Source organism: Coenobita brevimanus, chromosome 96 (genome assembly GCF_032717465.1).
Source record: "Coenobita brevimanus isolate Jiangsu-jjx chromosome 96, ASM3271746v2, whole genome shotgun sequence".
In the NCBI taxonomy this organism is placed as follows: Eukaryota; Metazoa; Arthropoda; class Malacostraca; order Decapoda; family Coenobitidae; genus Coenobita; species Coenobita brevimanus.
The window spans coordinates 1093495-1165583 of record NC_137049.1 but is presented as its reverse complement, the minus strand read 5'-3'; the positions used below and the strand labels follow the sequence as shown (position 1 = coordinate 1165583).

At 42.6% G+C, this 72089-nt stretch overlaps 1 protein-coding gene across 1 annotated transcript; it reads left to right on the top strand.

The window, feature by feature from the left end:
- Positions 1–16466: 16466 nt before the first annotated feature.
- On the top strand, positions 16467–59395 carry LOC145413410 (uncharacterized). Its single transcript, XM_080283096.1, is given in 5 exon segments — positions 16467–16472; positions 22993–23224; positions 27514–27678; positions 57233–57500; positions 57502–59395. Coding segments are annotated over 5 exon segments (2565 nt in total).
- The last annotated feature ends 12694 nt before the right edge of the window (positions 59396–72089 follow it).

Below are 72089 nucleotides of genomic sequence, written 5' to 3'. Positions count from 1 at the left end.
ATATACTGTATCATGCTGTAGCAATACAGTATATACTGTATCATGCTGTAGCAATACAGTATATACTGTATCATGCTGTAGCAATACAGTATATACTGTATCATGCTGTAGCAATACAGTATATACTGTATCATGCTGTAGCAATACAGTATATACTGTATCATGCTGTAGCAATACAGTATATACTGTATCATGCTGTAGCAATACAGTATATACTGTATCATGCTGTAGCAATACAGTATATACTGTATCATGCTGTAGCAATACAGTATATACTGTATCATGCTGTAGCAATACAGTATATACTGTATCATGCTGTAGCAATACAGTATATACTGTATCATGCTGTAGCAATACAGTATATACTGTATCATGCTGTAGCAATACAGTATATACTGTATCATGCTGTAGCAATACAGTATATACTGTATCATGCTGTAGCAATACAGTATATACTGTATCATGCTGTAGCAATACAGTATATACTGTATCATGCTGTAGCAATACAGTATATACTGTATCATGCTGTAGCAATACAGTATATACTGTATCATGCTGTAGCAATACAGTATATACTGTATCATGCTGTAGCAATACAGTATATACTGTATCATGCTGTAGCAATACAGTATATACTGTATCATGCTGTAGCAATACAGTATATACTGTATCATGCTGTAGCAATACAGTATATACTGTATCATGCTGTAGCAATACAGTATATACTGTATCATGCTGTAGCAATACAGTACTGTACCACCCTGCCCTGCCCAACAATGGCCACACCTGCTATAACCATGGCGGTGGATTTTGTCAAACCAATTGTGGTGATATTTTTGACTTAGGTTTTGTGTTTAGGTTGATTTATAAACTGTTTTAGTCTTAGATTAATGTGTTTTAGTCAGTGTGGCTTGAACATTGCCATTTTGGCACACAGTTTACTGTAGGATTATTGCCAGACTTATTTTTGATGATTTTCATACAGTATTTTATTTTGGGGTTTAGGTGAGTTATAAACTGCTTTTAGGCATTGTTTAATTTGTTTTAAAGCTATTTTGGGGTTTAGGTGAGTTATAAACTGCTTTTAGGCATTGTTTAATTTGTTTTAAAGCTATTTTGGGGTTTAGGTGAGTTATAAACTGCTTTTAGGCATTGTTTAATTTGTTTTAAAGCTATTTTGGGGTTTAGGTGAGTTATAAACTGCTTTTAGGCATTGTTTAATTTGTTTTAAAGCTATTTTGGGGTTTAGGTGAGTTATAAACTGCTTTTAGGCATTGTTTAATTTGTTTTAAAGCTATTTTGGGGTTTAGGTGAGTTATAAACTGCTTTTAGGCATTGTTTAATTTGTTTTAAAGCTATTTTGGGGTTTAGGTGAGCTACAAACTTGTGTTTGGACTCATTTGGGTGGGTTTAGGACTTGGTTGGGGGGAAACCCAAGGCTGGGAAATGCATGCCTATACTTTACATGTTAAATCTACCCTGAGGTACAATACCCCACCTAACACTGGGTTTTTACCTAACCAATTGCATCGTTAAACCGGGGTATGCCTGTATATCTCAAATGCCTTCATCCCGAAAGGGGTGGCCACAAACAAATTGCCTTCATGTCACTCTGTCCCCCACCATTTTGCTGTCCCTCCTCCAGCTCACACCCCCTCTATATCACACACTAAATTTAATTGTTTCCAGTACGGTACAACATTCATTTGGTGTGAGTGCTGGTGTGAGGCTAAAACACTGGAATCCGTCTTTTTCTGTTTGGGGCACCGTGACAGCCAATACCCTCTTACACTCAATAACCTGACCTTTTTTTTTTCCTTTTTTTTCTTTTTTTAATAATAATAATAATAATAAAGTGGCACATCACAGCAGTACCATATGTAACTACAAAAGACATCAGTATCTTGTGTACTCACTATACTCAGTTTTTTTTATCGGGGCGAAGATGCACTTGACAGGTTGGTGGTGACTGGCTGAATGCAACATGTCTGAATAACATGTACTAACCCTAATTACCCCCTCACATATATGTTGTTAATCAGTACTAACGAGTACAGACATTATGAACTAATGATGCAGTCAGCCAATCACCACCAATCTGTCAAGTGCATCTTCGTCTCGATTTAAAAAAAAAAAAAAAAAAAAAAAAAAACGAGTATGGCCTAGGCTCCAATGGTGTATTACTGTACTTACCAAGCTTTATCCTGAAAGTTGACACATCCTGCTGATGATAATATTTTTTACTGTCTTATTAAAAAAAAAAAATGGCTGAGCAATGACTTACCAATATTACCCCCACGAAAAGGCCCAATTACCCGTTAGGGTGTAATTACCCCCAGGTTATGAACAACTGGCCTATACCATAACACACCACCAAAAACACACACACACTGCCACTACTGACATTACACTCACTACACCTACACATCTTGCGGTTTTTTAAAATGCGGAAAAGTTACTGAAGAAAGCTGACTTTGAAATGAAACAAACATATTGCTGCTTTTATTTCCTGATTTTGTAAATATTACTCTTCATTTGTGGTAAATATTATCCAAAAATTATTCCTCTACCCATATACAGACCCCAAATCCTATATATTAATGGCAGAACACACAGCATCCACAAACCTATTGATACGCTTGTTGCTATGGAATGCAGGATGAAGCTCAGAAGCTGCCTCATCCTGGGGTCTGCCATCCTCCTTTCAGGGAATAGTGAGGGACCTGATGGATGTTTTTATTGCCAGGCAGATCCACCGGCCTGTTATATGGGTGCCAGGACATGAAGGCGACCCTCTCCATGTACCATACGAGAGAATTATAACACTGATCCTGTCCCAGCCTCCACACACCATGCCATTACTCCTCCATCGCATGATTTTTATATACTTTTACTATATGTAATTAACCTTAAAAACTTGGCAATAAAATAACAATACTTACTTTTAAAATCCAAGCCGTCAGGGTCCAGTACAAAAGCAATAATAACTTCGCCAAACCCATCTTCGCGTCCCTGCGTCACCATCGTTTGCCTCTATATTTCCGTAATTCTTTTAGCTTTTAATATATATATATATATATATATATATATATATATATATATATATATATATATATATATAGATATATATAACAACGGAGGAAGGAAAAACAAATGGGTAAAAAAAAATAATCCATACACCAGATTACTGGTGTCCTCCGTTCATAAAATATCTGTAACAGTTAGACTTGAACAGTTGTGGGTTGAAATTTGGAGGAAAACAACTCTGGGGAAGCGAGTTCCAGAGAGATGCAGTTCGGGGAATGAAAGAATTCTGATAGGCAGAAGTTCTGCAATATGGTTGAGTGACATTCTAGTCATGAGCGCTACCAGATGCCCGTGTAGCACGAGGGAAGGCATGGAGAGGTGGCACCATGGACGCAACTTCGTCTGAGCATTTGCCAAAAAAATATCTGTAAAATAATGCAAGGGAGGCAACATTCCTTCTTACTTGCAGGGGAGGTAGTTTTTATTGTAATGACAGGGTTGTTAATGATTCTAACAGCTTTGTTATGAATTTTGTCTAGTTGTCTTGATGCAACCTCTCCACAACCATCCCACAAGGGTGAGCAATATTCAAGCTGAGAGCGCACATGACTCTTATAAATTATAGCTAACTGCTCATCGGCGAAGAAGTTACGGTCTCTGTACAATAAATTTTTTCTAGTAATTAATGTACTAAAATGAATTAGTTTTCATTATTATAACAAAATGTTTAGTTTATTTGTATTTTTATCTTGTATTTTTTTTACTGCAGGTTATTTTATTCTAGACTTTGTAACGGAAAATTAAAACAGTTTCATCATTACATAAACCGTAAATGAACATTTTTTTTATCGTATCCTACATTAATTTTATTACACTTAGCGATTTATGGAGTTCAATTATTTTTTTGAGTTATATATTCACTGGGTGAATTAATGTCAAAAGTGAAGAATGCGCCTTCTTCTCTGCCTGCCTTCCTTCCCTTATCTCTGTCTGCCTTCTTTCTTTCTCTCCAGTCCTTCCTTCCTTCCTTCCTTTTCCTTCTTTCCTTCTTCATTATCAGTTCCTCCCTGCCTTCCTACCTTCTTTTTATTTCATTCCCCTTCTTTTTCTCCTCCTTCTTTCCCTCCTATCTTTCTCCCAGCCTTTATTTCTTCTTTCCTTTGTCTCCTTCCTTCCTTCCCATTCTTTTCTTTCTTCTTTTCCTTTCCCTATTTCATTTGCCTTCCTTCCTTCCTTCTTTCCTCGTCCTTCTTTATTTCTTTCCTTCCTTTCTTTCTTCCTGCTCCCCCTTCTGTCCTTCCTTCCTTCCCCTTCCTTCTTTTCTTTTCATTCTTTCTTCCTTCCTTCTTTCTTATTTCCTTTCTTTTTGCCTGTTTTCTTTCTTCTTCCTTCCTTCCTCTTTTCCATCTTTATAGGCGTTTCTTCCTTCATTTCTCTGCCTTCCTTCTCTTCTACCTGCCTCCTTCCTTTCCTTCATTTATTCCCTTCTTCTTTCCTTGTATTCATTCACTCCCTTTCTTTTCCTCTTTGCATCCTTCCCTCATTCCTTCCTTCCCTTCCTCTTCCATCACTTTCCCACCTTCTTTCCTTCTCTCTCTCTCTCTCTCTCTCTCTCTCTCTCTCTCTCTCTCTCTCTCTCTCACCCTTCCGTAACTCCTTTCAGCTCAGTTGATGGCCAAGTGTAGTCAGACTGGAGGGTTGATTTGACTAGTAACCAAGGAGACTCATTCCTACCTCATAACAAATATCCGTAAACCCCTTTCAGCTCAGCTGATGGCCAGATGTAGTCAGATATGAGGGTTGATTCGACTAGTAACCAAGGAGACTCATGGAGATGGCTGCCTTCACCTGGTGGCACTGATATAACCAGGCGGTGGACCTGCCTGTCTATACAAACCTGCCTTAACTCCCTCCCTGTCAACTGAAAGGACGATGATGGACTGCAGGATGAGGACAACTTCAGCCTGCAGTCCACTGGGTTGATATTTATGATGAACCGAGGGATACTACTACTGCTGCTGCTACTACTGCTACTACCACTACCACTACTACTACTGCTGCTACTACCCTACCACCACTACTAAGTTACTGCTACAACTATTACCATTACTGTACTACTCATACTACTACTACCCTACCACCACTACTAAACTACTACTACTACTATTACCATTACTGTACTACTCATACTACTACTACTACTATTACTGCTACTACTACTACTACTACCCTACCACCACTACTAAGTTACTGCTACAACTATTACCATTACTGTACTGCTCATACTACTGCTACTACTACTACAACTACTACTACTGCTACTACTACTACTACTACTAGCCTACCACCACTACTAAACTACTACTACTACTATTACCACTACTGAACTACCACTACTAGTACAACTACAACTACTAATCCCTTGAAAGCGTAGGGTTCAGGGGCTAGGCTATTAAGTCCTGCTATGGCAAGGATGCCCAGCCTCACACGCCCCTGAGTGGCATTATGTCAGCACTGAACCCCAACCAACCCTTGGACATAAACAGTTACAGGCTTAGTCCCATTGGCCCACTGAACCCACTACACCACCAGGCCTCAAGAGCAGTAATAGCAGCTATACTCTCTTCACCGCAACTTGGCCCAGATTTTCGTCATTTTGCAGCTTATTTCCCATACGTCACAAGAGTTAACCGTTACTCCCAGTCCTTCATTTATGCAACAGGTCAACTCTGGAACTGTCTCCCTCTGTCTGTATTTCCCACTTCCTATGATCTCCAGTGTAGGTAGATAGGTACGTAGGTAGGTAGGGAAGTTAACCGTTACCCCCAGTCCTTCATTTATGCAACAGGTCAACTCTGGAACTGTCTCCCTCTGTCTGTATTTCCTACTTCCTATGATCTCCAGTGTAGGTAGATAGGTAGGTAGGGAAGTTAACCGTTACTCCCAGTCCTTCATTTATGCAACAGGTCAACTCTGGAACTGTCTCCCTCTGTCTGTATTTCCTGCTGCTTATGATCTCCAGTCTTTCCAATGCAGTGTGTCCAGGCATCTCGAAATGAACGGATCTTGAATTTGGCTCTCTTTTGTATTGTTTTGTTTTTTCTTGGAAGGGACGGTTTGCGGGCTCCTGGCCTTTGGTTCCTTCTTCCTTGCATTAAAAAAAAAAAAAGTTAGTCTGGCTGGAATACTTAAGGCGCCGCCAGAATGTGCGTGGTGGATCTGTTAAGGTTAATTACTTTTTACAGGACATTTAGAGAGGATGGAGAGTGAAAGACTGACGAGGAGAGTGTGTGTGAGTGAGGTGGAGGGGGGAGAGGGAGGGGTAGGCCAAGGATGAGATGGAGGGGTGGAGTGGAGAGGTATATGAGAGAGGGGGGTGTGAGCTGGGAGCAAGGCATTGAAATGGCCGGGGACAGGGCGACATGGAGGCGATTAGTTTGTGGCCACCCTTACTGGATTAAGGCGTCTGGCAATAGATAGATAGAATAGATAGTAATGACAGAGATAATGAGGGAATAATGCAGTGAGTGATAATGATGACAGAAATAATGAAGGAAGGATTGAGTGATATTACCAAGGAAAAATATGTGGAGGGATTCAGACAGATAGATAGACACAGATAGATAGATAGATAGATGGATAGATAGGCAGACAGACAGATAGACAGAGACAGATAGATATAGAGACAGATAGACCGACACAGATAGATGGATAGGTAGATAGACAGATAGATAGACAGACAGATAAATAGACAGACAGATAAATAGACAGATAGATAGATAGACAGACAGACAGACAGACAGATAGAGGCTAGATTCAGTGGGTGGTAGTGATAGCGATGGAGTTGTCAGGGAGTGCTGGTGGAGTGACTAAGTGATGGTGATGGAGTGAGTGACAGAAAGTGACGGGATTAAGTGTAGACAGACAGATAGATAGATAGATAGAGGCTAGATTCAGTGGGTGGTAGTGATAGCGATGGAGTTGTCAGGGAGTGATGGTGGAGTGACTAAGTAAGTGATGGTGATGAAGTGAGTGACAGAAAGTGACGGGATTAAGTGATAGTGATGGTGATGCGGTGATTCAACGAGTAACTTATAGTGATGGAGTGGCTCAGTAATAGTGATAGAGTTATTCAGAGAGGTGTAGTGACAGTTATGGAGTGATTCAGTGATAGTTACAGTGATGGGGTGATGCAACGAGTTATAGCGATCGATTGAGTGATGATGATGATGATGATGTGACTGAGGGATAGTTATGGTGCTGGGGTGTCGTCCTTTGCACGTGAGAGTAAGAAAGCTGTAATGGTTTATGTGTGTGTGTGTGTGTGTGTGTGTGTGTGGAGAAGGGGTATGTGCAGTGAGAGAGAGACATCGTTTGGTGTACAGATAAATGGTACAACACTAAAATAACAGGAATTCCAGCGACTCGGCTTAGGGCTTAGGCTGTCAACAGTTATTTCATCGGTAATAATACTGCCTTTATTAAACAGTATATCTTCAAATCAGGCCAAAATTTCAACATCTTCCCACACTGAGCGGGAAAACGATAGTATATTTTCCCTGTATACATCACAAACATCGTATTAATGCAGTATTAGTGTAAAGTTAGATGTTTACCACTACTTCGTACAAATTTATCCCTGAGGCTCGAGTGAAAGATTTGATACAGTACGTACATTTGCGGTGATTGGCTGCGGGGCCTGACGCCGGAAAGAGATGACATCTGATTGGCTGTGACGTCACTACACTACCCACAATGCAACAGCCGACCAGGAGGGCAGGCGCAGGCAAGGAAGTTACGGTGTTGTTTTATTGTTGGTGTATTTTTGGAAATTTACCAACGTCTGCTGCACTTACACAAGACTATGGGCCACATCAGCGGTGTGAGACAACAGCGAGCTGCCAGAACGAGGCAGCGTGTGTCTAGAAGCACAAATGAACGGGTAAGGCGTGTGAAAATAGCAAGCCTGTGCTGGTGTCAATATGGCAGGTGAGAGAGTGTGAGGCGTGAGGTTTGACAGCGAGAGCCGTGAACCTGACGCAGTGCCATTGTTTTCCTCAGTACCATCAGTATAGTTCATGCACCTTTCATAGACGGAAAATTTTATCATGTTGCAGCAATTTCCTAACAGATCAAATAAGACAGAGAATTACATCACTTTGTAGCACTTTATGATCAGCATTGTGTTGCCATGTTACCCTAACATGTGCCTATCGCCTCCCTTCCTGCTGGAGGGGGGGGGGGGCACCCACCACCATTACCATTGAATCAACCACCATCATTCATCCACCACCACCACACCCAACCACCATTACCACCATCACCACACCCAACCACCATTACCACCATCACCACACCCAACCACCATTACCACCACCACCACACCACAACTCAGCCACCACCACCACACCACAACTCAGCCACCACTACCACCATCACCCAACCACCACCATCACCCAACCACCACAACCACCATACCACCACCACCATCACATCACATCACGCTACGCTACATCAAGCCATCCAAACACCACCACACCACACTACCCAACTACCACCACCACCACACTACCACGTCATCACCACCACTCAGCCACCACGTCACCACCACCACTACCCAACCATCACCACTACTACCACACCCAACCACCATTACCACCACCACCACCACAACTCAGCCATTACTACCACCATCACCACCACACCACCACCACACCACACCACACCACCCAGCCCCCACCACCACCACCACATTCACCACCAGAACCACCACCACATCACCCTACCACCATCACGCCATCCAAACACCACCACCACACCACACCACCCAGCCCCCACCACCACCACCACAACCACACCACCCAACCACCACCACCGCACCACCCATCCACCACCACACCACCCATCCACCACCACACCACCCAACCGCTACCACCACCACAACCACCACCATCCGCCACCACCACCACCACACCACCCAACCACCACCACCACCACTTGCGTCCTGAGCTTTTCATTAACGTAATTCATAGCAGTTGTTCAGTATGTGTGAGAGAGAGAGAGAGAGAGAGAGAGAGAGAGAGAGAGAGAGACAGACAGACAGACAGACAGACAGAGGCGGGGGGAGGGAGGGAGAGAGATGGACAAAATAATAATGATAATAATTGTCACCGGATCGCGAGGGTTAAGGGTGGTATTCTGAGAGGCTGGATATTTGGTATCTGCTCTTACTTAGCGATGTATTTTGCACATTACACATCAGTATTATTTTGCATGTTATTAACGAAAACCATGTCGGTATTAAAACGATACAAATGGTGTACAGGAGAATGTTAATGAGTAATGAACGGGATAAATCGCTTAGGAAAAGGTGCTACGAAGCCTGCCAGTGGATGCAAGTGTAAGGTAGCTCTATGATACCGCTGATAAGGCTCATATCCCAGAGATGTGCGATGGCGGCATACAGACGAGGCATAATAATGGATTAACACAAAAGGAAGAGGCTGTCGGGCGGCGCCAAGTTTTGAAAAGATTAGCCTTATTGTGGGAGATTTCGTAGTACCATTTCCTCGGTAATTAATATTGCATATTACACATCATTATTGATTTGCATGTAATCTATCACTTTTAAAATCGACGTACATTCTTTTTATAACAAACTGGAGGATTTATGGTATATGCGAAAAGTAATCGCCGAGGAAGAGACACTTCGGAATACCCAACGGCCCTCATGAGAGATTACGGCTGAAGCTTTAATGTCGGCACAATAGCAGGTCAGAGTAACATAGAAGAGAATATAAACGAGTATGATGCAAAATAAATCATTGAAGAAGAAGTGTTACGGAATGATCAGAGTTAGCTGAAAATTAATCCGTAATATCGCTGGAACGGTGGCCTTCGCACCACTTTTTCCTTAGCGATTTATTTGCAAATTAGGCCCCTCTGTTATCTTGTATGATTTTTATACTTTGTTAATACCGCCATAGTTTGCATCAATCTCACACAAGAGGATATTAAGGTTGAGTGCAAAATAGTTCGCCGAGAAAGAAATGTTACGAAATCTCCTATATGAGAGATTCCGGCTTAAATTTAAATATCGGCACAGTTGCCTCAGTACATACGATAGAATATTAAGGCGTAATGTGCACAATAAATCGCTGAGGAAGAGGTCTTACGAAGCCTTCCCAGTCGGGGTTGAAAATTAAGCCGTTATCTCGTTGAAATGGAAGGAGTTTTAGCATCTTTTCCTGAACAGTTTATGTGGCATATTACACCTTCCTGTCCTCTTGGACGTTATTTATATTTTTTTTAATACAGTCGTAGTTTGTATTAACACCATATTAGAGAATATTAAAGTGTAGCAGAGAAAATAAATCGCCGAGGAAGGGATCTTACTAATCCTCCAACGGGTGTCCGAGATTACGATTGCATTTCGAGTTGGTGATGTTGTTGTTTTGTGTAAATACCTGACGTTATGTACGTCATTGTTTGAATGTTTTTGAAGTTTTTAAGCTGCCTAAATCACCATATATATGAGTGTAGTGCAGCTGCGCTGATGCGTGAGATTTTACGTGTGTGTGTGTGTGTGTGTGTGTACTTAGTTTTCATGGGTAATATGGTCGTAGGGAAAAAGTATCAAGTCGGGGAAAAATATTAGTCTAGGAGAAAATACCTTAGGCAGGGAAAAAGCTGGGTTAAGGGAAATTAATCGTAGGAAAGAAGGATCTGAGAGGAAAAAATTATCGGTTAGGGAAAAATAAAGCTTATAAAAAAAAGATCCTGGTAAAAAAAAATATTTAGGGGAAAAAATTAGTGTAGGAAAAACTAGTATTAGTGAGGGAAAATGGCCGTGAGGGAAAACAATATAGTTACTGATGAAAACTATAAAAGCTGAGAGAGAGAGAGAGAATCTGTATATTTCATTCATCTCAGCACTACACGGCTTTATTTACATTAACCGAGAGGAGAGAGAGAGATCCTAGCGGTGAAGTTAATGAAGGCTATAATAACCCCTTCAGTTCGAGAAGCCTATCTAGAAAAGCACGTCTGAAAATAACTAAGTGAAAACAAAATAAGTCGCCATGTGGAAGGGGTTAAGGATGATTTGATTTAGGAATGGAGAGGAAGGGAGGATGGGAAGCCAGTCCTCTCTTCCTTCACTTCCTCCTCCAATCCCTCTTCCTTTCCTCTTCCTTAACGTTTTCTTCTCTCCCACTTCTCCCCTCAATCCCTTTTCCTCTTCCCTCCCTCCTCTTGTCCACTTTCCCCTCCTTTCTTCTCCACTCCTCTCCTCTTTTCTTTCCTCTCATTTTTTTTTCCTCTCTCCTTCCTCTTTCTCCTTCCTACATCCTCTCGTCTTCTTCCCTCCTCCTTTCGTCTCCTTCATCCAGTCGTCTTCTCTTTTCTTTCCTCTCTTCTTCCTCTCTTCTTTCATTTTCCCCTTTCCTCTTTTTCCTCTTCCCTCTTTCTCTCCCTCCTCCCTCTTTCTCTCCCTCCTCCCTCTTTCTCTCCCTCCTCCCTCTATACGTCCTCACCCTTCACCCAAACTTTTCATTCAGTTTGCTTTGAGTTGATTACTGTATATCCACCTTGAGAGTCCGCCACCTGCCCTGCCCTGCCCTGCCTTGCCTTAACCTACACTGCCTTCCTGTACCAGATCTTACCCTGCTCTGCCTTACCATATCATCATCACCACCATCATCATCATCATCATCATCACCATCACGGGGCGAATAATTCTTTTCTTTTCGTACGAAATGAACTGGAGCGAAATTGCGTTGGGATGGAGAGAGTGGAAGGAAGGAGGAGGAGGAGGAGGAATGATAGTTTGAGAATAAGGGGGATGAGAAGAGGAGGAGAGATTAGACGATGAGGAGGAGGAAGAGGAGCAAGAGGAAGAAGATTAGAAGAAGTGAGTGAAGTGCAGGGTGTAGAAGAAAGAGAATATGGAAGAGAGGAGGTACAAGAGAAGGAAGGGAAGATGGAAGAATCAGAGTTAACGAAGAGGAGTGGGAAGCATGAAAGAGGAGGCAGAAGAGAAAAAAAAGATCGAGGAGGAGGAGGAGAGGAATAAAAAGGAGTAGGGATAGGATTTTGAAAACAAAGAAAAAATGGAAGAGGAGGGAACGAGAGAGAGTATAAGTTAAAAATTGTGACTATAGTGTGGAAAGGAGGAGGGGGTGATGCTTCAGGAGAGAGAGGGGGGGGTGGAGGGAGATAGCGAGAGTGAGAGAGAGAGAAAAAAAATAATTGTCACCGGATTGCGAGGGTTAAGGGTGGTATTCTGAGAGGCTGGATATTTGGTATCTGCTCTTACTTAGCGATGTATTTTGCACATTACACATCAGTATTATTTTGCATGTTATTAACGAAAACCATGTCGGTATTAAAACGATACAAATGGTGTACAGGAGAATGTTAATGTGTAATGTACGGGATAAATCGCTTAGGAAAAGGTGCTACGAAGCCTGCCAGTGGATGCAAGTGTAAGGTAGCTCTATGATACCGCTGATAAGGCTCATATCCCAGAGATATGCGATGGCGGCACACAGACGAGGCATAAAAATGGATTAACACAAAAGGAAGAGGCTGTCGGGCGGCGCCAAGTTTTGAAAATAGCGCCTTAATGTGGGAGATTTCGTAACACCACTTCCTCGGTAATTAATTTTGTATATTACACATCATTATTGATTTTCATGTATTTTTTCGCTTTTAAAATCGACCTAGATTCCATTTATAACAAACTGAAGGATTTTTATGATACATTCGCGAAGTAATCGCCGAGGAAGAGACACTACGGAATCTCCAAGGGCCTTTGTGAGAGATTTCGCCTTAAGTTTAATTTCAGCACAATTGCAAGTCAGAGTAACATAGAAGAGAATATAAACGAGTTTGATGCAAAATAAATAATTGAAGTGTTACGGAATGATCAGAGTTATATAGTTGAAAATTATCCGTAATAATGCTGGAATGGTGGCCTTCACACCACTTCTTCCTAAGCGATTAATACGCAAATTAGGTCTTTCTGTTGCCTTTTATGATATTCATACTTTGCTAGTACCGCCATAGGTTGCATCAATCTCACACAAGAGGATGTTAAGGTTGTGTGTGCAAAATAGTTCGCCGAGAAAGAAATGTTACAAAATCTCCATGGCCTGTATGAGAAATTCCGGCGGAAATTTTAATATCGGCAGAGTCGCATCAAGAACAACCAATAGAATATTAAGGTGTAATGTGCACAGTAAATCGCAGAGGAATAGGTCTTATGAAGCCTCCCAAGTCGGAGTTGAAAATTAAGCCCTTATCTCGGGTATGGCTACAATTTTTTGAAATCCGCCGTCTGCCGTTCCTGCGAGTTCATGATATGACTGCACAACTCAATTGTTTACAGTTGTAGGTGTTGCGAGATTGCACAGAGCAGTGGTGTTCCAACACTCCCTCCGAACCCGGCATCCCTGTGTTGCATGTCATGTTAGACTTTTAATGGAATTTGTTTGGAGGTATGGAGATACAGGCTTCATTGGTGATATCAAACTACGTACTTGAGTCTGTTCAGCGTAGGTGAACGATACGTAAATGTCATGAAGCATTTACCCTATCATGCAAGACTTTCAGCCATGGATTTCTTTTCTGTTCATGGAAGGTTATTGCATGCTGATCTTGTGGAATGCTCGAAGATAATGCATGGCCAGACATCCGTTGATGTCCATAGATTGTTCCGGTTTTCTCTAGTTGTGGGAACTAGTGGTCATGTATATAAGTTAGCACATACTCACTGTTCCCTTGACTGTCGTAAGCATTTTTTCTGTGTTTGTATTATGGACCATTGCAACTCCCTGCCTTCCTTGGTTTTTGAGCTAGAAGAAATTGGACTTTTCAAATTGGCCTTCATGCAAGCCCTAGGCTGTAAGTTATTTGAATACCATGACTGAGGGAGAGCAAGAGACTAGCAAGGAGAGTGTATTTGAGTGAGATGGAGGGGGGGGGAGAGGGAAGGGGGAGGCCAAGGATGCTGTTGCAGCAAATATTAGGCTTTTATATTCAGCTGATGGGGAATATAAGAACCTGAAAGCATTAAAACTGTAGCTACAGTGCAGTCCCAAAATCCGAGTTCCTGATTTTCACAATTTTCCAAAAGCCTCTTGATGCCAACTGTTTTCGATTTAGCGAATTTCACTATACTGTCACCATTACATTAACTCCTGTGTGGTGCCTGTTCCTTAACCTTTATTTGTTGTCTTGGTCAGGGCAGTGAAGAGGACATTAGCATCATAAGAAGATGGTGGGCATCAGGATGGTGGTGTGGCCTATGTGGGAACACAGTCTCAGCTGCCAGTTGAGGCAGCCCCACCACTGGTTCTTTCCCAAGCTTTGCCACTGATGCGTCTCCCAGGCACACCCAGGCTGCCCTCCAACACACCCAGGCTGCCCTCCAACACTCCCAGGCCACCTTTGGACACCCAGGCCATCCCTGGACACCCAGGGCACAACAGGGATCAGTACTCAGCTTAAGTACATCAAGCCACTCAGCACCCTCTCATCCTAAACTCCAGGTCTGTCACATCAGTAGGCTTAGTTCTGTATATTCAGTTTTTATCACAGATGCCGGGTAGTGTAGTGGTTATAACATCCCAGTTGGACTCACAGAGGATCCATACATTTAGTTGTATGGGCAGCACAGTCAGGCCTCGCTGTACGTTTCTTTGCAATGTGGCTGGAGGTTTTTCAGTCACATAATGTCATCAAGAGAAGTAGGCATCTCATCTGAAATATACTTGACAATAATAGCCAAGCCAAGGGTCCTTACACCTTGAAGAGAATAATTAGGCTACCCACAGACTCACAGAAGAACTATTTATTTAGTTTTTTGGTCAGTACAGTCAGGCCTGTCTGTACAGTTGTTGGCTGTGTACAGTCATGTGCTGCTTAATGTCCCGTTGCACAATGTCCATTTACTTTAACGTCAGGGGACCCATAGGAATATAATAGAAAAAAAAAAAAATCGGAAGAACGGGACGTAGGGAGCGTATGTGGGTACAGAGCAGTGTTGCTGCATCACTGATGGCCAGCCAGCATGCCAAAACAAAGCCATTATGCTGCCAGCTGTATGATACACAGTACATGTATAACCTATACACATACACTGTAATACTGTTCATGTCTTAATATTTTTCTTTTTTTTCCCTACTTAGGCTACATATAAGCATTAAAAGTACAGTATACCAAAAAACAGTAAAAAGTTTACTAACAAGCAGTAAAAACTTTACTGTAGCTATAACAGTAACATGAAGACCAGCCACAGGCAGCCGTGTCCAATCGCATGTTTACCGCCGCTTTCAAGTGTTCTTGCATATCCAGGCATCAGTTTTCATTACATAATGTATTATTGTCTGCTGTACTTTAAAAGTAATACACAGTACCTTATATACCATATACTTGCACATATATTACAATGTACAGTATACAGTACATAAGTTACGGTGGTCGCTTAACCCCTTCGTTACCGCATCCCCCCCCTCCCTCGCTCAGCTACCCCCCCTGCCAAACCGAATTTCCCCCAGGCGTGGCTCTTTCGTGGGGTAGTATTTATTTTATCATTACATCGTTTCTATTTGCTTTATATTACTTATTTTTGTATTAGTAAGTAGATATTGACCACGAGATGTGTTTATGATATGTTAAAATAATGTACATGACAATATTACATGTCTGACCAACTGATTTAGTAAACGTACAATATACAGATAAATATAGTAGATAAAGATATAACTCAATGATTAGGGAGGAAAATAATGTTTGAATTATTTACCTTGTAAGTATGAAGAAGATCCATGAAGAATGAGGAAGAAGACAGGCAGGTCAAAAGTAGGTGGGAGTGGGGTGATGCGCTTCAAGGCCAAACTGATACCAGAATCAGTATCACTTTCCCCACCATTATCGCTCACTTCTCTGTCATTCTCAGGCATGTACTCCTCATCAGAGTTGCTCACAGTTATGTCAGATTGTGTTTCGTTATCGTCAGACACTTCTAAGTCACTATCGAAGTCAGATTCATTGCCGTAGGATGCCATGACACAGAAGTAAATCCAAAAGCACTGACACGTTCGGCTGCTTGAAAAACACTACGGCGTGCTCCCTCACACTTTCGGACTTTCCCACGGTACCACCACTGTTGCTAAGCTAACAACAGTTCCCTTACCAAGAAGCGTTATCTAGCTATATTATGTCACGTGTTGTAGGGCATTATATATACCAAATTCAAAATATATAGGGTACAATGACCTACACAACACATCTGAGTCATTTTCATAAAACTATGTCCCGTGGCAGGGGCATATGGAAGGGGAGTGTGGCATCAGTGACAAAATTGCCTTATGTCATCACACATGGGATCACAAAGCACTCAAACCGAGGAAGAGGAAGCCCAATAGGCCCCTATAATGATCGTGAGTACCCTAGTACAGTACTCACGATCGTATTCGGTTCCGCTGCCGACATTTCATTTTGAGTATGGGAGTACACATTTCGGAAATTCGGTAAAGAAGGGGTTAATGTCCAGATCACTTAACGTCGTACTTTTCATAAAGTATTGTGGATGCTGAGAGGTGCATGGCTGTATTAGGGAGCTCCTCCACTGACAAGAATACAGGCCTAACCATGAACTTGGCTGAAGGAGGTTGGAAATCTTGACAGGTTAAAACAAGCCTGCAGTAATATAACATTGGATACAGGTCCTGATGAGTAGGTAATGTGTCAGGCTGAGGGATGTTACCCGTACTTTGTTCTGTCTGTCTCTCTGTTGCCAGGCGCCTTAATCCTGTGAGGGGTGACCACAAACGGATCACCTCTGTGTCGCCCTGTCCCCTGCCATTTCACTACCCTCCCCCCAGCCCACATCGCCCTCTCTCATATACCTCTGCACTCCATCCCACCATCACCTCCTCGGCCTCCCCTTCCCCAACCTCCCCACCATGCTGTGTGTGTGGATAGAGATGATTTGGAAGTGTTGCATGAGTAATGGCATTGGAAGGCTTTAGGGTTGTTTTCTAGTTGCAGTATGTTTATATGGATTAGCATCTTCTTAATATGGTTTTTGTCTGGCTCCATTTTACATATAAATCCATTTTACATAATGTCTTGAGAAACCTAACCCTTACTTAAGTATGATACCATGGCCTGTGTTTTTGTCACTTAGTCTCCCAAACACCTCTTCCTAAGTGATTTATTTTACTTATTTCTCCTTGCTTTCTGCTTCTGCCATATGTAAATCATCCTCATATCACCATACTCTCCATAAATAGTGTAAAAAATTACATTAACCAGCCATATCCAAAAACAAATCACTAAGGGAGAGGTGTTGAGAAGCCTATATGTACAGTGTAATATTGTGTTGACAGATGGAGTGGCCAGCTGGCTATGGCCTGCCTTGTGGCTGAACTGACAGTGTGGTTCAACTTGGCTGCTCCACCACACACCACCATCACCACCACACACCACCATCACCACAAAAATGGACTCTACCAGGTTAGAGCCTTAACACCAACCATGCATTGATTAAGTCTATATTGTGAGTGGTATAGGAACCTTCATATTGCCTATTCCTCAGTTATTTATCTGGCATATTGTACTGGAGGATGACATCTGGGTGCGGAAATTGAGAAGTGGTGAATGTTGGGGGTTGGGTTGCGAGAGGCAGACCAAAGAAGACCTATGAGGTCGTAGAGTGTGACCTGATGGATAAGGAACTGGATAGAGAGGCTGCCAGAGATCAAGCAGTGTGGAGAGCCGCCATTAGGTGACCAAGACCAACGCAAGGAAGCATGTTGGAGCCTTTCTAAACGATATGATACAAATGATACAAAGATGAACAGAGGAAGGAAAATTTTTTTTAGAAAATTCCCTACACTAGATTACAGGTGTCGTCCATTCATAAAAAATCTGTAACAGTTAGAGACACTAGTATTGTAGGAGTGAATGATAGACAGAATATTGTAGTGGTGGATGATAGACAGATTAATATTTTATAGGAGTGGATGATAGATAGACAATAGTATATATATAGGGGCAGATGATAGATAAGTAGATAGCTCAGTAATATAGAATTTAATCTTTCAGACTGAACTGGAATGTACTGAGCCTGGCAGCCCCATCTATCAACATGTGGATGGACCTGAGAGACTGGCCGACAGTGGCTGACATGCTGTTTCTGCACACCTTCTGCACACCTCAGAGACACAGTGCTTGGGGGTCATGGCATCCTTGATTTATGAGGCACCCACATCAGCTAATATCTCTGATTGGGGTAAAGGTAATCTTATTGTTTTTAATGCATCAGAACTTCAGTTCTTACATCTATCAGCCAATAGAATCTTCCACAGTAGTACCCTCTAATTTTTAACAATATCCAACTTAATCCTGCATCATCTTTAAACGTACACGTGGTATCATTCACTCGGACTTTATCTTGGAAAGAACATATTTTTGGTACCTCTCTTGTAAGATTTGCTTCCAAGAGATTAGGTGTGCTAAGCCAACTCTGTACCTTCTTTACCCCTGCACAGTTGTTGACTTTATACAGGGGTTTTATTCACCCCTTTGTAGAGTACAACTCTTAGCTGTGGGGAGGCTCACCACATACAGCTCCTCTCAATAGGGTGGAGTCAAAGCCTTTTCATCTCATTAACTCTCCTCCTGTTACTGGCTCCCTTCAACCTCCATCTCTTCACTGCACTGTTGCTTCTTTATCTCTTTTCTGTCACCACTTCATTGGTCACCTCATCCCTGAACTGTCTGCTTGCATCCCTCCACCTCTACGATGGGCACATAGCACCCATCTAGCAACAAACTCTCATCCCATTTCTGTCAAGCTCTCTAATGTAGGAGTTAACTGTTACTCCCAGTCCTTCATTTATGCAGTAGGTCAACTCTGGAACTTTCTCTGTCTGTATATCCTGCTGCCTATGATCTCCAGTCTTTCAAGCACAGTGTGTCCAGGCATCTCAGAATGTACCATACAGATCTAGAATTTAGCTGTCTGTTGTCTTGTGTTTGTTTTTTCTTGGAGGGAGCAGTTTGTGGGCTCCTGGCCTTTGGTTCCTTCTTCCTTGCATTTAAAAAAAAAAAAAAAAAAAAAAAAAAAACCTGCCTCCAGTGCATCAGGAAGCTTACATTAACCGTTCTTTGGAGCTGTGGTCAGTTTGTCCTCTGTATTTCTAACCCTCTCATGCTTAGGACAAGGCTAGGATTCTGTTCACCTGATGTCTGATGATTTTATTCTGTTGAGTATTGAAGATTGGTACGTATTCCTGTCGGTTAAGGAAGCTTCCTAACACCTCTTCCTAAGTGATTTATTTTGCCTATTACATCTTATGGTCCTCTTTTGTATTAAATTCTTTCAATATTACCATACTGTACATAGCCTAAAGCTCCCTAACATCTCTTCCTGAGCAGTTCATTTTGTTTATTACACGTTACTCTCCTCTTCTGTGTTGCGTAAATTCTTCCAGTAACTATCACCATACTCTGCATCAAGCTACCTAACACCTCTTCCTAAGTAATTTATTTTGTTTATTACACCTTACTGTCCTCTTCTGTACTACATACATTCTTTCAGTATTACCATACTCTGCATAGCCTAAAGCTCCCTAACACCTCTTCATTAGCAGTTTATTTTGTTTATTACACCATACTCTCCTTCTCAGTGTTGTATAAATTCTTCAGTAGCTATCACCATACTCTGCATCAAGCTACCTAACACCTCTTCCTAAGTAATTTATTTTGTTTATTACACGTTACTGTCCTCTTCTGTGTTACAAAAATCCCTTCATTACCACCATACTCTATAAATAACTTACAAAAGGACATCAACCAGCCGTATCCTAAAATAAATCACTGAGGCAGAGGTGTTGGGGAGCTTCCATAGCTAACCAATGAGAATACAAACCTGAGGTGTGAGGAATTAGTTAGAGAAGAACAGGGAGGCTTTAGGAAGGGAAGAGGTTGTGTAGATCAGATATTCATTCTTAGATCTTTAGTGGAAAAGTTTCTAGAGAAGGGAAAGAAGTTGTATGCGGCTTTCATGGATTTGGAGAAAGCATATGACAGGGTGGATAGACAAGGATTGTGGAAAGTGTTAAGAATATATGGAGTAGATGGGAAGTTGTTGAATGCTGTGAAGAGTATGTATGATGGTGCTAAGGCTGCAGTGCGTGTGGATGGTGAACTAAGTGAATTTTTCTCTTTGAAAGTTGGTTTGAAACAGGGATGTGTCATGTCTCCATGGTTGTTCAATCTGTACATGGATGGGGGTAATAAAAGAGGTACAAGGTAGGGTAGTGGATGTTGGAGTGGCCCTGGTGAGAGAGGATAGTGTTTGGAAACTCCCTGTACTGTTGTTTGCAGATGATACTGTGTTGTTGAGTGAAGATGAAGGGGAGCTGCAAGGCTTGGTGGATGAGTTTGGGAGAGTGTGTAAGAAACGGAATCTAAAAGTGAATGCAGGGAAGAGTAAAGTGATGGTCTTTGAGAGAGGTGAAGTCAGTGAATGTACAGCGAGGTTGGATGGTGAGGAATTGGAAAATGGGAGTACGATAAAGTACTTGGGTAGTGTGATGAGTAGGGATGGAGGTTTGGAGGGTGAAGTGCTTGAAAGGGTACAGCAGGGAAGAAAGGTTGCTGGTTCCTTGAAAGCAGTGATAAGAAGCAGGGAAATGAGCATGAAAGTGAAAAAGTTACTACATGACAGTATTGTGATACCAACTCTAACGTATGGAATTGAAGCTTGGATGTTGTTGGAAGGACACAAGTCAAGAGTGAGAGCAGTGGAAATGAGTTATTTAAGAGGAGCCTGTGGAGTCACATGGAGAGACAGGCTGACAAATGAGGATATAAAGGAGCATTGTGGTGTGGATGTGGATGTGATAGGAAGCGTTAGGAGGAATACACTGAGGTGGTTTGGCCATGTGGAGAGGATGGAGGGTGAAAGACTGACGAAGAGAGTGTATGTGAGTGAGGTGGAGGGGGGAAGAGGGAGGGGGAGGCCTAGGATGAGATGGAGGGATGGGGTGGAAAGGTATATGAGAGAGGGGGGTGTGAGCTGGGAGCAGGGCAGTGAAATGGCGGGGGACAGGGTGATGTGGAGGCGATTTGTTTGTGGCCACCCCGAACGGGATTGAGGCGTCTGGCAATAGATAGATTAATAGATAGAAATTATTTTTAGCAGAGCGAAGAAAAGACTTTGCACAATTCCAGGCAGAAACGTATAAAGGATATGTGTGGGTGGGTTGGCTCTGGTACCTTTTATAGGCCCTCTCCTTGTTGCAGACAGCATTAGAACAAGCGTGATTAAACCAAGGCTTTCTTGCATTAGTCAAAGGATATGAGATAGGAATGTATGCTTCCGTGCTTGAGAGAATAACCTCCGTAATGCGCAAGGCACACGCAGATGGCTTCCGGCCATGGAAGCAATAATCATTCCAGGGAAAATCAAAGAAGTACTGCCTGAGGGTTTCCCAGTCCACGGCTCCAAAGTGCCACAGATGACGTTTCTTTGGAGGGTCCACAGGCCGTACCAGAGCGATAGGACAGGTTAAGGTGATAAGGTTGTGATCGGAGGAGCCCAACGGAGAGAAAAGATTATCATTGTAAGCAGAAGGATTAGTTGTAAGGAAGAGGTCAAGTATGTTGGAGCTCTCTCTAGGGCGGTCAGGGATACGTGTAGTGTGCTGTACAGGCTGCTCTAGGTCATTAAGGGTAGAAATAGTGTAGGCTTGTTCACCAGGTGGATCAGTGAAAGGAGAGGAGAGCCAAAGGTGGTGGTGAACATTGAAATCTCCTAGAATGGAGATTTCAGAGAAAAGAGAAAAGGATAGAATGTATTCCATCGTCGAAGTAAGATAGTCAAAGAATTTTTGATAGTCGAATTAGGGGATAAGTAAACAGCGCTGATATATTTAGTCAGAGAATGACAGGAAAGCCGAAGCCAGAGTGTAGAGAATTCAGAAGAATCAAGTTCAGGAACACGAGAGCAAGATAAGTCATTGCATATATATACACAACAGCCACCTTTGGCTTTGAAATGAGTATAGAGAAAGTAGGAGGATACAGAAAAGGGTTTGCTGTCAGTTGCCTCAGACAGCTGAGTCTCCGTTAGAAAAAGAAGGTGAGGTTTAGAGGAGGAGAAGTGGTGCTCAACAGAGCGAAAGTTGGAGGAAAGGCAACGAATGTTGCAGAAATGAAGAATTGAGTCAGACAGTGGTTCCAGGCAGCTCGAGTCGTCACTGGATGAGGGGCGGAAGGTGGGGGCATTTATGGTCCCCCCCCTCCCTGGGGACTTCAAGGCTGTGTTGTGATGCCATGATTTTTGAATTTTGGAAAAAGAAGTGCAGTGTGTACTGTGCATGTAGTTTGGTGTTGGTAGTTAGACAAATTTGTATTGGAGAGCATGCTGGCCTACTCACTGTGTTACTGAGACACTGAAAAAGTTCAGCAAGGGAGGATGGTCGGGAACTAGTCCCGAGGGCTGATGAAATGGGAGCTCCAGCTCTCCCTGTCATCAGCTTTCCATCCACCTTGGGAGTACTGCCCTGCTCGACTGGTGCTACAGTCTGCTGCTGTAGATTTTCATGATATCTTAGACTAAAATTGTGTGTTCACGTTGATTTATGAACTGTTTTTAGACGTAGATTAATGTGTTTTAGCCATAGGTGGGGTGAACATTATTATTTTGGGGTACAGCTCACTAAGCTTGATTTTTTCCAGACTTATATTTGATGATTTTCAGATTTTATTTGTTGGTTTTAGTGAGTTTTATACAGGTGTTAGGCTTAGGTTAGCTTCCTTGACAGCTGTTAGGCCATTTAGATTGGCTTTAAACTTGTTTTTGGTCTCAAGGAGGATCATTAGTGATGATGAGATACTAGTTATTCTAGGTCAGGATTTAGATGTTGATTTCATTGATGTTATTAGTACAGTAGCAATTCTACATCAGATAGTGATGGTGATGACACTGATAGTGGTGATGAATCACAGCGTGAGATTGCAGAAGAGCCAGATGATAATCTGTCAAGTTCAGAAGTTAATGACAGTGATGACAGTGCTCCATTTAGGTGGTTGAGTCATTCTGCAGTTAGTAGAGAACAATTGCCGATTAATGGAGACACAGGGGTCAAAGTAGTTTTGCAAAATCTTCAGGACCTTAGTAGACAGGGATATCATTGAACATACAGTGAGAGAAACAATCCAATATGCTGCCAAAGTCTGTGAAGAAAAGAAGAAGGAAGGAGGAAATTATGAGAAAGAGTAGAGAGCTGATGTGGAAGGAAACTAATGTTGGGGAGGTGTATGCCTTTTTAGATTTGGTCCTTTTACAAGGCTTAGTAAAGAAGCCTACAGTCTACTCATACCACTCCACCAACTAGATGCTTGCAACACCCTTTTTGTTATGTTAATAAAATATAGCAACAGTTCCACATTGTGGTAGAGTCAGTACTGTATGTAGATAATGTTAAAACCTCATATGTGGTAGAATCTATATACAGATTATGTTAAACCCTTACATGTGGTAGAGTCTATATATAGTTTAAGTTAAAAACTTATGTGCAGTAGCATCTATATATAATGTTAAAACCTTACATGTGGTAGAGTTTATATGTAGATTATATTAAAACCTTACATAATGCAATGTAACTATACATATGTTCCAATCCTGGGGTTGGGGGGATCTGTATAAAGATGATTTTTTTTTTTTTTTTTTTTTTTTTTTTTTTTTTTAGGTGTTTCTCAGCAACTGCTGCCACTAGCTAAGGGTTAATATGTTTCATAATATTTGCATCATTAGCAAGTAAACTCTTATAAGGACTCAGCCCCTCAGGCATGTCATTTATGTCTATCAAGAACATGATTAGGGCCAACACCAAACCCTTTGCACTCCACTAATTATCCTTTTCTACTTGGAAAACTTGTCTCTTAGTATGGTTTTCATTTATCTTCCTATCAAATAATTTTCTATCCATTTCAACAGTTTTCCATGTACACTTGCATAGGTTTTCAGATTCCATAATAATCTTCTATGTGGCACTCTGTCAAAAGCTTTCTTTAAATCCTGGTAAATATAGTCTACCTGTCCTTCCCTTCCTTGAACATTGTCTGTCACTTTCTGTAGAAGCTCAACAAGTTTGTAACACAAGATGACCCTTCTCTGAATCCAAATTGCTTGGATGTTATTACCATATGCCCTTCAAGGAATTTTATCCATCTTTTTCAAATGACATGTTCACATAGTTTGCAGACCAAACTAGTGAGAGAGACCAGTCTATAGTCAAGCGGATCCTCCCTTTCACCACTTATATAAATTGGAACTGTATTTGCTTTTTTCCATTCAGCAGGTAGCTGCCCACTTTCTATGGAAAACCTTAGAATATCATAGGTAGGCCTCAGTAACTGGTCTGCACATTCTTTCAAGATTCAACCAGCTGCTTCATCTGGTCTCATTGCTTTTCTCACATCCGTATCCTTCATCAACTGAAGTATCTCATTTTTCTCATCTACTATTGTTTCCAGTTTCAGGAGCTGTATCTCTGTTACAGGTTCTAGGAATTCCTTTTCTGTTACAAATTCCAACTGCAATATATCATTCATTATGTTACACATTTCCTCTTCTTTTTCATATATTACATCTCCATCTCTCAATCTCACTATGCTTTTCATTGTTCTCATTTTACTATTAACAGACCTTTAGAATGGCTGGGGTTCTTTCTTGCTTTTATTAATTATATCCTTCCCGCATTTTTGTTTGTCCTCCCGTCTTACTTTTACATATTCGTCTCTGCACCCTTTCCAAGATTTTTCTGTATATCTTTTTCTTACTTGGTTCTATGCTTGATTCCTAATTTCAAGTGCCTCCCTACATCTTTTATTAAACTACTCTTTCTTTCTGTCGTCCCTTTTTGCAGCAACTTTAGGAACATGGTTTCTGACTCCCTCCTCATATATTTTCATAAAGATATTATATTTCTTCTGGGTATTTTTCACACACTACATTTTGCTCCAGTCCACATTTCTGAAATATTATCTTATGGAGTCGAAATCCACTCTCCCATAATTATATCTATTTTGTCAATATGTCTCTTCTCTTTCTCCCATGCCTCCCGCAATACCTCAATCTCCATAACCAGGTCGCTGTACTCAGCTTCTACCCATCTTTTGTTTCACCTCTCTTTGTCTTTAAGCTGTCACTTGTCATATTCTTGATTACTGCTTCCATCTTTGAAATTCTAATCATTAATGCCTTTATCAGCTCACACAAGTCGGTTTGATAATCAGATCCCCCAAAATCACCACTCTCATCAACCATATGCCGCTCCACTCTGCCTCTCTCATCTGCCTTTTTTTTTTTTTTTTTTTTTTTTTTTTTTTTTTTTCCCCACAGCTCCCAAAGAGCATCCAAATGTTTCAGTTTTACAGGTGAACCTCTCTGTCTTTAACTTTAATCACAGACAGGCTGACAAATGAGGGTATAAAGGAGTGTTGTGGTGTGGATATGGATGTGATAGGAAGCATTAGGAGGAACACACTGAGATGGTTTGGCCATGTGGAGAGGATGGAGGATGAGAGACTGATGAGGAGAGTGTATCTGAGTGAGGTGGAGGCGGGGAGAGGGAGGGGGAGGCTGAGAATGAGGTGGAGGGATGGAGTGGTGAGGTATATGAGAGACGGGGGTGTGAGTTGGGAGCAAGGCAGTGAAATGGCGAGGGTCAGGGCGACGTGGAGGCAATTTGTTTGTGGCCACCCCGTAAGGGATTAAAGCGTCTGGCAATAGATAGATAGATAGGTAGTTTAGAGATGGGATTTCATTCTGTATACTACAATTATGTTAAATTTTCTGGATCCTTCCTGCAGATGCATGTTATCCATTATGTTTATATCCATCTGTGTGTGTGTGTGTGTGTGTGTGTGTGAGAGAGAGAGAGAGAGAGAGAGAGAGAGAGATGGGGGTGGTAGTAGGGCAGTTGGGCTATCTTGTCTCCCTCCCAGTCCCCCTGCCCTCCTGCACACCTGCTTGTCTCGCTCCCCATCCCTCCCACTCTCTCCCACCAATGTTTGTCTCCCTCCTCATCCCCCCACACTTCCCCACCCCTGTGTGTCCCCCTCCCCATCCCCCCACCCTCCCTGACCCCCACCTGCCTGGCTAGCTCGTCCACTTTCCCACTCCTGCTGTGTCTGTTGGCCTGAATACTTTCCTGCATGTGATGTTCGATGTCTCATTTTTTTGCAGTGGTATTATATATGTAGTGCTGCCTACTGCTTTCTTAGCCTTTATCATTCTTTTTCTCTGCCTGTCCTCCTCTCTTCCTATTTCTCCCATCTTTCCTGTCACTTCTTACTGCTCTTCTTTCCTTTACAGGTGGCTTTACATTGAGTGACAAGCCAAATGGTTTCCTGTAAGTCAAAGAACCATTTACAACGCTGGGTGGTAACCATATAACCAAACCATACGTGTTCCCTACGTGTCAACAAGTGGGTTGGTGGAGGGTTAGTGCCCCTCCCCGTAAAACAACTAACTCAAAGTCAAATGGCCACCCCTTATGGGAGTATGGCATCTGGCAATAGATGGATAGATTATTTATGAGGATAATAACATTATCTTTGGTGTTTCTGTGTCATTCTTTGTTGATTAAGGTATATAAGAGTTTGGGTTTGGGGATGGAATGCATCTCTGGCTTTTCTTCAGTATATTAAGAGGAAAATTGCTTTGATATCTGACATACTCATTGACCAAACACTCCCACTGGTACGCAGCACTGATGGTTATCGGGGTATTGGTGTACAGGTATTGTATTGTACCAGTAGGATGGTTTTACAGAAGCAGATGCTTACCTGTGGTTGATGGGTCTGCTTGGCCAGACATATGAAGGTTAATCAGGAACAACAAAAAGATCACTGAAATATTTTGACATCAAACCTGGATATCTTGTCACTTGAATACGGATGTAATGTTGTATTAACAACCATATCATTATTGTTTTCCTCTCACTTTAAAGGAGGGTTGAGCACATCATTATGATTCCCAGTGAAGCCTCTTGGTCCTGTGTCACATTTTTCATATAATGTCTCCACCATAAAATTATTTTTTTCAACATAGATTGGATCATTGGTATTGAATTAATGATCCACCTTCCAGGTGGATAAGTCTCTCCTTTGCTGAATAATGCCATGTGGAGATGTCAAGAATGAAAAAGAAAAAGGTTTTGTAGTGAAGGGGTTGACAACCTTGCTTCCATGATTCTCCCTACCTCCCTTCCACATCATCCTGTCTCTCCTCCTCTGAGCTGTTACCTGCCTCCCCTCCCCCACCCACCCCACATTGATCTGGCAGAAGGAAGTGAATTGGACACTGGGACAAAGAGGATGATGGATGATAATTGCTGACCACAGCTATATGTAAAGGATTTATAGGATTAAAACTATCATGTTCTTTATCCTTCACAGGATCAGTGCTGTTTGAGGTGTACAACCGTCAGTTCCTCATGTTTGTTAGTCTGGTGTGGGTGGCAGTATCAGTAACAGTTCTGCCTTTCACTGTCCCTACTGCCTTCTGGTGGACCTTCCTTACAACAGCTGCCTTAGGCATGGGGCTTGGCTTTCTATTCACAGGTAGGCTAACTTTTTTTTTTATCTGAAAAAGTATTCTTTCAGATCCAGTGCTTGTGTATATTGTTACAATACACTACCCCTTCATGTGAGAATATTGAGAGCAGAGGGTTTTAAGTTAGGGTCCACTGTCAGGAAATGGAAATGAAAAGCACTGTCTCTGAGAAGTATGAAATTTTTATGAAAATAAATGGAGAGGATATCAGTAGACATGTCCCACAGTTTGTTATTAATACCGAGAGGAAAAAAGGATTGGTTTAATTATAGAGATAGGAAGACACATGAAACCAAAAAAAGGCAACATGGAACAAGGTATGGAGAAGATGTAGTGAAATACCATGGAATGGATATAAGGAGGCAGTGAGTGAATGACTGCATTGTTGTTGTTGTTGCTTAACCTCAGTCTGCCTGGCTGAGGATACCCATCAGGTGCAGGTTAGGAAGTGTCTCAATGGGGTCATCCCACAGGTTCCTTACACCGTGGATGTTTAGTCTGTGTCACAGTATGGGGCAAGGTAATATCCTGTTCGTAGCCTAGCTGAGTGAACCCAATCAGTTCTGTTTAAGGTCTCTGATGGGTAGATGTTGGGAGGGGGTCTTGTAGTTTAGTATTCTGATTGGGATGTTATAATGCTTTGTGTGTATAATGAGTTTGTAGGTGTGTTTTCATTCCTAGTGTTAGAATGTCTGGAGATGGGATGTTTTCAGAGAAATTCTGATAATGTTTGTGTGGTGATTGTTTTGTGCCTAATTGTGTCGTGTGGCATTGTTATTTGATGAGGTGTTGTATGTTGTCACAGGCTGCTGGATAGAATTATGTGCCTCTCATATCAGGATATTTTCTAACAGAGAGGGCTTTAGTTTCAAAGCATAAATGAGCTCTGGGAGTTGGTTTTTGTGTAGCTAGGTATTATGTTTAGGGTGTTGTTCCGTATGGTCTGCAAGGTGTTGTTGTGGGTATTGTATTTGATACGATAGAGGCCCGTGCTGGGGAGGCATGGGACATCGCTAATTTAATATATTGTTTGTAGAGTTGGGAGAGTATGTTTCTGTTGTGCAAATTCTGTCCTGGTAAGTGTCTGAGTGTGTTTGATTTTTTTTTTTTTTTTTTTTTTTTTTTTAAATGCAAGAAAGAAGGAACCAATGGCCAGGAGCCCGCAAACCGTTCCTTTCGAGAGAAAAAAACAAAAACCGCAAAAGAGAGCCAAATTCAAGATCCGTTCATTTTGAGATGCCTGGACACACTGCGTATGAAAGACTAGGGATCATAGGAAGTAGGAAATACAGACAGAGGGAGACATTTCCAGAGTTGACCTGTTGCATAAATGAAGGACTGGGAGTAACGGTTAACTCTTGCATTAGAGAGTTGGACAGGAAGGGATGAGAGTCTGTTGCTAGACGAGTGCAATGCACCCATCATAGAGGTGGAGGGATGCAAGTAGACTGTTCAGGGGAGCAGTGACCATTGAAGTAGCAATAGAAAAGAGATAAAGACACAACAGTGCGGTGAAGAGACAGAGGTTGAAGGGAGCCAGCAAGAGGAGGAGAGTTAACCCACCGCGTCCCGTTGACATATATATATGTCCACACGTTTTGTCACTGTCAGTCCCGTTGACGTATATAAACACGCATTAATTGCAAGGTCCCTAATTTGCACAATTTTCAATTTTCGCGGGTGATTTTTGGTACGTATACACGGGACACTTTCCCCTACAAGATGCTAGGCAGGGACAGTGCCTTACCGAGCATGACCCCCCCCCCCACACCATTGTCTCGGCAATTCACCTGTTACCAGTGACCTGGCCAGTAAAGACATGTCGTGCCACGGTACGAAATTCAGGGCCAGAGTGATTCCCCAATCGATAACAATGTATTTACGTAGCATTAGAGGAAGAAACAGTCAGAAATGATGATCAGGTAATGTCACCAAAAAAGGACAGATATGTTGATGTGTTTGGTGAGTGAAACAATGCTTATATTGCCTATATTACTGTGTGAAAACCAATATACTGTACTCTCTTACTACATATAAATTCATACCAAATAAATAAATAAATACCGTTTATGAGTGGTTTGGAATAGTTACCCTCCCATAGAACTCATTTTCTTTGGAGTGAGCCTAATAGAAAGCCCAGTAAGATAAGGAGTACTGCTACCTGTATCGAGTATTTTAAACCTCAGGTGAGCGATTTCTCTATGAATTTTTGATGTTTCTCACCAGAAGCGGATGTTTGAGCCAAAAAATTTATTTTCCAAAATTGGTTGGGATTGGGGGGAGTTGTTAGTTGAAAATCGGTCGGGACAGGGCAGGTTAATGAGATGAAAAGCCTTTGACTCCACCCTATTGAGAAGAGCTGTATGTGGGGAACCTCCCCACACATGAGAGTTGTACTCTTACACTGGAGTGAATAAAACCTGTGTATATAGTCAACAACTGTGCAGGGGTAAAGAAGGTACAGAGTTGGCGTAGCACACCCAATCTCTTGGAAGCAGATTTTACAAGAGATGCAATATGATTTGTCCAAGATAAGTCCCGAGTGAATGAAACCCCAAGCATGTTCAAGGATGATGCAGGATTCAGCTGGATATTATTAAACATTAGTAAGTACTCCTGTGGAAGATTTTGTCAGGTTTATAGGTGCAGAAACTGAGTTTTTGATGTGTTAAAAACAACAAGATTATTTTTACCCCAGTCAGACATCAGGTGTGCCATAGCCTCATCCCTTGCTTGTTGAAGTAACTGCAGAGATAGGCATTGTGGGAACCGAATGGAAAGGTGAAGGGTGGAATCATCAGCGTACAAGTGGCTAGGGTTAGATGTACAGCTTAGAAGGTCATTGATGAATGAAAGAAGAGTTGGTGATAGGACAGAGCCCTAAGGAACACCACTGCTGATAGATCTAGGAGAAGAACGATGGTCGTCTACAACAGTGGCTGTAGAACAACCAGAAAGGAAGCTATATATGAAGGCACAGATAGAAGGATAGAAACCGTAAGAGGGCAGTTTGTAAATGCCAGACTTGATTGAAAGCCTTTGAGATGTGAAGTGCAATGGCAAAGCTTTCACCAAAGTTCATTGCCTGAAGATGTCTTGTGCGAGGTCTGTCCAAGAAGAATCTAAACTTTTTAAACAGCTCACCAACTAGCTGCCATATCATGATCACAAAGAGCGTGCTATGCACTGGCAACTTTGAGCTTTAGTCTAATGTTAGCTGCATCACACCATGTCAGTTAGTCGTTGAGGTACACATGTTTGAGGGAACATGTGTTTAGTGCACATGGCGATTTGTTGCAAGTTGAACAAGGAAAGACCTTGAAGAACAGTGCGTATGTGTAAAATTCTGTTTCATATTGGGAAAACATCCATTCATCCATCCATTGCCAGACGCCATATATCCCAAATGGGGTGGCCAAGGGCTTAGAGTTAATTGTTTTACAGGGAGGGGCACTAATCCTCCACCAACCCCACTTGACACGTAGGGATGCCAACAGCATCAGGTGTTCCCAGGCGGTCACCCAAAACATGCTTTTTGAAAAATGTTGTAACAGGTGATGAAATGTGGATGTGCAGCTACAATGTTGCAGTGGGTTGAAATGTCATTACCATGAACCCCCCCCCCAGAGAGAGAGAGAGAGAGAGAGAGAGAGAAAAGCACGTCAGTCGCTCAAACGTGAGGTGATGTTGATCACCTTTTTTTTATTGGAAGGGTGTTGTTCGTTATGAATTTGTTCCACATGGTCAGACAGTCAGTAAAGAACTTTACTTGAACATCCTGAAGCGTTTGATGGAGGCAGTGCAAAGGAAGAGGTCTGAGGCGTGAACAAAGAAACCCTGGATGCTGCACCATGACAGTGTGCTTGCTGATGCATCTTGCCTTATCTGTGACTTTTTGCTGAGCATGAGATGACTGTGGTCCCCCAGCCACCCTACTGTCTGGATTTGGCCCTTACAGAGTCCCCCACCCCCCACCCCAATTTGAAATCCACCCTGAAAGGTCACCAGTTTCAGGCGATAGAAGAGATAGAAAAAATTCACCGAGTTCAACAAACACACATTCGCTCAGTCGCGTGTTCCTCAATAAGTAAGTGGTGTGGCATGATGTGGTTAGTGTTAGACTAAAGCTCAAAGTCGCTGGTGTACAACACTCCCATCGCAATCACAATATGGCTGCTAATTGGTGTGCTGTTTAAAAAGTTCTGTTTCTTTTTGGACAGACCTTGTGTGTGGTCCTTGAAGGCTGTAGCATCACCTGATCAGAGTGGTACTCTCAAGGGGACTGGGAATGCTGATGACAGGGAGAGCTGGAGCTCCCATTTCACAGGCTACTAGACCATCCCCCATTGCAGACCTTTTCAGATTGACACTAACATGGAGAGTAGACTAGCATACTCTCCCAAACACTTTCCTCTGACTATCTCATGCACTACTCTACATGCACTTTACATATGACATGACATATCCTACTACGTCACAGACATTGACACCAGCACAGGCATGTGGCCGGAAAACTTTGCCCCCACTACCTAATGGTGTACCTATTGTGGGGAGGCATGACGTGGGCTCCGCAAGCATAGATCTTGGTGCTGGGATGGGATGGGGTTCAAAATCTGTGCTATAGGGTACAGGGCATTGCAATTCCCAGACTGTCGTGTCCTCCCAATAGAGAGGGGCCCGAACCTGTGAGTAGCACCCCAGGAGGCTACCCTATCAATGGGTGTATAATGGTGGAGCAGTTACAGTGCCAAGGGGCACTTGGAGGGTGTCCCTGTAGCTGTCCAGGTGGGGTGCCCTGAGAACACTGCCACAGCCAGTAGTCACAACCGCTGGCTATGAGTCTCAGATCCAATGCCTGGGCCTGGGACAGTGTGGGTGGGTTGGGCCTGTGGTATGTTTCTACCCCATTATTTATTCTTAGCAAATTATGACAAGAAAGAAAGAAAAATTCTAAGCAAGCCTGAGGAAACTAAATCACCTAAGGGGATCAGAGTGGCATCATGGAATGTGGGAAGTTTGAGGGATAGAGCAGGGGAAGTAGTTGACGCATTTAGCAGGAGGTGGATGGATGTGGGATGTGTGCAGGAAGTCAGGTGTAGGGGAGGATCAGCCAGAATGATTGCCGGGAGGGATTGAATTACAGTTTGTTTTGGCAGGGTAGGGCAGATGGATATGGTGGTTTGAGTGTGTTGGTTAAGGAGAAATGGATGGAATATGTCATGAATGTAATGAGAGTCAGTGAAAGGATAATAGTGAAAATTTTGTTCAGTGGAATTATGTTTGCATTTATATCGGCATATGCTCCACAGGCAGGAAAAACAAAACAATGCAACAGAGAGCCAAATTCAAAATCCGTTCATTTTGTGATGCCTGAGCACACTGCATTTGAAAGGCTGGGGATTGGGGATCATAGGAAATAGGAAATACAGACAGAGGGAGACAGTTTCAGAGTTGACCTGTTGCATAAATGAAGAACTGGGAGTAACAGTTAACCCTTGCGTTAGAGAGTTGGACAGGAAAGGGATGAGAGTTTGTTGCTAGATGGGTACTACACACCCATCGTAGAGGTGAAGGGATGCAGGCAGACTGTTCAGGGGAGCAGTGACCATTGAAATAGTGATAGGAAAGAGATAAAGATGCAGCAGTGTGGCAAAGAGATTGAGGTTGAAGGGAGCCAGTAAGAAGAGGAGAGTTAATGAGATGAAAGGCCGTCAACTCCACCTTGTTGAGAAGAGCTGTATATGGGAAGTCTCCCTACACGTGAGGAAGATGCGAAGGGGGGCCTGGGGAGAAGTACGTTATCCGGATGGATCCACTTTCCAGACATGTCTTTGGCTCTATTACGTCGGATTATTGAGGGATTACTGTATACAGTATATACAGTAACCCCTCATTTATCCCAGAGTGCAATATCCAGACCTGTTCATTATCCAGATACTGGACCATGGTTCTATTAAACTGTTATCCGACTTTATTTGCTATCATCCAGACATAAAATTTCCCGAGAACTTCGGTTGGCTAGCCATCATGTTCACACATTCAGCATCATGGCCGCTGCACTTGAGCCGTGAGTGGGAATTAGGCCATAACCCACTACCAGAGCTAAAATGCCCGTCTGCCCCTGTACTGAATGGTCAAAGTTACACCCTGGTCCGATCCCTCCCAACGAATCTCCAGCACCCTAGTAATATGACTGTAACCTACAGGCAGTGCCAAAACGTCCGTACACATCCCCACCGAATGTTGAAAGTCATGCAGCCTCCGGGCTAAGTCTTTCCCAGTTGCCACCATGCATCAAACATGGACCACAGGCCATGAGTATGGTACATGTTAGGTGACAGTGGTTGTCCACCTCTCTACTGAACATCCCAAAGTCGTCTGGTCACCAGGAGTTTTGTTTTCGAATGGCCACCATGCGAATGACAGACCACAAGCCACAAGTAAATGTACGGTAAAAGTGCCCGTCCACCTCGTGACGGAAGGGTGAAAATACTGCCCACAGCCTCGCTTTTCCACCCATCCCATCCCTCCTCCATACAATCCCGGCTCCCCCCTCACTCCTTCCCCTCCTTTGTGCTGCTGATAGCACTGATGCATGAGTTTTAAAATTTTTTTGTGACTTTCGAATACTATTGGTCACAGCAAACTTCCGAAGTGGCCACGAGAAAGCTCATGAAATTCTGCATCTAGACATGTGCTTAACTCTTGGAAGGTCATGGCAGAACTTTGTGCTAGGATGGTGGGAAATTATATGAAGACAAGTTTTACTCTTGAACACCATTTATTCTCACTGCATTTCTGCACTTTTACTCATCATTTTTCTTTGTTTTTATTAGCTTATCTTAAATACACCAGCAAAGATGATGGTTTACCATTTATACCAATTTAACTGGTGGCACATTTGGCCATGGAATTTGTTTGTGGCCCTGGAACAGTTATCACTAGTGTCAGATAACTGATTTTTCAACTGTCCTGAGTTTCTTTTTGTGGATGTTTGTTGTTTATGCATTGTTTTCTTGGTGGTTAGCATTAATATGTACTGTATAATCCTATGTGTGTTTTGATGTCTAAAGATGGCAGATTGACCTGAAAACAGTGCCAAAATTAGGGGTACTGTACATACAGTAGTGTATAGGGAGGGTGTTTTCTGGTTTTCAGTTTTTTTTTTTTTTAATGGTTTTCTTGGTGTTTAGCATTACGTTAGATATTCCTATGTGTGTTTCAATGTCTAAATAAGGCAGATTGACCTAAAAAGAGTGCCAAAATTAGGAGGGGTACTATACATACAGTAGTGTATAGGTAGGGTGTTTTTTGGTTTTCAGTATTTTTTTTTCTTGTCTTTCTTGGTGGTTAGTATTACTTTTGATATTCTTGTTTGTTTTGGTGTCTAAATATGGCAGATTCACCTGAAAACAGTGCCAAAATTAAGAGGGGTACTGTACAGTCAAAGACAAAAGTCGTGTCATGGTTTTGTCCGAAGATTAAGTGCAACACTTGAAACATTACGAAAGCTCTACCACGGTTACATGTTCGTGGTTGGCTAGCCTGACTTCGTCAGGCTTCACATCTGCTGCTGATGGGATAATGGTATGAATGAACCCATGAAACTCCGAAGCCTTAACATCGACTCGCAAGAATTGCTGATTCAGAACTTTGTATGAGAGATGAAATGCCAACAGTTAGGCGATGATCACCTGACATTTCATCTTATATCTTACCACAAAACATCTAGCAGACCTACTATACCATGGTATGGAGAGGTCAAGCAACATGCATCCAACTAATAGGAATATGAGAGATGTCATGATCTTCCTTTATACTGTATATGGGAAACAAATTCTGAACAGAAAGCTCAAACATTTGGTATAGGCATAACCATAGAAAGGTGGATTAGGATTTCAGGAGGAAGGCACAATGGAGAACCATCATCGCTCAGGTCATTCTCATTTTACCACAACACCGTAGGACCAGGAAATAATCACAACAATGGAAGCAGCACCCGCAAGCAGTGCTTACGCTGTAAGAAACGAAGTGCACCTAGAATGAAGCACATAAACAGTTGTGCATAGAGTTCGGTCGTCTGGTTTATGTGTTCGAACTCATCTGTGGGATTCAGTTTGCCAGCCACTCTAAAAGAAAAAAATATCAATTATCATAATAGAATAACTCTGTTCTCATGTGTTGAATACTATAGTGAATTTTGTTTTACAACACTTAAATAATGTCCCAGGTCATAATTATCAACTTGATTAGCTAATTTACAGTTAATAAAGATGGAGAACTGACTTCCAAACACCAATTAAGCTAACTGAATTGTGATGTTCATAATGGTGGCATAAAAATAAAAGATGAGAAATGCTTCATCAGTACTGAATAAAAACAGCAGTCAGAAAGATTTAATCATCATCATCATCATCCAATCCTATGTCGCCCCACAGAGGAGCGTAGGAACCTGGGGCTAGGCAGTTGGTCCTGACATTTAAGATGAGAGTGATGAGCCTCACTCATCCCTGAGTGGCATTACATGAGCAATAAACCCCAACCACCCCTTGGATATAAACCTTCACCGGCTCAATCTGATTGGAGTGCAATAATTACCCACTAAACCACCAGGCGCCAAAATTTGGTTATATGGTTACCACCCAGCGTGGTAAATGGTTTCCTGGTGTACAGGAAACCATTTGGCTTGTCACTCAGTGTAGAGTCACCCACAGGCAGAAGGAAGAGGAAAGAATGAAGGAAAGAAAGACAGAAGAGGGAGTTTAAAGTTACCCGTAGGCAGAAGGACAAGGAAAGAATGAAGGAAAGGAAGACAGAAGAGGATGGAAGGAAAGAAGCATGGAGGAGAGGAAAGGGCAGAAACTCGACAGCAGCACTACATCAACTGAGTGGATTGTGAGCGCCCCCACATACCACAAAGAACAATTATGTAATTAGTTTCGGTAAGTTACAAAAAACTTATATGCTGGCATCCACAGGCTGGTCACCTGGAGCAAATGGCAACTCAGGTCAGTGCTACCAACTGATCATTCAACACAAAGCAGACCGCTCCAAAACTACAGTCTGTCAGCAGATATTTTCCCAAAGTTTCACGGCACGACTTTTATCTTTGACTGTACATACAATAGTGTATAGGTAGGTGATTTTTGGTTGTCGGTGTTTTTTTTTTTTTCTGGTTTTCTTGGTATTAAGCATTACTTTGGATATTCTCATGTGTGTTTTGATGTCTAAATATTGGAGAACGACCGGAAAACACCGCCAATTAAGCAGAGGTAGATTAGGTATAGGTTAGAGGTTGGGTATAGGTATGGTCTGGGTATAGTAGGGGAGATATTGTTCATTATCCGGACATTGCCAATACCCGGACATGCCTTTGGCTCTATTACGTTAGATAATGAGGGACTACTGTATGTACACTCAATCTTCGAGTAAAGCGGACAATGGAGACTGGACAAGGACCGTACAACTCAAACCTGCGTCACTCAAACAGTTTTTTGGCATGTATAACAGTACGTGTTCTGGTGACTTTCCAAAACTCTCACTTTTACCCCTTCTTACCACCTTACCCCACAAAAATTACCCCTGCTTATACCAACAGTGAAGTAAAACACCGAAAAATGTATAACTGTTGTAATTAAGAGCATCATTGATATTAGAAACTGCATTAACAAAAGCAAAAGCTGGGCTGGGTACCCTTGTGTTGTTGATGCGTAGCTTCCCGGCACTCCTCCCCCCTCCCTCACCCCCAGTGTTATTGTTGTCATAAAGTTTCGCCCTCTGTTATGTCATGCAACCTTCAGTAGGGACGTTAGGTCGTATGGTTAGACAAAAATTTATGGGTATTGCAGTTTTAGGGGATGAAATGGAATGAAAATGTTTGCTGATCAGAAAAAAATTTTTCTTTCATCCATGTGTTCTCATAAGTTAGTGTTTAATTTCACATTTTTTCGTTCGATTTCACACTTCCCGACACATTTCAGACCAACTGAGCATATGGCTAGTTTTTCTTTTTGTGATGCTCCACATAATGCCATATAAGCTTCTCAATCAGCTTCAGGACATTTTGAACTTTCACTGCCGTCAGGTTCGCATCACCAGGGTTCTCACGCATGATCATCTTTATCTTTTCCCTGTCCTGTCAAATCATTCAGATGGTTCTTTTATTCATGCCATGCTTTATTGTCATTTCTACCTGCCACTTTTCCTTCTCTAACTCCTTTACTATCTCATACTTCTGGTCATAATTTCTACCAGCCTCTATCCCTGCTCTAACTTTTTTACTATCTCACTTTTGGGCATACGTGAAGATGCGTCGCTTTCTGGGTGGCTGTGGCTGGTCGCATGGCATGAGTAAGAGTTAATATGCTCGCTCTATGTTCAGACACAAAAAAAATCTTGCTGCACAGCGTGGGTAGAACTCGGTGTGACACAAGAAAGGACTGATAGCCGTATGCTCAGTCCGAAACATGTTGGGAAGCGGAAAATTGAACAAAAAATGTGGAGCTAAACATTAGTTACGAGAACGCATGAATGAAAGAGTAATTTTTTCTGATTAGCAAATATTTTTGTTCCATTTCGTCTCCTGTAATTGTGAAACTCGTATGAATGTGGGGTAAAGTCGGTGAGAGGCGAGAAAGGACTGATAGCCATACAGTGAGTTCAATATGCGAAAGGAATAGGGACAAAAATCTTTCGTAATCCGAAATTTCATACATCGGAACGATTTTCTCCATTGAAATATTCATAGAAATGGGGGGATGCGTCCCAGGACCCCGTCAGACCCCCCACCTAAACTTTACCCCTCCTATTTTGAAGTAAGTAATACCTGTAGCAGTAAGTAATACCTGTAGATGTAGAGAACGAGGTGGCCATTTTCTTGTACATCTCCATTTTCTTGGTCACAGTCCCAGTGGTGGAAGCTGCAAGACCTAAAGCATGCCTAATCTCCGAGACTTCTTCCCCTCCTCATGGCGTCTTATAATTTCCAATTTCCTCTCCAGAGTTAGAGTATGGTGCTGCTTCTTATTTGCAGCGGGCTTTCCCAGTGCTGGAGATGATGCAAGGCGCTTGGGAGGCATGTCTAAACGGTATGAAAAGGTGTAGAGCTGCGAAAATATCCTCACATACTGCAAAGCTGCAAGGAGGGACGTGGAGTCAGTTCTGGGTCAATTTGCCATGAAGTCAATTCACCATCAAAACATGGACGATTCCCCATCAGGACAATTCGCACCCAAGACAATTCTCCATCATTCTATAAATATACTCAAGTGACTAATACTGTAATAACTAATTTCATGGGGAACTATGAAGGTCTATGTTCATTCAGCGGCATAGGCTTTGAATATTATTAATAATTTGCACTTGTAGTCCATAATTAACTTGCTTCTGCCTCGCTGCAGTCGACTTTGAATTATAATCTGGCGTCTCTCATAGCTGTCTTCAGTAATTTTTGGACGCAGTCGGTTGAGATTGATTGATTAGCCGGGAATGTAGACGTAATATGAAAGTTATTCATATAATTTTAGAGTATGTTGATTGTTCACTTGAGGTTTTTAGGCATTTATATAAATGTCAGTGTCTCATGTGTAGCCATGTGTTAAAGGATGAAGTGAAACATCATACGTCACCTGATTCACGTTTCAATATATTTATATTTTTTTCTGTTAATACCAACTATTTGATGCCATATTTTACATTTATTATAAAAAGAATAAACCACCATCACCTTTATAACTGATATAAGTCAAAAACTGATATATTTGCTAAATAAACTGATATGTTAATAAATGATAGGAAATCGACCTGACGGTGAATTGTCCCGAAACCATGGACTCAGCTGAGAAGCTTGTGAAAAACTGTTTACCAGAGAGGGGTTAGTTCGTTTCCTCGCCGCAAGCGAGCTCCCATTTTGAATTTTTCATATTTCCTTTCATATCGCTTTTCGTATTGATGAGATAGATATTTTCGTATTGTGGAATTTGTCCTTTATTCATTGCTTTCGTAACATCGAAACTTTGTACTTCAGGTTTTCATTTATCAAGGACTCACTGTATTCTCAGTCAGTCCGAAATGTGTTGGGAAGCGCAAAATCGAATGGAGAATGTGGAACTGAACACTTATGTATGAGAAAACATGGATGAAAGAGTAATTTTTCTCTGAGTAACATACATTTTCATTCCATTTTGTCCCCTGAAATTGAAAAACCCATATATTTTCATCTAACCATGCGATCTTGAGTGTGACCAGGACAGGTACGTGGATGTAAGCTGGCCAGTTGTGGTGAGTCTGGTGGGTGATGTCACTGCATGTGAATTTTCAAATTTCGTTGCCAGGCCATCTGACCTGCGTGAGCTTGAGTTTTTCCGCATGTTGATATGACCTGTCGCATTATGTTGAGCTCATTAGAACAAAAACTTGTTAATCAAGTGTATGTTACTGAAGGATTGTGTGTGTGTGGTGATATATACCGGTGTGTATATATATATATATATATATATATATATATATATATATATATATATACACTCAATCCTTGAGTAACACTTTTTTGTTCTAACACAGTCAGCATAATGAGACAAGTCATGGGAACACGCGGAAAAACTCGAGCTCATGCGGGAAGTCAGCTGGCCTGGGGACGAAATTTTAAAGTCGCACGCTATGACGTCACCCTCTAAACTCTGGGTACATTTCCTGGGCACATATTTCCATTCTGTATGGGTATTTATCTCAGTACCACAGCCAGCCACCTCAGCCAAACAGCCCTAGTGAGATGGGATAGGTTAGGGTAGGTTAGGTTGCTGAAATTTTGCCTGGGAAGCACAGTGAGCATATTTTCGTGAAAAACCTGTGGTTAGTTTTGAAACGACTGGGCAAGCGTTGTTCCTGGCTGAGGGTTCCTGGTGGTTTTTATGAATACACATACAGATTGGAAATATGCTTCCTGGGCACACTCAAGGCCGAACGGTTTGACGAAATTTATGGGTTTCGGCAATTTCAGGGGACAAAATGGAACGACAATGCATGCTAATCAGACACACACACACACACACACACACAAAAAGCGTTCTCATAAGGTAGAATTCAGTTCCACATTCTTCGTTTGATTTCATGCTTCCCAACACATTTTGGACCAACTGGGCATATGGTTATCAGTCCTTTCTCATGCCTCACCTAGTTCTTACCCACACTTATCATGGATTTTGCAGTTTTAAGGGATAAAATGGAACGAAAATGTTTGCTAATTAGAGGAAAAGTTACTCTTTCATCCATGTGTTCTTGTAAGTTAGCGTTCAGTTCCACATTCTTTGTTCGATTTTGTGCTTCCCAACACATTTCCAACTAACTGAGCATACGGTTATCAATCCTTTCTCGTGCCTCACCTAGTTCTACCCCACACTCATAATGGGTTTTGCAGTTTTAGGAGATGAAATGGAACGAAAATGTTTGCTAATTAGAAAGAAATACTTTCGTCTATGTGTTCTTGTTAGTGTTCAGTTCCACATTTGTCGTTCGGTTTCGTGCTTCCCAACACATTTAGGACCGACTGAGCATACTGCTCTCAAGTCCTTTCTCGTGTCTCACAGACTCTACCTCACAGTCATATGGGTTTCGAGTTTTAGGGGACGAAACTGAACGAAAATGTTTGCTAATCATTAAAAAAAAATATATATACTTCCATCAGTGTGCTCCTGTAAGTGAGCATTCAGTTCCACATTCTTCATTCTTCTTCCTGATAGCCTTATGTTTGTCGGATTAATTCTGGGTGGTAAATAAACGTTTCATGCTAAATCTGTTTCCTCCATTGTTTTAAGCTGTGTTCCGCTGTCAACTTGTTTGACACGTCAGGGTTACAGCGAAATTAGGGCCTGTCCTAACCTAAATGTTTAAACTTGACTTAACCTAGCTTAACTATACCTTATAATTTAACTTAACCTAACCCAGCATCCAGTTGGGAAGTTGGGAGACAAAAACCACCTTTGAGTACGTATGGAACAGTGGGTGCAAGGATTGTATGGGTGAGTATGAAAGTAGGTATACAAGCATGGACGATTGTATGTGTGTATGCCCCGACAGAGGATCGAGTGGCAAGAGTGAAAGATGAGTTTTGGGCGGGAGTAGAAGTGTGTATGGACAAGTTTGAGAGGAGCGAGAGAGTGCTGTTGATTGGAGACATGAATGGCAAAGTTGGGAATGTACGAGTGGATGGAGTGGTTGGTCAGTGAGGTGTGCCAGCTGACGTAGATGGGAATGGAAGTGCTTTGGTGGACATCTGTGCTTGTAAGGGGTTGGCAATAGCCAACACCTACTTTCGACATAAGATGATCCACCGGTATACATGGAGAGTAATGAGGAGGATGGATGGTGAACTTGTTGAATGAAAGGCAATGATAGACTACGTGTGTGTGGATGAGCGAATGAGAAGACAAGTGTTGGATGCAAGAGTGTGGAGAGGGTGGGGGAATGGAGTCTCGGACCATCACTTAGTGATGGCCAAGGTAGAGCTGCAAAGAAAGTGGTTGAGGAGACGAAAGGGAAGACAGGAGGAAGCAGCTCCTGTGAGAAGAGTGGAGAAATTGCAAGATAGTGAGAAAATGATAGAGTATAAGAGCATAGTGGAAGAAAGATTGGGAAGGTATGAGCTAGAGCAGATGGAAGGGGTGGAAGACGTATGTAAGATATTCACGGAAGAGATAGGCTTAGCGTGTGAGGCGGTTTGTGGAGTGAGGAGGAGATGCAAGGGTGTGCAAGGGACAGCATGGTGGAATGATGAGGTGAAATGTGCTGTGGAACAAAAGAAGAAGGCATATAGTGTATGGTTAGCGAGTAGAGGTAGGGGAGAAGATGAGAGAGAGAAGGGAGAGGTATATGTGAGCAGGAGAAGGGAGGTTAAGAGACTGGTGAAGGAGAGTAAGAAGAAAGTGGATGAAGAGTTTGGGAGGAATCTGAGTGTGAAATGGAGGGAGAGTAACAAATTGTTTTGGAAGGAGGTAAAGAAAGTAAGGCAGTGTGAAAGGAGAAATAGTAGTGGAGTGAAAGATAGGAATAATAGATTGTTGGTGGAGAAGAGAGAGAAATTGAGGAGATGGAAGGAGCACTTTGAGGATTTGTTGAATGTAGAGAGTGAGAGCAGTGTGAGTATAAGTGGTTGGGGAATGGCTGGGAGAAGAAGAGATGAGAGGAGGGAGGAAGAGATCAGTAGGGCGGAAGTAGTGAAAGCGATGAAGAAGATTAAGCTGGGAAAGGCCCCAGGAATTGATGGAGTGTGTGGTGAAATGCTTAGGTATGGGGGTGAGATTGTTGTGGAGTGGATATGGAAGTTGTGTAGATTGGCTTGGGAAGAGGGAAGGGTTCCAGAGGACTGGAAATCAGGTATAATTGTTCCTTTATACAAAGGAAAAGGGGAGAGAGAAGTATGTGGTAACCATAAGGGTATTTGCCTACTTAGTGTGACTGGTAAAATATATGGTAGAATACTCATTGATAGGGTTAGACGTATGACAGAGGAGCTAGTTGGAGAAGAACAAGGGGGATTTAGGAAGGGAAAAGGGTGTGTAGATCGGATATTTGTTCTAAGATGTTTAGTGGAGAAGTATCTAGAGAAGGGAAGGAAAGTGTATGCTGCCTTCATGGACTTGGAGAAAGCTTATGACAGAATAGATAGGCAAGGTATGTGGAAGGTATTAAGAATATATGGAGTGGAGGGGAAACTGTTGAGTGCTGTGAAGAGTATGTATGAGGGAGCTAGGGCTACAGTGCGAGTGGATGGTGAGCTGAGTAAGTTTTTTTATCTCAATGTGGGACTGAAACAGGGTTGTGTGATGTCTCCATGGCTGTTTAATATATACATGGATGGGGTTGTAAAGGAGGTGCAAGGTAGGGCAGTGGATGTGGGGGTGACTCTGATAAATGAGGGTGAGATTTGGAAGCTTCTGGTGTTGCTGTTTGCTGATGATACAGTACTGTTGAGTGAAGATGAATGGGAGTTGCAAGGTTTGGTGAATGAATTTGGGACAGTGTGTAGGAGGAGGAAGTTGAAAGTTAATGAAAACAAAAGTAAAGTTATGGTGTTTGAGAGGAATGAAGTCACAGAGTGTGCAGTGAGGTTGGATGGTGAGGATATGGAGAATGTGAGTGCATTCAAGTATTTGGGTAGTGTGATGAGTAAGGATGGAACTTTGGGGGATGAAGTGCATGAAAGGGTACAGCAAGGAAGGAAGGTTGTTGGTACACTGGCAGTGATGGGAAATAGGGAGGTGAGTATGGAAGTTAAGAAGTCACTGCATGATAGTACAGTATTGTGATCCCTACCCTGACGTATGGAAGCGAGGCATGGACCTTGCAAGAGGGGAACAAGTCAAGAGTGAGAGCAGTGGAAATGAGTTACTTGAGAGGAGCATGTGGAGTGACATGGAGGGACAGGTTGACAAATGAAGAAGTGAAGGAATGCTGTGGGGTGGATGTGGATGTGGTTGAGAAGATTAGGAGAAATACACTGAGGTGGTTTGGACATGTGAAGAGAATGGAGAATGAAAGACTGACTAAGAGGATGTATGTAGGTGAGGTGGAGGGAGGGAGAGGGAGAGGTAGACCGAGGATGAGGTGGAGGGATGGAGTTGAGAGGTATATGAGGGAGGGGGGGGTGAGTTGGGGGGAGGGGAGTCAAATGGTGGGTGTCAGAGCGACTTGGAGGCGTTTTGTCTGCGGCCACCCTTTTGCGGGATTAGGGCGTCGGGCTATAGATAGATAGATATTACGTCAAGACAATCATATTATGGGTTAAGGAACGTGATGATAAAAAGTGGGAATATTTTCAGCAGGAAAAGGTAATTTACCACCCTGAAAATAGTCAGAAGAATACAGAAAACAAACTGGAGGAATATGAACTGAATTGGTAAGGTCCCTCCACTGCTTTAAGTAAAGCGTACATTTACCGAAATGGCAAAAAGAAAAAGCATAGCATAAAGAAAGCACCATCATAAAGATTTGGAAGGACCGGGAGAAGATAAATATCGTGCGTAGGAAGTGATGCAAATCTGGCAGCTGTGAAAATTTATATGTTATCCTGAAACTGACTGAGAAGCTTTTAGGGCGTTATGTGGAGCGTCAGAGAAAGCAAACTCTCACTTTTACCCCTTCTAACCACCTTACCCCACGTACTTTACCTCCACCATGTACAACTATACGCACCATCAGGTAAAACACTGAAAGAGATATAACTGTTGTAATTAAAAACATCAGTGGTATTAAAGGTAGCATGAACAAAAAGAGAAGTTGGACTGGGTCAGTGCCACCTCCGCTGGGTGGCTCCCCGGTATTTTCCTCCCGCCCCCAACCCCAATGTTGTCAAAGTTTCGCCTTTTCGAATCATGTGGCCTTTGGGAGAGACATTAGGCTGTATAGTTAGACTAAAATTTACGGGTCTGGCTGTTTTAGGGAACGAAATGGAGCGAAAATGTTTGCAAACCAGAAAAAAGGTACTTTTTCATCCATGTGTTCTCCTGAGTTAACGTTGCGTTTCACATTCATCGTTCGGTATCGCTCTTCCCAACACATTTCGGACTGATTGAGCAGTTTAGTCATATGCTTAGTCTGTCAGAAATGTGTTGGGAAATGCTATATCAAACGAAAAATGTGAAACTGAAAGCTAACTCACGAGAACACACGGATGAAAGTAATTTTTTCTGGTTAGCACAAATTTTTGTTCTATTTCGTCCCCTATAACTGCCAGACCCATAAATTTTCATCTAACCATATGGCCTAAGGTCTCTCCTGAAAGCCACATGATATGAGAGAAGGCAAAACTTTGACAAAACATTGGGGTTGGGGGGTGGGAGGAAAATACCAGGGAGCTACGTATCAACAAAAGGGTACCCAGCCCAACTTTCGTTTTTGTTAATGCTATTTTTAATACCATTGATGTTTTTAATTACAACAGTTATATCTTTTCAATGTTTTACCTGATGGTGGATGCAAGTGGGGGTAATTTACATGGGGTTAGGTGGTAAGTAGGGGTAAAAGTGAGAGTTTTGGAAAGTTGCCAGAACACATTGTACCATTATACATGTAAACATATTGTCTGAGTGATGCGGATTTGAGTATCACAGTCCTTGTCCAGTCCCTATTGCCCGCGGTACTCAAGGTTTGAGTGTGTGTATATATATATATATATATGCAGTAATCCCTCCAATATCCGATGTAATAGAGCCATAGGCAGGTCTGGATAGTTGTCCTGTCCGGATATTGGGCCCCAGCTTATGGACTTGTACTTATGGACCCTAACTCAGAGAAACACCTATACAACTCCCTCTGGACATGCATTGCACCTATTTAAGACCCAAATCACACCAATAAGGGACATAAAAGACTGAAATAAATGCAAAAGAAACATAAAATGAGGTTTTAGAGGTGAGTTTATACAATATTAAACATTCTGGGTACTTACAAGTCCCTTGCTCCTGGACTGGTTTGAACCGCCAGTTTGCAGTCCACAGTTAATCCTCTGCACTCTAAATTCTAATTTCTTAACACTGCACAACACTGTAAATTCCCGTGTGTTCTAGTGGTGAGGTATTGCAGTTTATTCACTGTTTATTCACAAAAAACAAGCACCTGTGGCTTGCACTGGTATCAGCATCTGCTCTCGATCAGAGTTAGGCTGTGACTGTTGATGATGGCAGGGTAACAGAATTGCCAGATCGCAACAGCCACATTACCAATCTCCTCAACTTTCATTACCAAATTTAACTTTTCATTACCAAATTCGTAAAGCTAGCATTTATTCTTCACTAATTATATATACAAGTGGAAATACATGTAATCACTCTCCTTATAATTAACACCATGTTGATTATTTTCACACTATGTAGGGTAGCAGATTAATCAGAGAGAGCAAACAATCCACCATCTCCATCATGTGTATCCTCATACATATGAAAAATCCATTTGATAATGCATTATTCTGATACATTACCAAACGAATTTTTCATTACCAAATTGGCCCACACTTGGTAATGAAAAATACCAAATGGCATCCCTGACAGGGGAGGGGGGAGGAAGGAAGGGGTGAAGGGACCATGGTGTAACAGCTGTTTGGCGCCAGGCGGGAATTTCAAATTACGGGTGGGAAAAAAGTCAGATTTTTTTTTATTTTTTGCGTTTTTTGGCCCATTTTGGGAATATTGGATCCCAGGACGATTATGTCCGCTTAGTGGGGATGTTCGGATATTGGGCGTTCAGATATTAGAGGGATTACTTTTATATATATATACATTATTTATATTTATATATATACACTCGATTCTCGTAAATCGCGGCAATTTGGGTCTGGACCACTGCTGCGATTTACAAATTCCGTGGTTTATAAATAGTAACTCTTATGTGAAAAATTAATTTGAGTCTGGACTTTGGCCAACCACCCCCCACAGCACCCTACCTACATCTGTCTAGGCACCATCAAACACAAACATACAAATTTAGGAATATTCAGTGCATGTATTTAATAGAAATAAGCAATGTTAACGGATCTCACCTTAATCCTATGACGATATTGCTTAAGTGAATGGAGTGGGGTGGTGCTGGGAAGAGCTTAGAACCTCTCAGCACTTGTTCTTCCCAAACTCTTCCGCCAGCTTTGAAAACTTCTCTCCCTTCTCAATACGACAAATGAGCTCCAAACGTTGACTGTACGACAACGACGGCTGCTTCTTGATGCCATACTGCTTAGAGCGCTTCATTGGGGGTTCGGGAGGGGCCATGGAAGGTAGGAGGCAGGGGGGAAGGTGCACAAAAAATGGCAGGTAGCTCCCGTACTCCACAGCGATGGTCTGTAGTGTGCGGACTGGCGGGAAGAACAACAACAACAACGTGGCAGCATTAGTATGCACACTTGCCACCAGGAATGGGTGGTGATTGGTTGTTGGGTCGTGATTTTCAAATTGAATGCCGCGGTTTACAATTCTCCTTGGAAAAGGCCCGCTTCGGTGCCTAGGTCCGTGATTTTCGTGGCTTAACAGCGATTTAAGGGTGCCAGCAGTCTGACAGCCACTTAGCTGTGATTTACGAATCCGTGGTTTATAAACGCGCGATTTACGAGGATTGAGTGTATATGTATATTATCATCATCAGCCATTTGAGTGTTCACTGCAGGACTGGCCTATCCCAGCCGAAGTGGGGATGATACAGCCTATGTATCTCTACCAAGTGGCTTAGGCTGTCTGGTAGAGATTGTATGTTGGGTGAGAAGTGCTTGTAAGTGTGTTTGTAGTGTTGAAGTGGCTTTGGATGTGTGTGTAGTCTGTGAACCAAGTGTAATCTGCCCGTGCAAGCTGACATATATACAAATATATATATATATATATATATATTTATAGAGATAGATATATACAGTAACCCCTCCAATATCCGGATCAATAGAGCCATCGGTAGGTTCGGATATTGGTTTCGTCTGGATATTGGGCCCCAGCTTATGGACTTGTACTTATGGACCCTAACTCAGAGAAACACCTATACAACTCCCTCTGGACATGCATAGCACCTATTTAACACCCAAATCACACCAATAAGGCACATAAATGACTGAAATAAATGCAAAAGAAACATAAAATGTGGGTTTAGAAGTATGTTCATACATTAATAAACATTCTGGTACTTATGGACTCTAACCGAACCTAACTCTGAAAAACACATTCCTACTGCACATGCATGAGGTAAGTATAGTATGGAAAAAAGTACAATATGAAACATTCTGGTAAGTATAGTATGGAAAATAGTACAATATGAAACATTCTGGCTACTTACAGCAAGTCCCTGGCCACCTCGATGAATAACCGCCTCCTCTCGGACTCTGACAGTAAGAACGATTTCCTGAAGCACTTGCACTACACTCTTCCTGAAGTCTTGCACTGAACTTAGTCAATAACACACAGAAGTCCGTTCTCCTCACAGTGTTCACTTTAGTCCAAATAATGTTCCATTAAATTTAAGTGTTGCACATTAACTTTTCCCAAGTTTTTTAAATTTTCCAAAGCCAAAACAAAGAAGGTTAGTTATGTTAAATTTCTTTTCTACTGAGTCTTTTCTCTCATTTCGAAAACCTTAACACAACACACCGTTTTTTTCACTGCACAACACTCAAAATTCCCGTGTGGTCTAGTGGAGAAGTTCTTGCTGTTTATTCGCTGTCAGAGTCCGAGAGTATCACTGGCAGGCGACCAAGGGGTGCATCGGTGGGTCGTGGTGATGGCGTACCGACTACAGAAGACTCTGAAGATAGCCGCAAACTCACATCGAGCGGTGACTCCACTGTAGCTGATGTGCTGGGCTGTGGCTCGGAGCATGAGGGCCTGTCTTGGGGAGGCAACGGAGTGGAACCAGGGCTGGGCACAGCGGGGGTCACGGGCCTGAAAAAACTGTCAATCGTTGACTGACGCAAGGACCGACGATTCTGGCGATTGATGATGCGCTGCCGGAAAGCACGCACTTCCTCCACGAGTCCCAAGGGCCCCATCTCCCTGTCGCAGTCCGGGTGTTCCAGGTAGTCTAGGACGAACTCTAGATGTTCCCGGAGTGCGCTCAGCTTGGGGATGGCTGGAGTAGTGTCATGCTGAGAGGAGTCCGCATCATCATCGCCTTTGTCGTCGGAATCTTCAAGTTCGGGATTGACACCAGCAACCGAAGACGCGATCTCGATATCAGACAACGTCTGATACCCAGGATCGCCCTCGTCGTCGTCCAACCACTCACGAACATCGTCCACATCAACATCGTCGCCGTGCGTACGTAGCCGTGCATGGAAGTCATCCACGTCAAACCCTAGGAAATCGTACTCCACATCTGTTCCGAGAAGCAGACGAGACCAACCATTTTCAAGAGTTTTCACAGGGACTTCCTTCCATGCACTAGCCCAGTTGTACAGCGCAGACTTGATGTTGTAGCGGCGAAGGTTTTCCAAAGTCCGCTTGCCTCGAGTGTCACGTCCTTCCCTGCGCTCGTCCTCGTCCTCGAGAACAACCATCACCTCGTCCAGGAACTTCCGACGGTACAGGCGCTTTGTTGCCACGATCACTCCTTGGTCCATGGGTTGAATGAGAGCAGTCGTATTAGGTGGCAGAAACATGCACCTAATACAGCCATTCTCAGCAACCAAGTCCTTGTCGCACAGGTGGGCAGGTGCATTGTCGAGGAGAAGGAGAGCCTTTACCTGGTTGCGAGGGATTCCCAGTGTCTTCGTCTGGTACTGGATGACCTCCTTGACGAAGTGACGGTGAAACCAGTCTTTGAAAATCACAGCTGTGAACCATGCTTTCAAAGAATGGTACCAGACGACAGGAAGGACATCCATCAGCCCACGAAGGCACCGAGGCTGCTTTGCATGGCCAACAACAACGGGCTTAAGCCGGTGCATGCCGTTAGCATTGGCACAACACAAAGCAGGTATCTGTTGCTTAGAAAGCTTGCGGCCAGGTACACGCTTCTCCGTCTCATCGGCTAGAGTGTTCGTTGGCACCGAGCGATAGAATAGGCCAGTTTCGTCAACGTTATAGACTTGACCGAGAGTGAGGCCCTCCCTGTCGATCAAGCCTTTCACCTTGTGCCGAAACTCGTCCACTCCATCCTCGTTAGCGTCCAATGCTTCGCCATGTGCTTTACGGTTAGTAAGGCTATGTCGCAACTTGAACGCGAAGAGCCAACCCTCGGATGCCTTGAAGTCTAGGGTGTCGTGAAGCCTTGCAAACTTCTCAGCAGCAGCCTTCAGCTCCGTTCCTCGTACCATCACACCAGCTGCACGTTGCTGTCGATACCAAATCAACGTGGAGCGGTCGATTTCTGCATACTTGGGGGTAAACATAACCTTCCTCTCCACGTTGCGTTTGCTTCTCGACGAGAAGTCAGCCGTGTACTGCATGAGCTTGTCTCGGGAACGCTTGATATCGAACAAAGTCGACCGGGCCAGGTTGAACTCGCGGAGAATGTGTGAAGAAGACCAACCCGCATCAACTTTCTCCAATATCTCCCGTTTCTTCTCCAGAGTCAACACCACTCTCTTCCTTTTCTCAGGTGGCGGGGCCATCATCACACACACTAAGAGTAGGGCAGAGAGCAGCAGGAGGCCTTGCAGCAAGTACGGCACCACCACAAAAGCGAGCACGTGGGCAGCCATGGCGAACAGCGTAGGTCCAGTCGCGGTGAGAGACAGGCGGGAAGTGGGGAGGATGCAGCAGCGCTCTATCGGACGTCGGAGGAATGACGAACCAAAACAATGCTCTCATGCGGCGTGCGCGGCAAGTTCAAATTACGGACGGCAAAAAATCGATTTTATTTTTTTTATTTTTTTGGATTTTCGGACCATTTTGGGAATGTTTGATCCCAGGACGATAAGGTTTGATTAGTGGGGATGTTTGGTTATTGGGCGTCCGGATATTAGAGTGATTACTGTATATATATTTATAGAGATAGACAGATAGGTAGATCGACACACACACATATATATATATATATATATATATATATATATATATACATGCAGAAACTTCACTTCATCATGAAGATATGTATGCAATATAACCACAGAAGAAATGAACGGAGCGACAGTGAATACTTTCGTATATTACATCTTCAGACAGAATGAGACTGAAAAATAAAGGATAGAGGTCTTTTATGCACACCTGCTGCAGGGAGTGGCACACAGAACAAAGGACGACCTGAATTCAAACTGGTCGATACACAGAACAACAGGTACCTGACTTTTCACCTGTGGCTTAACTTATGCAAACCTGCAGCAGGGAGTGCCATACAACAAAGGATGACCTGAATTTAAAAATGAGCAATGCATAGAACAGTAGATACCTGATTTATTTCCCTAGGAATGTACCTGACAAAAGGGGGTAAATACTGTGGCTTAACTTACGACCTTGTGGCTAAATGTTAGGTGTGTCCCACACAGGTGTGACTGCACTACCAGGAGACAAGGAACAATAAGTTGTTAGTGTGGGGGATACTGCTGTAAAATTAATTCACATAACAATTTATCACACTTAAAATGACCATAGCTCATGTTTACACTCATTTCATATGTGCCAGAAAATAGGCAAGATTCTATTACATTTCATTCATTAAAGCTTTTTGATCATGCTAGAATCTTAGAACCTGCCCAGTCAAGATGGTGATCACTGGATGCTTGGTGCTGAAATAAACCACTACTAGTAGTTGGGCTGTCCTTACACTGTATTTATGTTGTGAAATTCTAGTTTCCAAATCTTTTCTAGATTGTCCTGTGTAAAAGTTGTTACAGCTTTTCCACGGGATTTTGTAAACAGTGCTTGAATTACTGAGTGGACTGTTCTTGATGAGGGTTTTTTTTTTATGGTGTTCTCATACAGTATTTGAATACTACTCGTACATTGTTTCATCAGTATGTGAACATCAAGAAAATTTTCATGGAAGGGGAGGACAAGAGTTCTTTGACTGTTCTGGCTATAACGGACTGACTGGGGTCCTAGCCATTCCGAAAGAAGCAAAAGTCCGATAAAAGTGACATCTGGACATCCCCCTGCTAACCCGGACTTTTTCCGATTTACATGTCGAAGCAGTTTTCTCCATAAGATACAGAAGAAAAGCCAGAGATGTGTTCCAGGCCCAAACCCAAACTCCTATATACCTTACTTAGTCAACAGATACTGACACAGAAACATCATAGGTAATGTCATTATCCTCACAAGCAATACTATTCCTAAAAAATTAGACAGCAAACATCACATGCAGGTAGGTAAGGCGGTGGGAGGACAACTGACAGGCTACAGCCAGGCAGGCGGCAGTGAGCTATGTGGGTGCGGGGGAGGGCGGAGGGACGGGAGGGAGACAAGCAGGGGAGGGGGGGAGGGAACGGGAACGGGGAGGGTTACAAGCAGGGGTGGGGGAGGACAGGGGGATGGGAGGGAGACAAGCAGGGATCGGGGAGGTTGAGGAGATGGGGAGGGTTATATAAGGGTGGGGGAGGATGAGGTGGGAGATAAGTGAGGGTGAGGGAGGGTGGGGGGAAGGGAAGGGCAGGGGGATGGGGAGAGAGATGAGCAGGAGTAGGAGAGGGTGGGGGGACAGAGAGGGAGACAAGATAGCCAAGCTGCCTGTCTACCCCCCCCACTTCACCCCATCTTACTCACTTGCTCACTTACTCATTCTCTCTCTCTCTCTCTCTCTCTCTCTCTCTCTCTCTCTCTCTCTCTCTCTCTCTCTCTCTCACACACACACACACACACACACACACACACACACACACACACACACACACACACATCCCTCTTCTCCCTTTGTCCCCAACCCCCCATGCTTCCTCCATCCCCATCCTCTGCCATGCTCGGTGATTTTTTTTTAGTCTGGCGAATTACTCGAAAACAATTGGTCGTATCAAAATGCCAAAAAAAACACAAGAAAGCTCCTGAAATTCTGCCTCTAGACATATGCTTTGCTGTTACATGGTGTGGGCAGAATTTTGAACTTGAATGTTCGGAAGTTATTTGAAGCAATTTTTACTCTTGAATAAGTTTTATTGTCACTGCATTTCTGTACTTTTATTCATCAGTTTTTTGTGTTTTTATTAGAGTATCTTACAGCATAAACACCACCGAAGATTTTGGTATACAATTTATACCAATATAACCATCTTCCAGGGGCAAATTTGGCTGTGGAATTTTTTTCTTTGTGCCTGGGCAGAAGCCCCATAACTGGCATGAAGGAGGGATGGGGGGAGTATAGAGGAAATGGAGGGAGAATCGAGAGAGCTGTGTACACCACCACATCTGCATTCAGACACACTCGTTTCTAACCTTGGGAGAGGGAAAGCAGTTAGAAAATACTTAGTTACAACTTAATTTTAAACACTTTTCTAATACTGTAGTGCACATTTTATACACCTTATTACAGTATTTATAATCTTACAAACTACCGATGTTCACTTTCTCTGTATATTTCACTTATCACTCGTCACCCTTGGTCTTTTCCAGATATATAAGAATTTAGTCTGGTCAGCTCCTTGACTCTGGTAAAAGCAAATTCTGGTACTGTACATTGCAGTTTCTGTTATATTAAGGGTTTACTGTATATGTATATGAAATGCTTCCCAAAAGTTGCCAAAACTTTGACTAAAGAAGGAAAAAAGTCAAGACCATAATAACCACCGTCCCATTCTGAAACTAAACGGAGAGGTGTTACTGTGAGAGAATGGGAGTATGGATAGGGTATATGCACGGGAGTGGGTGAGAATAAGAGGACAGAAGAAAGAGTGTGTATTGTTATGAAAAGAATATAAGAGAGTAGACCAGGCTTGAGTCTCTAAATGTTTAATACTGTATTAAGATTTGGATGGTTAGGAGGAAACTTAAGCTGAATGATGGTAAAACTGACATCATCATCATCAGACGAAACAGAAGGAGTGATGACACTGATAATTTTTTTTATGCAAAGAAGAAGGAATGAAGGGCCAGGAGCCTGCAAGCCATTCCTTCCAAGAAAAAAAACAAAACCAGTATGAAAGAGAGCCAAATTCAAGATCCGTTCATTTCGAGATGCCTGGACACACTGAGTTTGAAAGACTGGAGATCATAGGAAGTAGGAAATACAGACAAAGGGAGACAGTTCCAGAGTTGACCTGTTGCATAAATGAAGGACTAGGAGTAATGGTTAACCCTTGCATTAGAGAGTTGGGCAGAAAAGGGATGAGAGTTTGTTGCTAGACAGGTGCTATGCACTCATCGTAGGGGTGGAGGGATGCTAGCAGACAGTTCACAGGAGCAATGACCATTGAAGTGGCGATAGCAAAGAGATAAAGAGGCAACAGTGCGGCAAAGAGACAGAGGTTGAAGGGAGCCAGTAAGAGGAGGAGAGTTGTTTTTGTTTTTGTTTTCATTTTTGAAGGCTCCCACATGCTTGCATGCATCGGCCTTGGTCACCTAATGGCGGCTCTTCATGCTCCACGATCTATTGCAGCCTTCCTGTTCAGTTCCTTAACCCTGAGGTCACACTTAATGACCTTGTCCCACGTCTTTCTTGGTCTACCCCTCATAACCCCACCCCCAACATTAACACTTCTCGCCTTCTGCACCCAATTATCATCCCCCATCCTCTGCACATGCCCAAACCACCTCAATCTACCACTCCTCATCACAACACCAATACACTCCAGTCCCATCCTACCTCTCAACTCTTCCATCATAAACCCAGCCCCCCCAGGCCTTGCACGCAGGGATGCACTGCACATCCACCTAATCATTGTCATTTCTGTACGTCTGAGCCTACAAATATCCTCCTCCTTTACTGCCCAGGTCTCACCACCGTACTGCATTACACTCCTAACTCATGCTGCATACAAAGACCCCTTAGCATGTAGGGAGAGTCCTCTCAATGTCAGGAGAGGCAACAGCTCCCTGAACTTCTTCCAACCACTTCTCACCCTAGCCACAGAGCTAGCTCCAGCCCCACCTCCAGCACACAACATGTCTCCCAAATAACAAATCTCTTCCACACACTCAAGAAACTCACCAGCAAGTTCAATCCTTTCACACCTGACAATCTCCACCTGCTCTCCCCGACACGCCGCACACATAAAATCAGCATTATCTCACAATCTACCTTTGATACCACTACATCTCTTGTGCACCCATTTATCACAAACACTGCACAAGATGGAATTACTTCCCACGCCCTTGTCACTCAGTGTAGATTCACCCACAGGCAGAAGTAAGAGGAAGGAATGAAGGAAAGAAAGACAGAAGAGGGAGTGTAAAGTCACCTGTAGATAGAAGGACGAGGAAAGAATGAAGGAAGGAAAGACAGAAGAGGATGGAAGGAAAGAAGGATGGAGGAGAGGAAAGGGCAGACACCTGAGAGCAGCACTACATCGAGTGACCAGATGGCGACCGTCCCCACCTACGTTAACTAATAAAGTTAGAGAAAAAATAAAGATACTACTGGAAAGCCCATAAAATTTTCTATAAATTCTGTCATTGGAATGTTTGTATAATGATACGTTTGGTGTACAGAGCTTGCCAAACATCAGGAAATTGGTAAGTTAGGAAACTTAGATTTTCATTGAAAAAAAAAAAAAAAAAAAAAAAAAAAAAAAAAAAGTCACTGATATTCTTCTAATGCAAATATCATAAAACATATCAGAGAATCTGTAAAACAACTCTTTTATGATTAGTTTGCCACATAGCAAGCCAAATTTATTGCATTATAGTTACCTCTCAAATAATGCGAGGGTTAGGTTCCTGGAGAGGTCGCGTTAGTTAAAAACGCGTTTTTAAAAACAATTTTCCCATAAGAAACAATGCTAATATTGGGGGTTACGTTCCTGGACTCAGGGAAAGTCTACCCATTTGGGGAGTTATGCTGCTCTAAACTTAAAAGCAACAATATTAATTTCAAGGAAAATCCACATAAAAACAAAAATAGTATATTTGGGGAGAAATAAACAACATTTGAGCCCTAGTTGGGCCGAAGCATTGTTTACTTCTCCCCAAATACATACCGTTTTCGTTTTTTACGTGGATTTTCTTTCAATTCTGCTTCATTCACGGCATTGTGAAAGTTCCTCAACATTATTAATGCATTAGTAGGTCATAAAAACAATACAGTAAAAGCAACATTTTCATTACAGTAAGTAGGTCACAACCAATAACACCACACAGCCTCACTTCATCTGTGCATCATTTGTCGTCTGCTGCTGTCCCTCCTGACCCCACTCCCCCACCTCCCACCTCTCCACACCCTGAATTTGTTGTCCTTCTCGCTTTGCTGTCCCTCCTCACTCTGCTGTCTTTCCTCTTCCTCTTCCTCTGACTCCCGTGCTACTGGAGATGAAGATAACTCCCTTAAGTTTTCTGTCTTCTTCACAAAGAACTGCTTTATCTTGGTCTGAGTGGTTTTCTTCTATCTGTTCTGCAGCATCAAGTTGTAACAGTTTAGATCTGCCATCACATTCCGGGCCAAATTTTGTCCGAAAATGAGCCAAATTGCTCAGAATGGGGCCAAACTTCATTTTCGATTATCATAGTTCGAATAAAACCTGTTTAAGCAACAGCCAAATAAAAAATTTTATTTATGCATAAACTGCCACACATGGTCTATCAGCTCGGGATTGTCCAAGGCGCATGTGGCTAATTTGAAACCATCACGTACGTGTAAAGTCGCGTTAAATCGAGAAACCCTTGTTAGTTAAACATATCTACTTAAATATTTGCTCGTGTTAAAACGAAAATGCGTTTTTTAAACTTGCGTTAGTTGAGAGGTTACTGTACTTTAGGAGCCTGTTAATTTTTTATAGAGAATGTAGAGTTTTTTTTTTTACAAAAAATCTCTAAATAAGAATCTAATGAACTGAATTTGATGAAACTTATGCACAATCATTCATATAGGTCAATAATTTGTGTAAATTGCATCCTCCTAGCAGTAATAGTTTAGGAGCAACATGTTGAAAAACACTATGTCCTTAATTACTGTGTTGTGCTTCATTACATCAGTAGGATGGAAGAGATTATAGAATTGAACTCTTAATAGTCATTCAATTCACAGGTGGGAATGTGATGTGCTTGGATCTTTGGGGACGTCAGGGAGGAGCATCCTTGCAGGCACTGCATTTCAGCTTTGCAGTGGGTGCTTTCATTGTACCTCTTGTCATCCAGCCATTTTTTGTGGGACTGCATCCAGCAGAACTCCACAACAGCAGTACATCAAGATTCTCTCCCCCTTTCACCACACAGCTGAGTAGGTTGGTGCGGGATTTAGGGTCTCAGATCTCCACTTCTGAGGCCCCACCCAATATGAGCACTTTTTCTGTAGACGCAGTCTGATGAAGCCCTCCAGCATCTCACATTACCAAATAGTAATGTATCCAAAGAGAAGAGTGCACAGTCTAAAAACAAGCTTACTTTAACATTGCCAGATGTTGACCTGACATATATAACACATTATCCAGAAACAACAGTCCTTGTGACAACTGCAGTTTCATCAACTACAAGACCAGCAAAGAAAAAGCCGGAGTATACTAATGGTAATAAACTAGATTCTGATGTACCCCAGAAATGGAAGAAAACTTCAAATACCAAAGCTAAATATCCACCCGAATCTGAAAATGAAACTGAACATTCACAGGATGTTCCCACAACTTCTTCCCAACCTCCAAACACTCAGCCCCCTTCTACAACAACAGAATCTGAGGTGACTGAGACAGAGCCCATTATCCTTCAGGCTACTACTCAGCAGACTATGAATTATAACTCAGGGAGTTCTATAAGTGAAGGAGCAGTCATAACAGAAATAGAAAATTATTCCACTCAGAGGTTGCCAATATTAGTACATAGTACTTCTGCTACCAAAACTACTTCAACCACACCCAGATTTCCCACAACGATAGCTTCATCATCTGTTGTAACTAGCAGCACTGTTTCTACACATACCATTTCATCCAGTACTCTCCCAACAACAGCAACCACATCCACAACAACAGTAAGATCCCCTTTCACTACTTTTACTATAGCTCCCAAGAAACCCATCACCCCAATACCTGAACTGGTAAAAGAACAAACAGATGATGTAGTTTACTTAGGTAATGGGGACAGAGCACAAACTCTGCTGGACCCCAACATAATGAATGATAGTGAAAGGCAGGTGCATGAGGGAGATTTTATTCCAGAACCTGAAGTGCAACATGTGAAAGAAGCTTTTGATGTAACCCATGAAGAAGCAGATGTGGTCAGTACTGCTTCATCTGTCCACCATTCATCAAAGCCAGGCACCTACAGCAACAGGAGTGATGAAAGCAGTAATTACTTGGACGATATGGCCCAGCGGTTCAAAGATTATGGTCTGACCAAAGTCCACTTGGCTTACATATGCATTGGTATATTTATCATTCTCAATGCTTTAATATCTGTTGTAATTCTTTGTCATAATCCTAGAGAAACCAGGTCTAAGCAAGATGATGGAAGTATGAGTAAGATACGAAGGAACAGAATAATTGTGTTTACTGTCATATTTTCAGTGTTTATGTTTATGGCAGAAGCATTACAAGGCTCTGTCCATCACCTCCTGGCTTCTTCTGCAACTGACTATGGACTAGATATAATTCAGGAAAGAAAAATTGATGGTCAGGCACTATTCTGGGGACTTGTGTGTCTTGTGAGATTCTTGTGTACTGTTGTTTCTGGCTGCCTGAGAGTTAAACCAGGCAAGTTGCTTATTGCAGCTGTCTTATTTTCTTTTATTGGATCTGTATTTTTAGCCATAGGGTCTTTTGGGAAGGAAGACTTCATTTGGGGTGGAGTAGTGTTTCTAGCCTTGGGGCTAGCTCCAATCCTGCCCACTAGTTTGCTGTGGATGGCTCAGTACATGCGTGTCACTCACTGTATGTGTGCTCTCATGATAGTCCTGGCATCATTCGGCAACTCCTTGGCGCACTCTTTATTGACTCAAGTAGCAAGCAGTTCACATATGTATGCTTACATCCTGGTGACTGTGAGCTTTGTTTCACTTTTCTTCTTATTGATGTCAATATGTGTGATATATTCTTCCCAACGCAGTAAGAGCCTAGGTGTCCCTGTGGGCTACCACCTAGCCCGGCAGCATGAGGAGGAGGACAGTATTGAACTAACACCCTCAGGCAGTGCAGTTTTTACTCCACATGACACTAGGCTCAGTGAAAATGGTGAAGCTGGACAGTCCTTACTAATAGATTAGTTGTGTAGTTTATAAAGTTCTGTATTAACCTTTGCACATATAACTTAAGCTTTTGCTACAGAGTCAGTGTTAGAGAAAGAGTAGAGCATAATGAATCTAGTCATTATTTTCATAAGTTTTTTGCAATAGGATGTTATTGTGGTAGTAGGTGGATAGGACTGGGTAGCCAGACACTGACAACACCAGCATCAACCAAACATGACTAATACTAGTAAAGAGCCAAAGTGACATAACATAAGCATCACAATCATGTACTGGTTCTAAACAAACATAACAGATTATGCCACTTGACCCATTACAGTGAATCGAAAGGGGTTAATCAGTTTAAAATTGGTTCATGGATTTGTTACAGGATGTAATAAAAAATCAGAAGATTTAAAATTAGTTTCTTTTGGTTCCAAGCGGATGAAAAGGAAACAAAATGTGGGAAAAACTAATAAGCAGTATCCACAAATCTCCTGCCTCACCATCACCAGTATGTAGCTTTTCGTTTGTTTGTTTGTTCGTTCATTCATTTTTGAAGGCTGCAACATGCTTGCATGTGTTGGCTGTGGTCACCTAATGGCAGCTTTCCGTGCTGCTCAGTCTGTGTCAGCTTCCCCGTTCAGTCCCTTATCCCTGAGGTCACACTCAATGATCTCATCCCAGGTCTCTTTCGGTTTGCACCTCACAACCCTGCCCCTAGCATTAACACTTCTCACTTTCTGCACCCAATTATCATCCTCTATCCTCTCCACATGCCCAAACCATCTCAATCTACCACTCCTCATCACAACACAGATACAGTCCAGTCCCATCCTACCCCTCAACTCATCCATCATAAACCTACCTCCTCCAGGCCTCACACTTAGGGATGCACTGCACATCCACCTAATCATTGTCATTTCTGTATGTTTGAGCCTCTGAATATCCTCTTTCTTTACCTCCCAAGTCTCACTGCCATACAGCATTACACTCCTAGCACATGTTGTATACAAAGATCCCTTAGCACGGAAGGAGATCCCTCTCAGCGTCAAGAGATGCAACAGCTCCCTGAACTTCTTCCAACCACTCCTCACTCTAGCCACAGAGCTAGCTCCAGCCCTGCCTCCAGCACATAACATGCCTTGCAAATAACAAAACTCTTCCACACCCTGAAGAGACTCACCAGCAAGTTCAATCCTTTCACACCTGACAATCTCTGCCTGCTGTCCTCGACACACCCCACACATGAAATCAGCATCATCTCGTAGTCTGCCTCTAATACCGCTACATCTATTATGCACCCACTTATCACAGACACTGCACAAGATGGAATTCCCACGCCCTTGTGGCAAATCGTACATGGCCACTCCCCCTCATCTTTGACTGTACTGCCACTAGCCCTAGATACCACCGTTTTTATCTGCATTTACTCTTAAGCCCTTGCACCCCATACCATCTCTCCACTTCCTAAATCTTTCCTCTGCCTCCCTTTCATTGTCCGCAGTCAGTACCAAATCGTCATCATACAGCATCTCCCATGGAAGTTCATTTCCGAAGTCACGTGAGAGGGCTTCAAGTACCTTGATAAACAACAAGGGGCTCAAAACTGATCCCTGTTGCACACCAACATTCACTTAAAACTCATCACTCAAATCTTCTTTCACTCTTACGTGGGTGCGAGCACCCACATACATGGCCATAACCATCCTAACCCGCCACTCCTCGATAACAAGCTTTCTCCTTATCCACTTCACCACCTCTCTAGGGACTATGTCAAAGGCCTTCTCCAAATCAACAAAAACAAAGTACAGTTCCCTTTTCTCTCCTATATATATATTTCCTGAAGCTATAAAACAGTGAATATGGCATCGGTCCCTTTGCCTGGCATAAACCCAAACTGTACCTCAGCATTACAGTATTCACTCTTTCTCTAATCATACCTTCTAGAACTCTCTTCATTACCTTCATTATCTGGTCTAAAAGCTTTATCTATCTATCTATTGCCAGACGCCTCAATCCCGTTTGGGGTAGCCACAAACAAATCGCCTCCAAGTCGCCCTGTCCCCCTCCATTTCACTCCCCTGCTCTAACTCACACCCCCCTCTCTCATATACCTCTCCACCCCATCCCTCCATCTCATCCTCGACCTCCCCCTCCCTCTTCCCCCCTCCACCTCACTCACATACACTCTCTTCGTCAGTCTTTCACCCTCCATCCTCTCCACATGGCCAAACCACCTCAGTGTGTTCCTCATAACGCTTCCTATCACATCCACATCCACACCACAATGCTCCTTTATATCCTCATTTGTCAGCCTGTCTCTCCATGTGACTCCACAGGCTCCTCTTAAATAACTCATTTCCACTGCTCTCACTCTTGACTTGTGTCCTTCCAACAACGTCCAAGCTTCACTTCCATACGTTAGAGTTGGTATCACAATACTGTCATGTAGTAACTTTTTCACTTCCATGCTCACTTCCCTGTTTCTTATCACTGCTTTCAAAGAACCAGCAACCTTTCTTCCCTGCTGTACCCTTTCAAACAAATTAGACCAGATCTTTCATATGGATGAGACTGGTCTTTTTTTGAAGTGCCTTTCCTCTACCACCTTCCTGACGAAGAAGGAAATCTCAGCATGTGGGTACAAGGCATCCAAAGAGTGTCTTATTTTACTGTTGGCATGCAATGCCACAGGCAGCTGTAAAGTAAAGCCTTTGGTTATCCATAAGTTCGTATGACCCAGGGCATTGCAGTATGACAACATTGACAGTTTGGGCGTGCATTGGATGCACAACTCAAAGGGCTGGGCTACATCGTCCTGTTTGCAAGAGTGGTTCGACAACATTTTCATTCCAGCCACTGAAAGATATTGCAGGGAGAAGAATCTGGTATTCAGAGTGGTGCTGCTGCTGGATAATTGTTCATTGCTATCCAGCATATCTCTTTGACCATCACCCTGCAGTTCATGTTGTGTTCCTGCCACCCAACACCACCAGTCTTGTACAATCCCTTGACCAGTAGGTCACTGCCACATTTAAGGGGCACTACTACACGCAAACTTATGACACAGTGTGAGGGACTACAGATCAGGGGGCTGAGGTGACAGCACTTGCATTGCAGGGCTGGAAGGGAATGAACATTAACTCTGAAACACCCCCAACACCAAATCCACATGCCAAGACCCTGAAACAGTTTTGAAGGATATCTGTCTATTGCCAAACGCTATAATCCTGTAAGGGGTAGTCGCTTGTCTTTGAGTTGGTGGTTTTATAGGGAGGGGCACTAACGCTCCGCCAACCCGCTTGCTGACGTAGAGAACATGTTTGGGTTGGTAATATGGTTACTACCCAGTGTTATAATTGGTTTCCTGGCTTACAGGAAACATTAGACTGGTCACCATCTAAAGCCACTTGAAAAGGGGAGAAGAGGAATAACAAGTGACAGGAAAGATGAGAGAAATGGAAGAGAGGAGGACAGACACAGAAAAAGAATAATAAAAGTTGGAGGAGGAAGTAGGCGCACATCAAGTGAGTGAATGATGGTCACCACCACCTACCACAAAGTATTTATGTATTCTAATTCACATTTACAGCTTTCAGAGGTAAGTTTATAAAAATGCCCAGTAGATATGGTAATCCAGGAAAAATAACATGTAACCTGTGAAAGACTCATTTGAATAGAAAATATGGAAAGGGCACACATGTTTGATAATGAATTAATGAAAAACTACAGTAACACCAAACCTGATTCCACTATGGCATAAGTTAATGTGTATTGTATGTCCCAACTGCAAGAATGTGCGGCAATCCAGTCATGGATGGTGGCTCATTTGGTAAAGAGGTGGACACAGCCAGAGTTGAGAGTCACCAGCAGCTGCAATCCTTCACTTCTGTTGCTGCTGTTGTTGGCAGTCGACATTAAAGAAGCCATCGAAAGCATCATTGCTCTCAGGAAAGATGTCACCAAGCAGACTGTAAAGCATGGATGGAGGAAACTGCTGCCCCATTATCACTCCAGCTGTGCCATCGACACCTGTCATTAATGCACTACATCAGGCAGCAGAGGCAGCTCGGCAAGTGCCTGGTGAGGGTTTTGGTAATGCCACCAGTGAGGATATTTTGAGTCTATTTGACACTACTCCTGAGATGACGCTTTTGGCCTCATCAGACATTTGGACGGGGAGTGCCTGGTACCCCAGGACACACAGGAGGAGCCAGAAACAGCAAGGATTAAACAGATTGCCGGGCTGACATGACAATACCTGAGTCTAAGAATAGAGAATGCTGGCCAAATCAGGGACTCATTCATGTCAGTTGTGCTTGACATTGATAAGTTACATGCACTTCAAGCTGACATTGACTGCATCCTCTGGGAACAAAAGGAGCTCCTGGTGAAGATTAATGAGTCGTGCCAAACCCTCATCGCAGCCTACCTTCCTCTTGCCCCAGCCCCAGTGCCTGTCCTGCCATGTCTGTCTCCCCAGCCTTCCACCTCTGCACCATTCCACTTGCCACCACCTAGGCAACAAGTGACGATGATGGGGGGAGTTACCTTGAGGGGTTTGAGGCGCTGCTTATTCCCCTTTCTCTAGCCCTTCAGCCTCAGATACACCCCTCCCCAACACCCAAACATCCCTTCAGCCCCTTTCATGGTAAGCGATCACCATTTATTCACCACTTTGTACATTGGAATTAACCCCTTTTTATGCCCAGTAATGTTCCTAGAGATTGTATGTTTACTGCAATAAATATCAGGTATGATCTAGATGAGTCAAAATTTTTCTAGATGGCCAGATGGGGGACTTTGGGAAAATTTTTTGATTTCACCATACCAGTTAGCCTTATAATATGGGTTTCTATGGCAGTTTGATTTCTGCAGAGAAATTCAACATTACATTAGCTGCATAATTGGATGGGTCACTGTATTTAGCATATATTATGGCTGTGAATGCATTCAAAGTTCTGTTATGAGTTGCACCAAAAGCTGTGTTAAGTTATATTAGTCTTTTGCATCTTGGATCAACATCTAGTAAGGCTGTTGTGGAAGATCAGTATTGTCATGTATCTTTGTTGATGATTTAATTTTCAGTTGATTAAGGGATTTTTATTCAGTACAAAGCATGGTGAGTGATGAGAAGGGTGGGTGGTGAACTGAATGAAAGGAAGGCAATGTGTGTGTGGATGAAAGGATGTGAAGATGTGTAATGGATGCAAGAGCTTATAGAGGTTGGGGGAGTGGACTTTCTGACCACTACTTGATGGTGGCCAGAATCAAGATCCAAGTAAGATGGAGAAATACAAGGAGGGAAGGACGGGAGGATGGAGTAGTTGCAAGGAGAGTGGAAAGGTTACAAGAGGATGAGAAAAAGGCAGAGTATAAGAGAGAAGTGGAGGAACAATTGGGTAAATGTGAATTGGAGCAGATAGGGGATGTGAAAGATGTGTACAAGATATTCACAGAAGAAATATGTGCAGCATGTGATGTCGTGTGTGGGGTGAAGAGAAGACGGAGGGGGGTGCAAGGAACAGCGTGGTGGACTGAAGGGGTGAAACAGGCTGTGGCACAAAAGAAGAAAGCATACAATGAATGGATGAGAAATAGGGGCGTGGAAGAAGTTGAGAGCGGAAGAGAGAGTTATATGTAGAAAGAAAGAGAGAGGTTAAAAGATTAGTAAGAGAGAGTAAGAAGAGAGTGGATGAGGAATTTGGAAGGAATTTGAGTGTAAAGTGGAGGGACTATAAGAAAATGTTCTGGAAAGAGGTGAAGAGAGTAAGACAGGGTGGCAGTGAAGTTAGTAGGGGAGTGAAAGATAAAAATGGTAGAATACTAGTGGAGAAGGGAGAAAAAGTGAGAAGATGGAGAGAAAACTTTAAGGAATTGTCGAACATAGAGAATGGAAGTAATGCGAGTGTAAGTGGCTGGGAGAAGGAGGGAGGTGAGAAGACAGGAAGAAATCAGTAGGATAGAAGTTGTGGAAGCAGTGAAGAAAGTCAAATTGGGGAAAGCCCCAGGAATTGATGGAGTGTGTGGTGAAATGCTGAAGCATGGGGGAGAGATAGTAGTAGAATGGATGTGGAAGATGTGCAGATTGGCCTGGGAGGAAGGTAGAGTCCCAGAGGATTGGAAGTCAGGTATAATTATTCCCTTGTACAAAGGAAAAGGGGAAAAAGAAGTGTGCGGTAATCATAGGGGCATTTGTCTTCTTGGTGTAATAGGAAAAGTGTATGGTAGGATACTTATTGACAGAGTTAGAGAAAGAACAGAGAAATTAGTTAGAGAAGAACAGGGAGGCTTTAGGATGGGAAGAGGTTGTGTAGATCAGATATTCATTCTTAGATCGTTAGTGGAAAAGTTTCTAGAGAAGGCAGGATGAGGGTGGGGAAGGCAGCAGGTGTGTCTGGGTTGACTGCCGAAATGTTGAAGGCCTCAGGCGATATAGGGGTGAGTTTAGTCACTGACCTGATAAATAGGATTATTTATGAGTGTGTTGTCCCAGATGATTGGCTGAAGAGTGTAATTGTAAATGTGTATAAAGGGAAGGGTGATGCCCTGGAAAGAGGGAATTATAGAGGTATAAAGCTTTTAGATCAGATAATGAAGGTAATGGAGAGAGTTTTAGAAGGTATGATTAGAGAAAGAGTGAATATTGATGAGATGCAGTTTGGGTTTATGCCAGGTAGGGGGACCACTGATGCCATATTCATTGTTCGACAGCTTCAGGAAAAATATATTGGTAGGAGAAGGGATCTTTATTTTGTTTTTGTTGATTTGGAAAAGGCCTTTGACAGAGTCCCTAGAGAGGTGGTGAAGTGGGCAATGAGAAAGCTTGGCTTGGAGGAGTGGCTGGTTAGGGTGGTTATGGCCATGTATGTGGGTGCTCACACCCAGGTGAGAGTGAATGGAGATTTGAGTGATGAGTTTTCCGTGAATGTTGGTGTGCATCAGGGGTCAGTCTTGAGTCCCATGTTGTTTATCATGGTACTTGAAGCCCTTTCACGTGACTTTAGAAACGGACTCCCGTGGGAGTTGTTGTATGCTGATGATTTGGTGTTGATTGCAGAGAATGAAAGGGAGGCGGAGGAAGTGGAGAGATGGTATGGGGCAAAAGGGTTTAAGGGTAAATGCAGATAAAACAAAAGTGATGATATCTAGGGTTGGTGGCGGTACTGTCAAAGACGAGGGAGAGTGGCCATGTGCAGTTTGCCACAAGGGCGTGGGAAGTAATTCCATCTTGTGCGGTGTGTGTGATAAATGGGTGCATAAGAGATGTAGTGGTATCAGAGGTAGACTGCGAGATAATGCTGATTTTATGTGTACGGCGTGCCGGGGTGAGCAGGTGGAGATCGTCAGACGTGAAAGAATTGAACTTGCTGGTGAATCTCTTGAGTGTGTGGAAGAGTTTTGTTATTTAGGAGACATGTTGTGTGCTGGAGGTGGGGCTGGAGCTAGCTCTGTGGCTAGGGTGAGAAGTGGTTGGAAGAAGTTCAGGGAGCTCTTGCCTCTCCTGACATTGAGGGGGCTCTCCCTACGTGCTAAGGGGTCTTTGTATGCAGCGTGTGTTAGGAGTGTAATGCTGTATGGCAGTGAGACCTGGACAATGAAGGAGGAAGACATTCGCCGGCTCAGACGTACAGAAATGACAATGATTAGGTGGATGTGCAGTGCGTCCCTGCGTCCAAGGCCTGGAGGGGCTGGGTTTACAATGGAAGAGTTGAGAGGTAGGATGGGACTGGAGTGTATTGGTGTTGTGATGAGGATAGGTAGATTGAGGTGGTTTGGACATGTGGAGAGGATGGGGGATGATAGCTGGGTGAGGAAGGTGAGAAGTGTTAATATTGGGGGTGGGGTTATGAGGGGTAGACCGAGAAAGACATGGGACGAGGTCATTAAATGTGACCTTAGGGTTAAGGGACTGAACAGGGAGGCTGCAATGGATCGTGCAGCATGGAGAGCCGCCATTAGGTGACCAAGGCCGACACATGCAAGCATGTTGGAGCCTTTAAAAACGAAAACGATTAAAAACGAAAACGGAAAGAAGTCGTATGCGGCTTTCATGGATTTGGAGAAAGCATATGACAGGGTGGATAGACAAGGATTGTGGAAAGTATTAAGAATATATGGAGTAGATTGGAAGTTGTTGAATGCTGTGAAGAGTATGTATGATGGTGCTAAGGCTGCAGTGCTTGTGGATGGTGAACTGAGTGAATTTTTCTCTTTGAAGGTTGGGTTGAAACAGGGATGTGTCATGTCTCCATGGTTTTTCAGTCTGTACATGGATGGGGTAATAAAAGAGATACAAGGTAGGGCAGTGGATGTTGGAGTGGCCCTAGTGAGAGAGGGTAGTGTTTGGAAACTCCCTGTACTGTTGTTTGCAGATGATACTGTGTTGTTGAGTGAAGACGAAGGGGAGCTGCAAGGCTTGGTGGATGAGTTTGGGAGAGTGTGTAAGAAATGGAATCTAAAGGTGAATGTAGGGAAGAGTAAAGTGATGGTCTTTGAGAGAGGTGAAGTCAGTGAATGAACAGTGAGGTTGGATGGTGAGGAAATGGAAAATGTGAGTACCTCTAAGTACTTGGGGAGTGTGATGAGTAAGGATGGAAGTTTGGAGGGTGAAGTGCTTGAAAGGATACAACAAGGAAGAAAAGTTGCTGGTTCCTTGAAAGCAGTGATAAGAAACAGGGAAGTGAGCATGGAAGTGAATAAGTTACTACATGACAGTATTGTGATACCAACTCTAACGTATGGAAGTGAAGCTTGGATGTTGTTGGAAGGACATAAGTCAAGAGTGAGAGCAGTGGAAATGAGTTATTTAAGAGGAGCCTGTGGAGTCACGTGGAGAGACAGACTGACAAATGAGGATATAAAGGAGCATTGTGGTGTGGATGTGGATGTGATAGGAAGCATTAAGAGGAACACATTGAGGTGGTTTGGCCATGTGGAGAGGATGGAGGGTGAGAGACTGACGAGGAGAGTGTATGTGAGTGAGGTGGAGGAGGGGAGAGGGAGGGGGAGGCCAAGGATGAGATGGAGGAATGGAGTGGGAGGTGTATGAGAGAGGGGGGTGTAAGTTGGGAGCGGGGCAGTGAAATGGCGGGGGACAGGGCGACGTGGAGCCGATTTGTTTGTGGCCACCCCGGACGGGATTAAGGCGTCTGGCAATAGGTAGATAGATAGACAAAGCAATGTAGAATTTAACACAATGTTCCATCTTTTCTCAGTAAAGGAAAGTTTACTGTTATTGTCAGTGAAATAAGAATTACAAAGAACATGCAAAGGGCAGAATTCGTATTGAAATGGCAAATACAGGTCCCCCTACCTATGAACAATCAACTTACAAATTTTCACACTTTTGAATTTGTTCTTTCAGTAAAATATTCAATAAATTACATGGAATTACATGAGATATTGAACACTTTATTTTTAAATAGGCTTTGTGTTAATGATTTTGCCCAACTGCAGTCTAATGTAAGTGTTCTAAGCACATTTAGAAGGCTTGGTAGGCTTGGCTAGGCTATGATGTTCGGCTGGTTAGGTTTATTAAGTGCATTTTCGACTTATAAAAATATTGACTTACTAGCAGTTTCTCGGTACGTAACCCATTCATAAGTAGGGGAGGACGAGAACCTGTCCATGTTTTAATAACTTTTAAGATATGGGCATGTGTCAAATGTAATGCAGAACTCTGATAAAACTGCCAGCAAAAAAGTGTATTACCTCCTCATGTAAATTCTATCTATCTATAGCCCGATGCCCTAATCCCGCAAAGGGTGGCCGCAGACAAAACGCCTCCAAGTCGCTCTGTCACCCACCATTTGACTACCCTCCCCCCAACTCACCCCCCCCTCCCTCATATATCTCTCAACTCCATCCCTCCACCTCATCCTCGGTCTACCTCTCCCTCTCCCTCCCTCCACCTCACCTACATACACCCTCTTAGTCAGTCTTTCATTCTCCATTCTCTTCTCATGTAAATTACTGATGATAATCTTGACTAGTGTAATAATTCATCTAGGATAGCTTACCAGTAAGGCTGATCAAACCTCTTGAAATATTGACCCAAGTATGTTAGACTTCCACTGGACCTGACTAAACCAAACCCAATTTTGACCTGGTTATAATGGGGTCCTCCTAAACCTATCAAACTTAGCCATATTTTGACCTGATTATCATGGATTACTGCTAGATCTGATCTAACCAACAAAATTTTGACATAACTAATTTAGACAAGACACTAAACCTTACCCAAATCCACCCAGGTTTTGAACCTAACCTTACTAAATATAGCCTAGCCTGCTAACAAGACACAGTGGCACCTCTAAGACTTGAAATAATAGAAAGTTAACCTTGAATTTGCTGCTGAGCATAGTGTATACTGTAGTGTGAAATGAATTATAGCTAAAACAAATATGCTGAAAGGACAGTTGGTAAGTATCAGTGTTTGCTAGACTGTCAAAGCAATTGCTGAAGTCTAACTTTTGAAATATGTGTTAGGTTCTACTGTACTGTTTAGGTGATACAAGAACAGAAATACAGTAGTGCTTGCCATCAGGTGATGCAAAGTTTTCACTGACTACTTTCGAAATCTGGAGAAAAACAACCAATAGAAGGCTGCATATGAGTATGTGTTGGGTTCTGCTGTATTGTTTAGGTGATGCAAGAACAGAAATGCAGTAGAACATGCCATCAGTTGCTGCAAAGTTTTCACTAACTGCTTTTAAGGTCTGGAGAAAAACAACCAGTAGAAGGTTGCATAAAGAAACTTCATTTCTGCTAGTAAAGAAAGCAACAATTACTAGAAAAAAAATGATTTGGGGGGGGGGGGAGATTCTCAGAAAAGTCTTCAGCCAAACCACCTCAGAGAACCTTGGATTACTGTATAGAATGCACAAATCCTTCACTGACAAGCAGTTAGGTGTAATTTACAAGAGGCCTGTGCACAGTCAGCTTGAACATTGCTCACCCTTGTGGAGTGGATGTGGGGAGGTTGCACTAAACAGCTGGACAAAATTCAGAACAAAACTATAAAAACAGTTAATAACCCAGCAATTACAAATGAAATACCTCCCCAACAAATAAGACAGATTGTTGCCTTCCTGGCATTATTTTACAGATACTTTTATAGCAAATGCTCAGATAAAGTTGCATCCATTTTGCCACCTTTCCATGCCTTCCCCCATGCTACATGGGCATCTGGCAGTGCTCATGACTTGACTGTCACACTACCATACTGCAGAACTTCTGCCTATTAGAATTAATTTATTCCCAGAATTGCTTTTCTTTGGAATGCATCTCCCCAGATTAGTTTCACCCCAGCTTCAGCTTACAGCAGTTCAAGTCCAACAGTTTTATTTTTTTGTTTGTTTTTCCAAAGAGGATGCTGGTGTATAGATTTTCGTTTTTACTTAATTTGTTTTTCCTCCCTATGTTGTTTTGTAAAGAAGAAAAAGGTAGACATTCTTTGATGTTATCCTTAACATTTCACATTATTATAGTGCTTGCTTAAGAAAAGGTTAACACATAATCACATTTCTGGTGGTTTACACCTTCCTTCATTAATTTTCTTCCTCAGAGATGAAAGAAACAAGGGACAACTTTGTAAAAGCTACATTGTTGGATGTTTGTGTAGAACCAGCAGACCTTTGTCATGGCAATGTGATGTCATCACTTCAGCTTTCTAACTGGGCTTGAATGAAAGTCACTGAATGGGAAATGTCCAAAGCTTAGACTGAATAGCATGATTGTGAGGACTTTGAAAGGTAGAAGGTGAGGATGTGGTGGAGACATTCAAGGTAGAGGATTTTTTTTCCACTTTGTATGCGAGCAACAAGATGGAATGGGGTCCACCGTCAAGTATGTATTATGAAAGTTTTATCAGAGAAGAAATGAGCTCAGAATGTTTGCCAGTCAGTGTTGTAAGCAGCAGAGGAACTTCGTATGTGTGTGTTCTTACCTAATTGTATCTTTACAGGAATGAGCCAGGCTCATATTGTTCCATGTATTAAACTATTTTTATCATACATATCCTTAAATTTATGAATAGTTTTGGCACACACTATTTCATTCGGTAGTGCATTCCACTGATCAGTTGCCCCATTTGGGACCATGAATTTCCTTACGTCTTTATCACCACTCTTTTTATGTAGTTTTTTGCAGTGTCCTCATGCCGATGTTTCCACATAGGTTATATATTCATTTATGTCTATTTCCTCGTTCCCTGAGATGCATTTATTTAGCATAATAATGTCTCCTCTTTTCCTTCTCTCCTGTAGTAGCTTAGATCCCTTAAGCTTGGTACCCTTCTTGTAGCTGCCCTTAGTATTATTTCAATCTTATCTATGTGTTTTTTGAGATGAGGATGCCAGACTACTGATGCATACTCCAGGGTTGGTCTGATGAATGATATCTTTCTCAGCATGTCTTCATTTGTGTATGTGAATTTTATTCTCATATTAGCTAGCAGTGTATATATGTTACTTACCTCCTCACTGATGTGATTAGCCGGAGATAGTCTGTTATTGATAATCACTCCTAGGTCCTTCTCCCTTTCTGATATGGTTAGGGTTGGTCATCCTAACTTATAATCCCAATCTGGTCATTGCTCACATTCACCAAACTTAATTACATGACACTTGCCTGCATTAAATTCCATTTGCCATTTATCGCTTCATTCATGAAGTTTATTTAATTCTTCTTGTAGCTGTCTGCAAGAATCTGTGTTAGTATCTTTCCT